This window comes from Amblyomma mixtum, chromosome 10 (assembly GCF_055824585.1).
Source record: "Amblyomma mixtum isolate Tamu chromosome 10, ASM5582458v1, whole genome shotgun sequence".
NCBI lineage: Eukaryota > Metazoa > Arthropoda > Arachnida > Ixodida > Ixodidae > Amblyomma > Amblyomma mixtum.
In genome coordinates, this window is record NC_143021.1 from 20683405 (window position 1) to 20755493 (window position 72089).

General features: G+C 48.8%; 1 protein-coding gene across 1 annotated transcript; it reads left to right on the plus strand.

Annotated features, from left to right (window-relative positions):
* Positions 1–11758: 11758 nt before the first annotated feature.
* Positions 11759–36577, plus strand: LOC149325311 (thiol S-methyltransferase TMT1B-like). Its single transcript, XM_089563702.1, has 3 exons — positions 11759–12668; positions 31371–31520; positions 34293–36577. The coding sequence occupies exons 1-3, from the start codon at positions 12288–12290 to the stop codon at positions 34524–34526; spliced, it is 765 nt and encodes a 254-aa protein (XP_089419828.1). The 5' UTR covers positions 11759–12287; the 3' UTR covers positions 34527–36577.
* The last annotated feature ends 35512 nt before the right edge of the window (positions 36578–72089 follow it).

A 72089-nucleotide genomic window follows, 5' to 3' on the forward strand; every position in this document is an offset into this window, starting at 1 on the left:
CTAGGTGAGTGAGTCCGCTAGGTGGCGCCGCCCTGGTTAGCTGGCTGCCTACCGCGCTCTGCTTTAACCTGCCCCTGGCCTGGTCCAGGGCCTCGCCCGCCCCTGGATTTACACTCCATCGCTTCAGGAAGGCTCCCGGAGCACGTGAAAACCATCGGCATCACGGCCCGCTGCCGAACTGGCCCTCCAAGCGTCTCCAAAACTGTGAAGCGGCGCGGCGCCTCGCTAAACCTAACGCGCCGCGCCTCCACCGCCGCAATGCAGCGTCTGACCAAGCCCCTGCAGCCCAGACCCACCGATGCCGCCACCGCGGGTCCTGTTCCAACCACGTCGACAGCCGTCTCTCAAACGGGTACGTTCAACGCCGCCCACGCAACCGATCACATTCCTGCCGCACTGCACGCCTTGAGCGACGCTGGGAGCACCGGATCGACGGCCGCGGCGCAGCCGGCAGCGTTCGTCGGCGGCGCAGCGTCCACACCTAGCCAACTCCACGCTACAAGGGACGCCAAGGGCTTCGGGGCCATAGACGCGTCGCAGCCGGCTGCGTTCGTCGCCGCCGCTGGAGCCGCTGCACCTACTCCAGCCAAAGGTCCCACTGACACCAAGACCTCAAGCCCGACACCCGCGTCGCACACTGAGACTCCGGCTGAGGACTCAGACATGGACCTTACGACGTCCCCGGCAGACGACACTCCTTCCCAGGAAATCGGCTGGACCACCATCGGTGCAAACCGTAAGCCTGCCACCGCAGCCCGACCCCGCGCCGAGCTCATCACAGTTGCCATCCAGCTTCCCCCTGGAACCCTCACCCCCAAGCTACCTCTCTACGACGTACTCGCCGCAGTCGCCTCCGCTGCTCAACTTTCCTCGAAGACCAGTGCCGACATCACCCTTCAGGCCAAGCCAGCCCAAAGCCTTGTGTTTCTAAAGACTCATTCTCCTCTCACCGCCCACCTCCTACTCTCTGTCACGCATCTTCAGATTCATGGTAAGCCTGTCACCATCAAAACTTACACCCCCCATCCTCCCATCTCATGCCTCGGCGTCATCCATAACGTCGGGGGCCACTTCACTCCTGATGACCTCATGCATGACCTGGAATCTTTCAAAACAGATATTCTCGCTGCTCGCATGATGGGATCCACTCAATCAGTGCTCATAACGTTCGCTGGCACCGTCATCCCCCACTTTGTTTATTTCAAACGCGTTGCCTTCCGGTGCCGTCCTCATAAACCTAAGCCTCCCACCTGCACCCGTTGTCTCACTCTAGGCCATCGCGCCCACCAGTGCCCCCAGCACAGCGTTCCGGCCAAGTGCCGTCGCTGTGCTGCTCCTCTACCCGCTGACCCTTCCGCTCATGTGTGTGCCCAGCCCTGGTGCGTTCATTGCCAGGTGAACACCCACCCCTCCCTCGACCCCACTTGCCCCTTCATCCTTGCTAAGCAACGCGAGTGTGCTAAAGCTGCATACCTCCGACGCCTAGCTTTGCGCCGGGCCACTCAACCCACCAACCCTCCCCCCTCCTCCTCCTCCTCCTCCTCCTCCTCTAATCATGAATCTCCATCATCTCCGATCACGTCACCACCAGGCTCCTATGCCGCCATAGTTAAAGGATCCTCGGTGCCAGCGTCCCTCTCTTCCACTACACCACCCTCTCCATCCTTGACTGACGAGAACCGCTCCTTCGACCTCCGGCTCGCAATGCTGGAACGCCAGCAGCGAGAGCAGCAGCGCATTTCCCACGATCTACAACAGCAGATACATGCCTTGACTCAAACCCTCCAGACAACCACCTCCTCTCTTACCTCCCAGCTTAGCAAGCTAAATGAGCACCTTGCCACGTTCACCACTCCTTCCTCCAGCGCCCAGGTCGCCCCTTTGGCTGACCTTGTAGAAACCACCACACAGGCACATCACACTCGCTTGGTTCAGCTGGAAACTTCGGTTCTCCAGATCCTTACCACCCTCCAAGCACAATCAAAGCAATTGGAATCCTTTGCATCTATGCTTCAATCCGTCCATGAGTCACTGCCCCCGGCAAAAAAGAAGGAACGCGTACCATCGCGTTCCTCTCCTCTATCATAATGGCGTTTGGCGAGGACCTCGAGATTGTGCAGTGGAACTGCCGAAATCTTTGTCACAATAAGACCCCCCTCCACCAGTATCTACTCACCCGCCCCTCCCTACCTCATTTTCTCCTTCTCCAGGAGACCCGGACGGCCCGCAATGTCCCAGGCTACCGCGCCTACCATGCCACTACGGCCACACCACTTGCGTCTATTTATGTACGCAGTGACGTGCTCGTAGAGCAAATTGACATCCCCTCCACCCTCCTTAAATATTTAGTTGGTGTGGTTTATTACCACCCTTCTTCCCGCATCTCACTCGTCCTTTTGTCTTTTTACAACCCCCCTGTCACTTCCTCTTTATTCTCTGCTCTGGGCAAATTCCTTCGCTCTCTTTCTTCTACCTCCCATCTCCTCTTCAGAAAAATATCCTCAGTATGTCCTCAGGATATTTCAGTGTTGTCTGGGTAGAGAGCCTTACCTGTAGTGTGCATCACAGACAGCAAGCAACGACTTGCTGAATGATCTTTTGTAATTTCTATTTGCAGTCCCAGAGTTGGCAGGGCATTCAACCAAAACATGCTTGCCGTCTATGGCCCCAACGCAGTGTGGCATCTGCCATTTTTCTCCAAAGTCAGCTGCAATCTACAGAATAAATTTTAACGGATATACTTCCATATATCAAAATGAATTGCGTTGGTCACTCATTCATTGTTCCTGTGAAGTATTCCGGAACACCATGTGCAGTAACAACCTTTACCTGCAGAGCACAGCAGCAATAACATAATTAATATAATGAAGCTTACTTTTAGCCACTCGTCTGCCACCTGTGGATGCCTTAGGTAGAGTGGCTTTAGCACATCCCACAGTGCCTGGCAGACTGTTGCCACGAGACAGCACGCGGTTGACCTTCCTACCAAGAAGTTATGTCAACTCTCTCAGGCTTTGACCCGTGGCCAGGAACCTGCCAAAGCAATGACATAGAAAGGTTGAACAGCATAGATACTCACTTCACTGGGAAATTGATTTACACGCCACAGATGAACTGTTTCTACTTGATTATTTATAATGAAAGCAGTGCTCACTACTATGCGACATGAACTCATGAAACAGATCAATTCAGCAAGCATTGTGTTATGACATGGTCGGAACTACCATTGTTATATGCTATACATGAGAATAAACTTTACCATTTTTCTAACAACGCGGGTTACCCAATTGTCATGGCCAAACGGTCAGCCGCTTAAATCGCACTCCTGAACCTGGTGTCCCGCACAGTTATAGAACTTCGCACCAGATCCAGGAGTGTGTCGAAAGTCCGAGGCGGCATCCAGAGAAAGCTGGAATGCGCAAAGGAGAAAAAAGGATTGAACAAGGAAGGTTGCAAAGTTGTGCTTTGCACCATAAAGGTAGAAATGAAAACTTACTCTCTGTAGTGTTCTTCATCGTGCTCCCGCATCTGCGGTAGCAGGCAGCTTGCATGTCCGGCCACTTCCCGCGATCGGAGGCATGGTCGAACCCACCAGCGACGCCGTCGCCGCTCTTTCTGTGCCTTACGCGCGCGCGCTGCAAGAGCTTGCGCGGCCGCAGAGCACATCAGAACAGCGACGACGTCTTCCTCCTCGCTGAGGTCGCCGTAAAGCATACTTGTGTTGAGCCGAGGAGCGATACAACAAAATGCCTCGGGACAAGCGCGAGCAAGTGACTGGCGCGAACCCGCACCAGACGGAAAAAGGGCGCGAACGACAACATTCCCGATGGTTCTCGTTTGGAACGAGAACAGAACGAGAAGGCGACTCGTGTAGTCGCCTTGCTAGTGTGAACATTGGTAGTGACGAGCTGCTCGCAGGTCGCATGTGACTGCTAGTCGCACGCCCTTTGCGACTCGCAGGTGTGAATGAGCCTTTAAGATTTGCCTTTAAGAGTAGAAGGCGTTACTTTTATTGGACCACCGCCGCTAATCAGTAGCCAGGGTGGGGGGGGGGGGGATGACTCCGCTTTCTCCGCAGACGAACGGGATCGCAGCGGCCCTCTCCACGGATGGAAACATTCCGCTAGAAAGACGGGACCTAATGCCAAAGTAGCATCGCATCGTGACGCGGCGGCAGACTCGGCGGCCCCGCGGCGGATTTACATTTCTCTTTTTCTTTCCCCGGTTAGTGATGCCCGTATCACACCCGAGTACCTTCTTCCGGAAGGTAGAGAACAGGAAGTGGAAGGGGAAGACCTCGATTGGCGAGAGTAAAACTCAAATAGGCTTCATACTATGCGCTCACCCTGGCATTGTGCAGAATGTGAAGGTCCTCGGAAAGGTGCCTTGTAGCGACCACAGAATGGTAAGGTCTCGAATTAGCTCAGACCTGAAGGAAGAACGGAAGAAACTAGTGAAACAGAGGCCCATCAACGAGTTAGCAGGGAGAGGGAAATTAGAGGAACTCACGATGTCGCTGCGGACCAGAATAAAAAATAAAGGTGGGCTAAAGTTAACTCTAGTAATATGTCGCAGTCTGTGGTGCAGAACAGCCGACCGACTTTATCTGAAGAAGACATCTTAGTGTTCAAAGAGTGAACGATTATCTCACAGTTATCATTACGGAGTGTGCAGTAGAAGTAGAAGGAAGGATGGTTAGACAGAATACAGGCAAGCTGTCTCGGGAGTCGGAATATCTAATGAAGAAACGCCAAAGCATGAAGGCGTATAACCCTACAGACAGAATAGAAATGGCAAAGCTGCCAGAGCTAATTAATAAGCGCAAGGCAACCGGCATAAAAAAGTTTAGTATGGAGAGTATCGAGCGTGCTCTGAAGAATAGAGGAAGCCTCAAAACGGTGAAGAGGAAAAAAGGCATAGGTAAAAAGTAGATGCATGCGTTAAGATACAAAGAGCGCAATGTTATTAGCAATATGGATAAGAAGGTTAAAGTAGCCGAAGAACGTTAACGAGAGAGGCAGTAGCGCAGAGCATTGGGACATTCCGCCAGTAACGCAAGAAGAAATAAAAGCCTTAGGAGCCATGCAAAGTGGTGAGGATCATGTAATGGCAGGTCTGTTTAAGGAAGGAGGAAAGTTGTGCTAGAAAAACTAGGCACCCTATGCACGCAATGTCTATGACCTTGAGCGTGCCAGAAGCTTGGAAGAACGCTAAAACTGCGTCAATTTATAAGAAAGGGAGCGTGAAGGACTTGAAAATACAGAGGCCGATCAGCTTACTGTCCATTGCCTGCAAGGTAGTCACTAAGGTAATCGCTGATAGAGTCAGGACAACCTTGGACTTCAATGAACCAAATCATCAGGTGAGATCCCCGAGGATTCGAAGACAGCTAAGATAATCCTGATGCCGAAACCAGGGAAGAAGCTGGGGCTGGAGAATCTCATGGCAATCTCGCTCACATCGTGCGTTTAGAAACTCGTGGAACATGTCCTGCAGACCCGCTTAAACAAATACCCAAGCAGCGCAGGCTGGTTTTCTCCCGCACCTGCTTGAGTGCGACATAATGCTGCAGCTAAAGCGCCAAGTTCCGGACAAATAGACGAAATATACCGGGGTGACAGTCGGACTCGACGTGGCGAAAGCTTTCGATAACGTCAGACATGCGGCCATCCTGAAAAATCTCCCAGAACTGAACGCGGGAAAAAGAATGTACAACTATATCCGTAACTTCCTCACTAGAAGAAAGGCATACATCACGCTGGAAGAAAGCGCCTTAAAGGATACTATGCTTGACAGCAAGGCACCCCGCAGGGGTCGGTGTTGCCTCCGATCCTTTTCAACATCCCCATGATAGGCCTCCAGAAGAGGCTCGAGAATACAGAAAACCTGGGCCACAGCCTGTACACAGACGACATCACGCTCTGGGTAGACAAGGGCAGCGACGAGCAAATTGAGAAAGCCTTGCAGCAAGCAGTGAACATGATAGAAGAGTACCTGGAAAACAAAGTTTCGGTGGAGAATTCAGAACTGCCAGTGCTAAGGCCATCCGGACAACTGCGGAGGGTGCCAGAACCCAACCTCGAAACATCGGTTGGGGGAGCCAGGATTCCCAGGTTGAAGTATATACGCATCATGGGACTCCGACTGCAGGAAAACGGAGGAAACACTGAGACTATTGCGAGGCTGGAGAGCAGCGCGCAGGAAACGTGCAGACTCATTCGATGCACAGCCAACAAGAACGCCGGCATGTAAGAGGCCAATCTCCTGACTGATACAAACACTTGTATTCAGTCGCATAGTATATACTGTGCCGTATCTGAAACTCAGCGAAGAAGAAAGCAGGAAGCTCGATGCACTCATCCCCAAGAGCATGAAGACAGCACTGGGACTGCGGATCTGCGCGTCCGCAGGAAAACTGATGAAGCTTGGAGTCTCAAACACAATCGACGAACTCATTCAGGCGGCCTCCACGGCGCTGCGTCAAAGACTTCTGACAACAAAAACGGGAAGGGGTATACTTGGCAAGGTAGGACTCACAAGCGAATGCGAACAGGGAAGGAGAGCGGATATTCCCAGTGATATAAGGGACAAGGTGAAGATTCCGCCACTTCCCAAGAACATGAACCCGGCATTCCTTGAAGGAAGAAGAAGGGATCGAGCGGAAACCCTGCAAAATAAGTACGGGGGACGGGCGGACGTGGTGTATACGGGCCCAGCCGAGTACCGGCATCGGAAGGCCATGACGGCGGTGGTGGCCGATGAAGACAAGAGCCCAAAAGTGTGCTCTACTGTCAGGGGCGGATCTATTGTCGCGGCAGGGGAGGTTGCGCTAGCTCGAAGAGCGCTGTACACAACTTCAGTAGAGGCAGAGTCTCTGCAGAAGCGGCCAGGATTATGGAGGCGGGAAAAATGGTAGATCAGCCTATTTTTTTGGTCTGGACACCCGCCCATCAAGCCCTGCGAGGGAATGAAGGAGCACACGAGCTTGCCCGAGGACCCACTTGCTTGGCGAGGTCAGACTGTCCTCCAAACGAACTGACATCCACAGAAAAGGACAGGATGCTCACCTATCGTGAAATAGCGCAGTACTACAGATTAACTAGAACGGAATATCCGCAAGAGGATAGCAAACTTAGTCAAAAGGAGGAGACAGCTTGGAGGAAACGCCAGGTCGGGGTATTTCCAAACACATGGATCTAGAGCAAAATATACCCAGGGCAATCCAATGCTAGATGTAAGCACTGTGACATCCGTCACAGTGCTTACATCTCACCAGGCTCATGGGAGGCTCTGGTGCACAACTCAGACCCAGAAGTGCAAAGCAACGCCATCAATCAAGCTTTGGCCGCCACCGAGTCCTAAGGGGCTACGGCTGACGCCTAGCGGGGGGAAAGAGGACAAAGTCTTGCGACCCTCCGATTGACTCTGTAATAAAGTATTTTCCATCCATCCATCCTTCTCTTTAATCCAGTGTAAGTCTCTACGACAAGAGATCAGTGCGACACAGGTTCATTTAATACGCGAACATAAACAATCACTGAAAAATAAAGATAGGAAAAAATTACGAGGAACTTTAGCGGCTAAAGTGCTGAAAGGCGAAAGCCTGAGTGCTGCATTCTGCTACACGATTGTTCACTTCACATTTTGTTGGTTCATTAATTAAGTGCCAATTAATGACGCTTAAGCTTCTCCTTTAGGAGTGGAACGCGACAGCGTGTTGTAGCGCTGCCACGGAGTCCATTGAACGCCACCACCCGTTCGGCGCGATGCCTTGCCCTTTGAACGCAACGCTTTTTAAGGAAAGTAAATGGCGCAGTAATTCTCTGTCGTCTCGGTGGACACCTGAGCCGCACCGTACAGGAAGGAAGGAAGTGTGAGTGAAAGAAGAAAGAGGGGCCGTAATGAAGAAAATGAAAATTGTATTTGAGGAAAGGAAATTACGCATTAACTGTCTCGCATATATCAGTAGCACTAGTCGAAAATAGTATTTGACGAAAGAAAGTTGCGCAGTAACTGTCTCACATATTTCGGTGGACACCCGTCAAAATTCGCGCGTGGTGACATCACGACAATTTGGGCCAATCTGAAACGCGGACAAATACGCCTTGCTCGTCAGTAAATTGTTTTTTGAGGAAAGGAAATGTATCTGTCTCGCATATCTCGGTGCACACCTGAACCTCGCCGTAACGGGAAGGGAGGAAGATGGGAGTGAACGAAGACACCGTATTCACTACACGCACCTTTGTTCATTCCAAACCATCGAGCTGGCATAGCGGAGTGTTTTTTTTTTTTAAAAAAGCTGGCATAGCGGAGTGGTAGTGTGCTCGACTCGCACTCCGGAGACCGGGGTTCGATTCCCAAGCTCGGCCAATTTCTTACTCGGTTTTATTTATTTATCTGGCCTGACTAGAAAGGTTAATTGGACTAATTGGTTAAGTAAGCAATTAACTAAACTCAAACTTACTTGGAGCATCACTATACGATCCCTTTAATTGATTGCATGGTTAGTAGCCAAAGTACAATTGGCCCCGTTTGAAATTCGCGCACTGTGACGTTACGACCGTTTCGACCAACTGAAAAGCGTGACGTTAGACAGTTTTAGTATAGCGTACGCAAAACCTTTGCGTGCGCAATAAAATAGCGCATGTAGAATGCGCATGCGCAGAACGCTAAAAGAAGCTTAGCGTTTAGCGTACGCACGCAATTTTCTGGAAATAGCGTAGCGTCTTTGCGGGGCTTGCGGAGACAACATGGCGGCGCCCTGTTTGCCCGCTTGGGTTCTAAAATACCTCGTCATTGAGTTATTCGGCGCTCAACTGGCAATAAATGGTGGTATTCGCTTCCGCTTTCTGTCGTTTCACTGGGACGCAATGCTATGTGCGATAACTTGCCGGTACTTTTGAGATAGCAGTCTGTTTTCAAGCCCGTAAGCCTAACGACAGGTTGTGTACACTGTCGTCATGGCAACGGCCATTTTTGGCACTTCTCAGAAGTTGGTTGGCTTAATTTGGATCAAAACGACCTCAATTTTTTTTTTCGACGTGAGGTGGCGTTAAGTACTTACCCAAACGGGGCTGAACCTGGATGTTGTATGTCTACTTAGCGCCTATTGCGGAACGGTCCGCAAACGCTCACCTAAAAGAGTTGTTCGCGCTTTGAATTTAGCGTACGCAAACATCTTGCGTGTTGCGTACGCAAAAAACGCAAACGCTATACTAAAACTGTCTATTTCTTGTCGACAGCTCCTGCTTACAACGATGAGGCATTAAAGGCTTCCGCCTTAAAAGAGAATGGAGAAACATCCCGATCTGCAGTGACTTGCGAGGAAACAAACGGCATAAGCGCGAAACGGCATAGCTGCACCTGACACCATGAAATAAGCACCTTCCGCAACCCTAAATATGAAGGCAGTTCTCGCGAACGTTGCAACACTCGTGTATCACTGTTTGTGCGTTAAGCGAACGTGTAAGTCGAATATAGAACGTACTAAAGCACTGCTTCACTTGTGATAAAATTGTACGCCTAAGACTCTCGTGGTTCTTTCATACCACGGATGTCCAAAAATTCTGCAACCAGGGCAAGCTTGGGTTCTGATGGAAACACACTTAACTTATCACTCTTATGCGCAGATAATGCAATCAAAAACTGTATCCAGTTTCACCAAAACAAATAGTTTTTTGAAAACCCTATTCCGGTTAATAAAAGGAAAGCACACGTAGTACATACCCGCCACCCAGAGAATAAAGCGTCGGATACGAAGATACAAGCAACGGACGTCTAATGAAACACGGATAGGAAGTGCAGAAATAAGTAGATAGAACTAAAAAAGATGCAGGTACAAATACAGAAATAAGCATAGATAGGAAAAAGGGGAGGGGAGTGGGACCCACACGAAAAAATGAAAAAAAAAAGGAGAGCGCACACGACATGTAAGGAGTAGGCAACATGTAGGCAATAAATTATATATTGCCGTGAATCTTTGTAGTGTTTGTTCATTCTTCAAAAAAGACGGCATGCTGCTTTGTCGCTTTGTTTCTGATTCAAGATGCGACCAAATTTATCTCGATATATCGCATCCAGGCGGAGCCAATTCTACGTTGTTCCAGGAAGTTGTAATGTTGCACGCTTTATTTCAAAAGTTCGCTATCAGCTTTGAATTGACCACGGCCGAGAGAGGCGAGCATCCTGTTCGACGACCGCCGAGCAGGCTCCGTTGTCAGTTGTCTGCCAGCGCTGTTCTCCTCGGAATGATTCTTAACCCAACTGAGCCAGCAACATACCTTGCTTGAGTAAGCCTGAATTAAAGAAAAAATAGCGCCCAACCATGCACACCACAAGAAAGGAACGAGGACGAGACAGAAGCGCTTGTGTCTTGTCCTCGTTCCCTTCTAGTGATGTGCATAATTTGCAGCTATTTTTTCTCTAATTCAAGCATGCACCAACTAGCCCAAAAAAAGGTGTTAATACAGTTGATTTGAGTAAGTCTTCCATCGAGAAGCAAACCATCCACCAGCTACCGCCCGCGCGCTTAACCACCGGGCATCGCCTCTATCGTCGCCTGATCCGGCTACTGATTTTAATCCGGCTATTACTTTTCGGGAGATCTCTCTCCTGTATCAAAACGCTCACGGCCGGTACCCACCCCCCTGTAAAGGCCTCAAGAAGGCAGAGGAGCGTTGGCTTCTTCGCCTCTACACCAATACTGTACTGTGCCCGGGCAGTGCTCAAACATTTCAATTCGGCCTTTTTGGGCGAGTGTCCACACTGTGGGGAAGTGTTTGCGGACACGTATCACATGATGTGGGCATGCCCTGCCAATCCTGCTTTCCCACCCCACCCCCACCCCACCCGAGAGGACTGGGAGGCTGCCCTGCTCGGCTGCTCAACTCTCCAGGACCAACGAGCCCTGGTGACAAGAGCCCGGGCCGCCGCGGAGGCCACAGGGGTCCCGGACTAGGGATCCCTCCTAGTGATTGTGAGAGGCGGGCCCTTCAGGGACGGTCCAAGCAATATCTCTCTTCTACATAGCATAAATTAATGTTTCACACCACCACCACCAGCGCATGCTGTAATATTAAATGTGTGTAAAGTCTCCGTACCATGTCTGTTTATGGTAGTGCATAAAGGCGCATAACGAGGCTCTATGCTTTCAAAATGGCACACGTAATCTGTTTTTAAGTGTCCCCTTGAATTTTCGCCATGGCTCAACTGAGCGCAGCAATCCAATACGAACATGGAAACCCAGTTTTAGAAGTGCGTTAAATTGCCTTTCCTTTCTTTTGGTACAATCATTTAATTCCGCTGCTTTACAAATCGCGATATTACTCCCGTCTACAAGCAGCACACGCGCCTTAATTAACAGCGCATGGACTGTTGGCGCTGACAAAATGTCCAAGATATACTGGAAGTGGCTCTTGACTGTACAGAAATACCACAATATATCACCAAAAAAAATATATTGATCGAAACAAACAAACAAAAAACTAAAGCTGCGTTCCGAAATTAAGCGGCGAATTTTCGCAAAATAAAAAACCGAGAAGTCCAAACCCTGGGTGTCAGCCGCAAATTGCTTCCTCGGTCCCTCTAGAGCGGTTTATGGTGCTGTTTGTTCATATGTTGTGAGCGGAGATAAAACCAAATTTGAATCTGGCGCTGCGCTGCAACAGGGGGCGCTGATATCTTTCGGAGGCTCTCCGCATCGCCGAAAGAGGCCGCCGCCGCGGAGCCGTCTGTAGAGGCCAGCTGTCTGTCGCGTCTTAATGTTGCGAGGCTACATTCAATCACGTTGACAGCACAGTTTTCATTGTGCGGCTCCACTCTTCAAAACATCATATTGCGGCCAGCCAGCAGCTGCACGAGAGCCAACATCGATCCCGCTGACAACGAGCTCTTCAAGGCCAACCAAACGTCAACTGCCCAGCAAGGAGGGCTGCAATTCCGCGTGAAGCCGGTGCCGTCCCTCAAAGCGATCGAGTAATACGACACGAGGTCGTTTCTCCAAGTGTCCCTGCTCCTTCGGCTCTTTCGAAAGCACGTCGTGCAGCATTGCGTTGCCGTCGAACGTAGCGGCCTCTCCAAACGGTGGCCGATCTCACTCGTTGCACCTGCGCTAGCGGCACCGCCCCTTTGAAATTGTGGGCGCGGCGGAGTAAATACGCCGCTCACGTGGTCTCCTTCGGCGTGCGCCCATCTGTCGTCGTTGTCGTAACAACGCTATCGTGTGCGTCCAAGAAGAAAGCTCGCGTGCGTTTGGGCGAGTGAACGTGCGCAGAACCGACTGGGCCGTGATGGAGACGAGAAGCTTGTTTCGCCGCCTCTTGGACGACGTCGTGGTGGCGTTTATCTGCGGCGTGGGTCTCCTGCTGCTGCCGATACTCATTGCGTGCTCCCGCGCGCGCCAGTGGCTCTTCGTGCGCGTGCTCGTGCTGGCGGGATGGCTGTGGCGCGACTGCTTCGAAGACGCTCGGCGAGACACGATGACCGCGCTGGACGACGTCGAGTCTCGCGACCCTGAACTGCGCGCCGATGGAGCGGTGCGACTGCTCGAGGTGGGCGCCGGTTACGGGGCTAACTTTACCATGATGCGCCGCAAGGTCAAATACTGGAACGTGGATCCCAATACGGAGTTCCAGAGTGCATTCCTGGACACCCTGAAGAAGTACCCGAAGGTGGGTGCACATATTTTTTCCTCTCTATTTCTGGGGATTGTCGATCGAAATGTAATTCATAAACGCCTTCCTGTCGCGCGTACCTTCCCCGTTACTCGTATCTTGGGTTCGAACTAGGGGCAACGCTTTAAAAGATAACCTGCGGTATAGCAACTAGCCCGCGATTATCGGCTCTATATCGCGGGTGATGCTGCAATCCGAGAACTCACTTGGGTATCGCTGCTTGTGTCGTTTCTTACTTTAGCCCATCGGATACGAAACACACTGCTAGGTATATATAGCCCCAAGCGCCTGCCTTGTAAGCTGCGATAAAAAGAGCAAGAATACCACGATTACTTGGTTCTTATTTTGTGATGCGCTTACTGCTGCAATTCAAAAGTCGGCACAGAAGCCTTTCATTTGAAGACCTACTGACCTACGTGCAACACATGCGCTGGTTTTAGAATCGAACCGAAATGTTCGTATTTTTTCTCCGGAATATTGAATCATTAAACAAGGCGTGCACTGTGCGTTGCGTGGTTACTGCGTCACCCCGTTGACCGACTGAAAACTATGAAGTGCTTGAATGTTAACTATGAGCGCTGGAATAAACTTGGGTGACTCAGTACGTTTCTTGCGCTGTATTTATTGGCATGTACGAAAGCTCTGAGCTCTCACATTGTCATTTCGGCATATCTGCCAGAGAAGTTTCACAGAGGTACGCATATATGATGCTATGTGCGTCATATCTAGCTGCTTAGTGATATAGTCTACCAATAACGTTTTTGTGTGATTTACAACTTATATATGTTAGCACAAACAAAACCCTTGTTGCAATCTTGAACTCTTCTCCTTTCGGAACCAAGACATTATACCGGGAGTTACCGGCAGTCTAGACAGCCAATTTCTGGTTGACCTTGTGGTTGGCAGCATAGCATTAGAAAAGCACCGGTAGGCCATTGTGTCATAAAAATAAGCATTCGAAGCAAACCCCTGCTGTTCTGGATACCGCCGTCTACCATGGTTCCTGCGGCCCTCTATCCGCGCTTGACCAGCCAAAATGGGGTTCACGAATGTTTTAGCCATCTTTAATGATTTCATCTTTGTAATCTATGCTTTCTGCGGTTCCGTAGCCCTTGCAGTGCTCTCTGTCACCTTTTGGCTTCCCTCCTTAGGCGGGACACACGTTTCGATGATGATGGTGATGATGTCCTCAGGCTTAATGGCGCATGCCCACGGCGGGGGATTGGCCAGGGTGCATAGCGGATACAAACGCACTCATGTACAAGGAATGGAGTTGATGCTGGGGAGACGAGCTTCGTGCAAAATATTCCGGCGTGTTGGAGAATAGGCTAAGCAATTATTCACCGATGATCGGAACAGTTTACCTTCCACTCTGGGGTTGCGCGGGAAATCCGCCCCCTCGAACCTCACTGCCTGCTCCCTCCGAGGAAGGATGGAACCAACTCCTCAGAAGGCCAGACAAGAGCATCCAACTGGCACTCGTTTCGTGGGCCCAGGAAGTCGCCCTCACCTGGGGGCCACACCAAGCACACTCGCCCTAAATCCCGACATACTATGGCAATAAAGTTGTTTCACTTTTTTTTTTCGCCGCTGCTGATGCCGTGACAGAGCAGATGTTGGAAAATTTCCAGCGCACACAGGACAGCGACAAAGAAATTTGTGCGCTGGAAATTTTCCAACATGCTGTACCAACTCGCTCGAATGTCAGTTTTACGACAGAGCAGATGTCGGCTGCGAGAATGAGCCCTTATTGTGTTGATCGGTTCGCAGCCACCCGCGGTGCTTATCTTATATTACTGAGGCACGCAAGTCAGTGCATGGCTGACAGCTGCAGAAATCATTCTAAGCATAGAACCGCTGTCGCCGCCGCCAAGTTTTTCTGTCGCATTTGTACGCAAAAGGGCACAGCGAGCAGCAAGGTTTTCAAAGTTATCCGCCTCTTTCTCTGTCGGTCGGTCGTCTGCGCCGCGTGAGAGTGCTTTTCAAAACAAAATCGCCCCCTGTTCCGAGCTTTGCGCTCCCACACCATCCCCGCCCTACCCGAGAGGACTTGAGAGGCTGCCCTGCTCGGTTGCTCCGACCTCCAGGCCCAACAAGCCCTGGTGGCTCGAGCCCGAGCCGCCACGGAAGTCACGGGGGTCCTGGACGAGGGACCGCCCCCCCCCCCCCCCCCCCCCGAATTTGTAAGGATCAGACACTTAAGGTCTGGGCCAATACCCTCTCTGTACAATAGTCTAATAAAAGTTCACCACCATCATCAGCGCGATCGACGTCAGGCTTGGTAGCATGAAAGCTACAAACGTGCTGCCAAAAGGAATTTCGATTGCATCTAATTATGCTTTCAACCACCCAAATTATTATTTACTATTAGTGTACTGTGCGATGTCAGTGCACGTTAAAGAACCCCAGGTGGTCGAAATTTCCGGAGCCCTCCACTACGGCGTCTCTCATAGCCTTAGTCGCTTTGGGACGTTAAACCCCATAAACTAAACTAGAAACTAAACTATTTACTATTAGCGTCTGGTGAGAATAGATTGGAAGCATGCCTTTTCATCTAACCATCTCCGGTTGCAAGTGGCGGAAAGCATAAACGGAGGATAATAGCAATAAGCATGGAGACTCGAAATGAGCACTAATTTTGCGCATCTTGTGCGGTATGTAGCGAGACATCGGGATTCGTCGAAAAAACCCATTTGCTTTGCACATGTAACGGCTCATAGATGCACAAATACACTGATAAGCACCATTTCCTTTTCCCGAAGTTTGGTGAAGGTAGCATGTAGTAAACCTCTTCATGTTTATGCAAAGCTTGCTGCTTCACGGAATGGAATGGTTTCGTTTTTTTTCTGTTTTGTACATCAATATTGACATCTGATAACTCGAGCGCTAGTGACAGCGGGCTTACCTTTCATTGAGTGAGAATCGGAAGAACTTGGCATAGCTTTTGGCGCCCGTGTTTTGGAACCATACTGCAGCTCAAGGCAAGGGACAGGGTCTGTGTGCCATTGTAGAGGTTCAGGCACGTTCGAAACTTGATGGCACTTCAAAAGTTCTTACATGGCGGAACTAGGATGCGCTCAAGAAACCCTGCCGCCAACGTGCTCGCATCTGTCACCAACGATAGTCCAAAATACAAAGAAAAAAATGTTTCGATGAAGGAGAAATGCCGAAGGGAAGATTGAAAGAGGAATATCTAGAGTGTCTTGAATTCAGTTCAGTTTATAAAATTACTGTGAGTGCTAAAAATGTAGCGCGAATGCAGCACGTGCAGCAATTATCCGTTTTAAAAATGGCTTTTCCTCCTCTCACCTGCTGTGGTGCAGTTGTTGAAACCGAAACTACAGTCGAAGTTTCTTACCACTGGTTAAAGCGTGAGAACATTCATTTCTTTCGAGTCCCAAACCGCAGTTACTGCAGCCAGATACGTCTGGTGCGAGCGGCTACCCCCCGTTCCCGTGTCAGCGCTAGGTTGGATAGTAGAAAGCCCATTGTTTTAATTTTTTAACCATTTTTAGCGTGATAGCGTTAGAGCGGACGTTCGGAGGAAAAGCTGAGCGAATTGTCACACTAATTGAAGATTGGTCGAGAAGGTTGTGACGTCACACGTTGAGGTGTGAAATGAAAACGACTAAAACTCAAGTTCAGTTGTGACTGTAAGGACGTAGCATGACTGAAATGTCGTTATGACGTATAAGGATGTGAATTAACTAATAAGGCTGTAAAGAAAATTGAGGTAATTAGTTGGGCGTCGAACCCATGACCCTTGGGTCTCGAGTCAGGCACGCTAACCGAAGGCCATTGAGGCATGCTCGCTCGTCTTGGTTAAAGGAGGACCTTGTGTGTCTGGACGTGTACCACGTGGTCTGGTGTCCCTACTGACGCGTGCTATTGAATGTGTGTAGTTAGAAAGAGGGACTAACTAAAGGAAGAAAGTAGCAAATAACCAGTAACGCTGTCTTGTCATTCACTTAAGGCACAGCTTGAGTGTCTTCCCAACCCCCCCCCCCCCCCCCCCCCCAATTTTTTATTCGCAGCAATTCCTTATCATTTATCCTTCCATTGGTCTAATCGTGCTTTACTTCGGGGTAAGGCCAGTGGCATTTTATTTTTCTTTCCTTTTCGTCTGCCCTAACACAGCTCCTGTTTGTTTTCTGCAACCGGCTGCTAGAGCTGCGCCCCGCGATCCGGCTAGCGCGTTAATTTTTATTGTCCTAGTGCTGACAGCGCTACGTATTATCTCACAGAAGAGCCCTCGAGGCCATCGTGTTGAACTCTTGATATCGCTTGCACGCAGGGCCGACCTGTCTTTTGTGCTTTGCTCTTGGTTTTTGTTCCCACACGTGCCGCGGCTGTTCAGTGATGTTCGGCTATTGAGGAAAAGTTTGGAACTTCCATTTGAAATTGCATGGTTTTAAGGACTGCACAGGAAGGAACGAATTTGACAGAACAGAGCGCTAGTCCTGTCCTGTCAACTTCGTTCCTTCATGTGCTGTCCGTCTGCGCTTGAAGCCAATTCCAGTAACGCACCAACTAGCCTGCAAAAACGAGATCGAACGCGCATGTCAGATCTACATTTTTAAGTTTCAATGAAAAAAAAAAAAATCCGTTTTCAAAAAAAAAAAAAAATCAGAGCCAATGTCGTGGAAGGGCCGGCTTTCCGCAATTCCGGAAACCTAAATTTTGGACCGCTGTGAAAGGAAGCAGTTGGCGCTCAGCTGGCCAGATAGTTTTCTGTCGACACTCGACGTACAGCGTAATGAAGCGATGGGTATAATTTTGGGTCCTAGGATGGGTGTCGGGTAAAAGAGGAAACCACGACACCTGTTGAAAAATGTTCGAAGTTCGTGTAATGACCCTAAAGCGTTTGCTTCTTCACGGGAAGTGGCGCTTGCAAGTTACGTAACTCTATCTCGCTTCAAGTTAACAAGGATTTGTGGCAATCGTGAAATAAGTGAGTCCGCGGTTATGATTTCGACATTCGGGGACAGTTTAAAACTGAAGTCTTGGCAGATAATGTCTAGTGATTGAAAGTTATGCCACGGAAACAGTCTTGAACGGATTGACGCTGTAGGCTCTTTGTTGGATCATGAGAGCTGTCTAATTGGGCACTTAGTATTTTTGGTGTGAAGCAGAATGAAAGAAACAAAAAACCAGTGACGAACCAGTGTTGTGTGCTGTTGTCTCTTTTCGTAATCCTGGAAAGCTAAAACATAGGAGCGCAGAGGACGGGGCGCGTGACAGAAGCTGACCAGCTGTCTTTTTCGTTACGCACTGCGCTGTTTGTTCGACAGCGACGCAGTAAAAGGGATTTTTTGTTCATGATTATGATGGCGATTTTTAATGGAGCAAGGATAGCTTTAGCCAAAGAGCGCCTAGGCACGAGGTGGTTTCTTTTCGCAAGGTGGGGTCAAAGGATCATTTTCTAAGCATTTAACCCGCGGGAGGCTGAGCACCAGGCCACACTCTAAACAGGAATACACCTGTATGGGAATAAAAAGGGAGTAAAGCTGTCCTCTAGCGCACTACCTTTATAAAAGGGGGTGTGCTAGAGGACACCTTAGTCCGTTTTCACTTCTCTCTGTTTAGAGCACAGGGGAAAGAGTGTACCGATTTTATCACAATTCTTTCTTTGTTCATTGTTTAGTGGCTGCTGCTTTTTTTCGGCGGCTTATGCGCTTCGGCTACAGCTCGCTATTTACGAGGGCCATAAACAACCACGGGCAGAGCACCACACGGCAGCACCCGCGAAAAGTTATTTTTGCGCTGCAGCTGGGTACCGAGAGCTCAAACCGTACCAGCACACCCTCGCAAGCCGGAACCGCGGTCTTCTCGCTGAACAGAGGAAGCCTCGAGTGAAACGTGCGGAGGTCTCGGGCCCTTAGCTGTAGAGCGGACTCCCCACGTGATCGGCGGTAGCGTAGAGAGCTTGGGGACCCTGGCGGAGAGGAGGAGGAGAGCGAGCGAGCGAAGCAGGCGGACGGGGCGGATAAAAAAAAAAACACTGTTCTCATACGACTGCCTTCTTGTTCGTTATCTCGAAATGGCACTTTTGAGCCTAATCAGGCTGAGAGTAATGTTTTTCGACATCGTCGGCGTGTTTCCGCTAAGAGAACGGCAACGGCCAGCCGAGCTTTTACGCAACAGCGTAAGGAGCTCGTTCTGCTGAAAACCCTGCGGCCACTGTCGTTCTGTGTCAGTCGGAAAAATCCCAGAGAATCAGAACAAAATAAAATAGCCGGCATTGCTGTTCGAATCCACACCCTCTGCATGGGAGGCGGGCACGCAGCGCGTATGTCACGAAGGAAGTTTCTTTTTTCTTTATTGTCATTGGTTTAATCATGTTAGAGGGGCACCTAGTGAACGCGTTGTGGTGTGCGTCTTAGCAACGTGTGTTTATGTGTACTGATGGTATAGTGATTAAAAATAAAATCAAATATTAATACGCTAACAGGCGTCAGAAATGGCGGTGGATAAAAAGGCGGTGTTACGGTGCTTCATTGTACTGAAACCAGAGGTGTCTATGAGTATGTAGTGGCGTAGTATGTCTTGCATAGTAACCTATAGGTAACGATTTGTAATTGGTGATAGGCAGTGTGATCGGTAACTGTGATTGTAATCGATGACCGTGATCAGCAATTGACTGCGGATTGGTAATCGTGAGATATGAGAAATGAAATGAATAAATGAGAAAAAGGAGAAGGGGCTATCGCGTCTACTTTTAAGGCGAAGCTTAAGCGTCCGCCTAATTTTTATGAGAAGAGACACTGCGGACTGCTTGCAGAGAGGCACGTAACCGGCCATGCCGTCCTCACCGTATACCCTCCCGAGCGCAACAATCTAAATTGTGACGCTCGCAACACCCGCATCTCCTCGCTCTTGTACTATAACTAAGTGGAGGATGGGATAAGAAACATACGCTGCTTTTCCAACGTGAAAAGCCGCGGCCGGCTGTTTCCCTCGGTTCATTGTTCCCGCAGATCATATCTCGGCTTCTGCTTAATCCAGCTGCACCTGGCACTCTTTTTTTCTTCTTGGCAATAGGCTATTCATTTCAATCTTTCCACGTATATATAATGGCGAGCTGTCGCAACCTCGCATTTCAGCGCCGCCTAGTTCGCTCCGCTGTAATATTGGGGTTAGCGCTGTAGTTGGAAATGCGTTCCTACACGCGCTTCAAGCGTGGTGCAAACCGGACCTCTTAGTTTGTGCCGCATGCATCGCGCCAAAACTAACTCCCTTATTGTTATCTTTTGCCCTTTTCTGGGTACCTGGACGCGATATCCTGCTGCCTGCCCATGGTTCGTCAGTAGACTGACGTGTGCTGAGTACCTAGCCGCGGTTTAGACGCGAGTGGAATCGGGGGTGGCGTTGGCCTTTCGGCCAACACCAACGCACAGCGTCGGATTATTCTGTTTTATATTCCTGATCCGAATTTTTTCTTCTGAACAGAAACGCATTATCGCGCCAGTAAGACTGGCCTCCATACGCCTTACCACGTGCGCTATCAAACAAGTGCATCACCAGAGCCGACAGTGCATGCTGCTGTCTCTTGTTTTACGCGGCTCTAGTTTCTTGCATTAAAGATCACAAAGAGCTAATGCGGCCTCCGTGGGAAACGCGTAAATAGGTGTTTCGGTAAAAATGGAGGTGCAGAAATACGGACCCCTTTCATTCCTTTTCTATATTTAGGGGGGTTTCATCTCCGCGGCCTTGTGACCTCGAGAGTACCAGAAGCTTGGAAGAACGCTAACATTATCTTAATTCATAAGAAAGGAGACGTCAAGGACTTGAAGAATTACAGACCGATCAGCTTATTGTCCGTTGCCTACAAGGCATTTACTAAGGTAATCGCTAATAGAATCAGGACAACCTTGGACTTTAGTCAACCAAATGATCAGGCAGGCTTTCGTAAAGGATACTCGACAATAGACCACATTCACACTATCAAGAAATGCGCAGAATATAACCAACCCCTATATATAGCCTTCATTGATTACGAGAAAGCATTCGACTCAGTGGAAACCTCAGCTGCCATGCAGGCATTGCGGAACCAGGGTGTGGAAGAGTGCTATGTGAAAATATTGGAAGATATTTATAACGATTGCACAGCTACTATAGTTCTCCATAAAGTCAGCAATAAAATTCCAATACGGAAAGGTGTCAGGCAGGGAGACACGATCTCGCCAATGCTCTTCACGGCCTGCTTACAGGAGGTATTCCGGGGACTGGAATGGGAAGAGTTGGGGATAAGAGTTAATGGAGAATACCTGAGTAATTTGCGATTCGCTGATGACATTGCCTTGCTAAGCCACTCAGGACAAGAACTGCAAAGCATGAGCAATCAGCTAGACAGGCAGAGTTGAACGGTGGGGCTAAGAATTAACATGCAGAAAACCAAAGTAATGTTCAATAGCCTTGCAAGGGAGCAGCAGTTCGCAATTGGTAGCGAGGTGCTAGAAGTAGTAAGAGAATATGTCTACTTAGGGCAGGTAGTGACCGCAGATCCGGATCATGAGAGGGAAATAACTAGAAGAATAAGAATGGGGTGGAGCGCGTATGGCAGGTTCTCTCAGGTCATGAATGGTAGCTTACCAATATCAATGAAGAGAAAAGTATATAACAGCTGTATCCTACCGGTACTCACCTATGGGGCAGAAACGTGGAGGCTAACAAAGAGGGTTCAGCTTAAGTTAAGAATAACGCAGCGAGCTATGGAAAGGAAAATGATAGGTGTAACGTTAAGAGATCGGAAGAGGGCGGAGTGGGTGAGGGAACAAACGCGGGTTAATGACATCCTAGTTGAAATGAAGAGGAAGAAGTGGGCTTGGGCAGGGCATGTAATGCGAAGGCAAGATAACCGCTGGTCCTTAAGGGTAACGGAGTGGATTCCAAGAGAAAGCAAACGTAGCAGGGGACGGCAGAAAGTTAGGTGGGCGGATGAGATTAAGAAGTTTGCGGGTATACAGTGGCGGCAACTAGCAAAGGACAGGGTTAATGGAGAGACATGGGAGAGGCCTTTGCCCTGCAGTGGGTGTAGTCAGGCTGATGATGATGATGATCTCCGCGGCTACTTCAGTGGGGTATCTCTGCGGCTTCAAGAAAACCGCATTATCTTACCATACCCGGGCTCTCGGCTGCTATGCCAGTGGACACGGGTTCGATCCCGGCCGTTGCCGCTGCGTTTCGATGGAGGCGAAACGCATAAGCTCTCACATGCTGTGCGATAGCAGCGCAAGTTAGAGAACCCTAGGCGGTCTAAATGAATTCGGGGCCCTCTACTGCAGCGGCCCTCATAGCCCATATGTTGCTTCGGGACGTTAAAACCCATAGTTTGCAACTTCAAATATTACACGTACGATACCATACCATACGGCACCGTACCGTAACGTACCGTACCGTACCGTACCGTACCGTAACGTAACGTAACGTAACGTAGCCACGCCCCCGCTAGATACAAAGCGCAAAGCGAGGTGCGGTCCGCCAAGTCGCACAGAAACGGCGTCTTGGGCCTAGTTCTCCGTGCGCCCGCCGCGGCGCCACTGCTCGGGGACAACTGGTCGCAGGGAAACGCCGCTATAGTGCCTAGAATATACTGGCTAGTGTGCCGAGGGCGCGCGCTCGCGTGGCCGCCGCGGTGATGCCTTCCCGAAGCCACCGCAGGGTGGCGCTGCCAGTCGCTAAGGTGCCACCGCGCAGCGTTCGCGGCCTTGGCCCGGCGATGGAAACTAACCATGCGCTGCGCTTTTCGCTACGCAGCCCAGCTTTCTCCGTGCTTTGAGAGCACTTTTGTTCAAAACCTTTCTCGACGGAAGATGAACTCAACGGCCTAACACTGTCCGTAGAAAATCATCAACCGAGATAGCGCCGCGAGACCGACGATGCGTTGCACAAGTACTATGGTTGTACCGATTTACTACCTGATCCAATCCGTAAAATTTTTATTCTTTCCACCGTACACTGAACACGCTGTACACTGTACAGCGTCACTGCACACAACCCCTGAAGTGAAAAAGAAAGGTAAATTAAATGCCGAATATCCAGCGAGAGGCCCAGCTTATCAACTTGAAACAAACACCGAAGGCTGACAGCTGTGGCCACAGTATCCCCGAAAACTTTCCGATCCGGATTCGTTGCTGATACATGGGAACTTTCGATCACGATTTTACTCGATCTGAATTCAGTTGACTGCGATCCGCGCATCTCAACCGCGACCGTAGGCTGTTGCGCGCACTGTCATGCTGTCATGCTCAACCAGCAGTATCCAGGTGGCTGGACATCGCAGCGGCGACCATTCTTAAATCGCGATAAAAAAATTTTCACCCCAAACGGATCGATAGCGATCGGAAGCGCCCGTGTGACACTGGTATTAGGAAATAGCATCCATAGCTTTTGCAAAGGTTATGACACAAGGGATTTCAGTCATACAGTCCAGTGCTACACTTCTGGACATGCTATGCCGATGTTTTTTGCAGTTCAACCGCGCGTACTGCAATTTTGATATATCAGTCAGACAATATTTAATAGCGTCGTGTATGTGCAAAAAAATCACAGGGGCTCTTTCCCAACATAGCATCTGTTTGCGATGATCGTATATGTAATGAACACATGCAGCCTGAAGAGGACTCGTTGCATTTCATTTGGAAGTTAGAACTCGCTTTATACAGAAGTAGTTTTTATGCAGGTGTCTGCGAATTTTCGTTCCATTTTTTTAAGGGAAGAAAAGGCAAGAACGAAAACAAAAAGTGATCCTATCAGTGATTCTCTTCTACAAACTGTAAAGCTGCAGCCATAATAAACAGGTAAAAATAACTGGTTACTGCTAAAAGTTTGTACAAAGTAAGCAAGGCACTGAATTATTTGTTAACTGAACAAAATATCTGAAGTTGGTCGCTCGAGAGACCGTTCATCAACAGTTATAAAGAGAAGCGCCTAGAAACAGTACACAGCCATACCATTTAAGCAAGGCAATTTACATATACAGAAAGGAAAACACTGTATTGATATTAGCAAACTAGTTGCAGTGTCTGAACTTCAACAATTTTTTTCGTTGCCTTTGTGCCTCTCTGTCTTTGTTTAGCCCTTTAACATAAAACGCAATTCTTAGCAAAACATAAAACAACAATCCACAGCCTGGTTGCTGCCTCGTGTTCGGGGCAACCAAGTTTTTGCAAGGCCACTGAACTGAAGCAACTCAAGCACGATTAGTCGCTGCAACTTTCAGTTCATTTGCTCAAATCACAGCGCAAACAAAACCAAAGAAACGCGCAGACGGAAGCTAAACACAGTGCACAACACAAGGCTTGGCTGGGCAACTGCAGCAATCCAACACCTTTACGACAGGAAGCGCCCTCTGGCGGCGAAAATTGGAAGGCAGCGCTGGCGCTGCCACCTCCTCCCATGCGGAGACCCCTCCGCTCGAGACACTAGCCAGTATTCTAGGCACTATAACGCCGCGATAGCTGCGTCGGTACGCCCGTTGCTCACTGTTTGAGGGCGTAAACAGTGCGCTTCCTAGTGCCTCATTAAAGACTGAATTTTTCAGTCGTCATTGAAAGCGCCGATTATGCCACAAATCACCGCAGCAGGTGGGAATCCCCCTTCTAGTGTACGCCTGAACGCTGTCGATAACGGCCGCCTATACTATGCACGACCGGGCCAGCGGCTCTACCTGAGGATGTAGCGTTAATGCGCCTGATGCTTTCATTATATTTTTAAGGTGAAAGCCTTTTATGGCTCATGACTCGCCAGCGTGTCCGTCCGTCCATGCGTACGCGGCAGCTGTCAATATTGGTTACTTGAAAAGTCAATAATGATAGTTAATGATGTAGTAGTAGATGTATGAACAGTAATGATGATTAGTTAATGATATCCACTAAACGCGCACACTGCGCATGCGCAGTGCCCCGTGCGCAATCCTCAGGTGGTTTAACAACGGCGCATGTGCACTGACGTCAAAAGTTTGCACAATCAATTGTCGTATCACCCAGAGCTCTCTCAGGTGCTCTCTGAACGTTGATCGAGGAAGGAAGCAGCCCGCGCGCGCTCCAATGTCGCCCGCTACGAAACGCGCTCGCGATGCCGTACGGAAGCGTTCAAGAGTAGCCAAACGATCTCCAACAGTCGCCAAGCAGAGAGCAGCGACAGAGGCGGTTAAAGGCTTTCGCCTCTTCGCACTTTAGATCGTCAAAGTGCTCCCTGATTTTTATTCACTTCTTGCTACCCCATGTAGACGGTGAATGAGACGGACACGCACAGCTGGTCACACGCAGTAAATTTCCGCTTCGTGTCACGTCGAACATTGGCTCTTATATACACAAGTTATTGCAATTTATAAAAAAGACAAAAAAAAACGATCATTATAGCTGAAGTTGTCGAACTTCATAAGCCCACCTGCAGCCGAGAAAACCATAACGTACTTGACACTTTTATTGCATGGTCATACAAGAAAGGAAGGAACCATTCACAGACGAAGAACCTTCCTTAACCCTACTTTTTGTAGTCATTCTCTGTAAAATGCAAGGAGCATATACCAGAGACCTGTCGCTTGGCACCCACTTGCTTCCTTTCCATGACAGTCCTTGGCGAGCGGTATCTTCAGCCTCGCTTCTCGACGCTGTAGTTCGGAGGTAAACACGTGATATCTCACAGTTGGGGGCTTTCTGGAGTTTGTGACGGGCAGTGGCACACAGCAGATGCGCGGCATCGTGCCCCATACACGTCACTGACCTCCACACACGCATGCACGAAAAGCCCAAAGCGTGCACGGCAGACACGAGGCAAACATTCATTCACGCGCACACGAAAAGTCCAAATCCAGCACCGCAGACGCGAGGCAAACGTGCTCACTCACGAGCACAGCAGAAAATCCAAAGAAAGCACTGCAGACATGAGTAACGTGAGTAGTAGTAGTTGTGGTTTTTATTTTGCATTGAATATGGAAGGCAAACGCGGTTTTACACGAGGCAGACGTGCTCGAACACGACGAAGCAAGGAGCGCTTCGGGAGTCCACTCCCTGGACCTGTCCCCGAACAGTGGCGCCCCCACCGAAAACAGCGGCCGCGACTGTAAACTCCGCCAGGACATGCTCACCCATTGTCGGCGGCGCGACGTGGCTGGCCGCACCTCGCTTTGCGCTTTGCATCAAGCGGCCGTGGCATAACGTAACATAACATAACATAAAAAACATAACAGAACATAACAGAACATAACATATAACATTAACATTAACATAACATAACATAACATACGACGCTTTTTTGTGCCCGCGTCAGGCGGCAGGAGGGAGCCCAGGGTCTCTGCCTTGACTGAGACGAGCGCGCACGCTTGCTGGTCTTCTGCTCCAGCTCTCTTAAGATCTGTTCCCACGAATGGTCACTCCAGCGCGCCTACAATATGAGCGGTGTTTCGTCCCTTTGGATCAAGAGTTCAGAAGTGTGGATAGCTGGAAAATTGCTTATTCATTTTGTAGAAAAAAAGAGTGAAAACCGAGACACAGGAGCAGAAGAAGGCGCATACGCACTGTCGGGGTCTTACAAGTGAGTTACAACTCAGTTACAACTCTGGACTTATAACCCTGGCTTGTGCCGACTAGTAAACACCGAATATTGCAAGCAGGCTAATTGCACCACGCAGCACCAAAGCGTTTCATCGCTTGTGATCAGGCTTTTGTTTATTCCATTCGGCTGTCCTGCGGTGGACAATATGTAGGCCAGTCTGGACGGTGTCTGAATGAAGGATTAAGAGAACAGCGTTACAAAGTTTCACAAGCTAAATCTGGTCACCTCGGTACTCACTGCCGAGATTGTAGAGAAGCAAAAAAAGAAAACAAGCAAAATAATGCTTACCACGGTGCAGGGATACCCCAGTGGTTGGAAGAAATCGTGACAAAAACATGCGATAAATAATCGAGGCTCAGAAGACTCCTAGGCTGGGAAATTCGTGTGTTTGCATCCCTTCAATTACACTTCCGGACAAGGAACTGTCAGTAGTGGGCAAAGCATATTCATGGTATATTGCTTTTGTCTTGTGCATTTGGTTCTGTTGTTGTTTATGTTATGGCGTGGACGCTCTGAATAATTTTCGCATCGTCTGTGTAGTTATGTCCGCGGTTGCCCCGAAGATACAAGGCGTTTGCGAACACAAGAACTATTTATTAGCACTCGACTCAAGCGGTGCGCGCTGGCGGCCGCTCATCGGCGCGATCCGAAGTCATCTCCCCTGTGTCCAGACACGGCTGGCTGGTGCAGACAGGAGAGGGCTCGGGGGAAAGGAGGAAGGGAACGTGGAGAGGTTCGTCGGCGCTTCGTTCACACGCGCAACCCGAACACAACACCACGGCGGGAATCGCGCACTGGCCGAGCGGTTCGTGTGTCCCCCGTCTACGCGCAAGACACAACAGTAGTGTCGATGCCGCGGAAAGGAATCCTTCAGTTGATAAGTAGGGCTTTGTTCTTCCTCATTCTGCGTCTCACTGTGTTCGTGCCTCACACTGCGCTGTTCACTTCATGGTGCATGTATGCGCATTTTTTTTTTCTGATGACTTTTACCTTTTCCAACGCTTTATCAACAGGCTGTCTAAAGCACGAGAGCGCAACTTCATGTTTAGGTATCGTTTAGTAGCTCGAGTCGTACGCTTGACGCGTCAGATTTCAGTGTACTTGACGTTGATTAAACAAGCAAATGCACCACCGTCTCAATGAAAATAAGTTCACCAAAATTTACCCGGACAGATGTGTTAGAGAAGGAAAGTCAAAGCGAAAAATTAAAGGCAGGTGTCCTGGCCAATTTACTTTTTAGGTTTTGAAGATTCTTCTTACATGATACAGAAAAAAAACTAGGTCATTATATGCATGTGGTTCTGCCGTACGTACTCTCCAAGCAACGCTGCACAGTACTGCGCTGCGCTGCTTTGTCGTCTTACTATTTTTGCCCTGTGCTCTTCTGTCGTTGGGTTCTTTCTTCGGTGTGCTGCTTTATCGCTGTGCTGTTTTCTTGTGGCGTCCTGTCTTGACGCGTGCTGCTTTTTCTCTGTGCTGTCTGTCGGCGCCACCAGCACTCCTGTTTACAACCGGCGCTAAATTTTGCCCTCTAGACGGCAGAACACGATTCGTAGTTACTTTGTCGCCTTTTACAGTAATTGCGGTACGAGGGACTGCACCGGAATTGAACGTCGTTCGTGCGGCAGTGCTGTCGTGTCTAATTACTTCCCTAGCAAAGCGTAGCTCGAGGACGGAGATTGGGACTGGTTGGAGCTTAAACTTTTTGGAAACTTCGTTTCCTTAGCTGTGAGGAAATAGCTGCTGCCATGGCTTAACAATGGCTTGTTTCTGAGATTGCATCGCGTTTGGAAGAATGAAGCGACAGTACAGATCGGTTATTTCTGATGAGATTTCGTCATGTGCACTGAACTGGACTTCCGGTTGTGTACGAACACACAAGGATACCGTTGGGTTTTGTATACGCGTGCAGATTTCGAACAGGATAATCCTGCGCTTGGGGACTGCAAGGAAATAGCTTGTCCCTCCACTGCAGCCGCGCGCACCGATTAGGTTTAGATTAAGGGTATTCTCCATACTTCCGTTCGTGGGTCGCGTGCCATTATGGATCAAGTGAGAGGTGGAAAACAAGTATAAATGAACACACAAAAATTTCGTGCTATATGCATGGTTACTTTCCTGCAGCACATAAGGTGGGAGTAATAAACCCCCTCAAAAAATGCAGCAACCGAGCAATGACGTCAACTATTGAGAGACCTCTACTACGGCACCTCTTCCTTCCTACCTTCTTCCACTCCCCCCTTCCTCCCTTCCCTTACGGCGCAGTTCAGGTGTCCACCGAGATACGTCAGACAGTTATTGCTCCATTTCCTTTCCTCAAAACCCAAATGTTCACTTTCAACTGCTTTTGAATTGTTTCCGATGGGCAGCGACATTTAGGGTGAACAGCGAGGTGCCTTATGCGGAGTTTTGAAAGTTAATTTGGTTTATAATTTTGTTCTCGTCTGCATAAATAGAAAGCCAGCAAAAAGGCAAGGCTCAGAAATGGCAGCGTATTGGCTGAAAATCAGCCCTTCGCAAGCCCTTTTTTTTTGTGTGTCAGAAACATTACCCTCTTTGAACTTCCCACGCTTTCTGATGTCTTACTTCTATCTCGACCAAACGATGCCTCATCCCTTAGGCTAGCAGTCTTCATATGCAGTAACCGTCTTGAAATCGGCCATGTTTTTTCGCCTGAATCCTGTGATGCCGATATCTGCAGACAAAGGCACACTCCTGTGCGCATTCCATTTGCAGGAATGTGAGAAACAGTGAAGCGGCAAAGACGGACTAGTGGTGAAGCAAGCGGTCCGCTTCGACGTACGCCGCCATGTTTCCCCATGCGCGTCGTCAGGACACGCTATTTCCGTAACGCATGTAACTCGTGTAACATGTAACTCCAGAATGTGTGAAAAATTTTTGTTGTGGTGCGAAACCAAATGAGACGCACCTTCCTTTCTACCGCTCGTCGCTGTTGCACTGTTGTCGTCACTGTTGTTGGTATACTAAGGCAAATTTTTGTGGAAGAAAAAAAAAAATCCTCGGGAACTAATTTATCCTCAGCAGAAATTTCAATAGCTCTGTTGATCTCTTGTACCTTTTAAAAACCGATAGGATGATTTCAGAAAACGATGGTACACGGGAAAGGTTCTTCTGCTGTGGAACCTCTTTCTACATAAATTTAACATGAGCGGTACAGGAATCACTTGGAAAGTTTGGGCGCGCGCTGGAAAATTGCGAAATTAAAAATAGTTCTAGGGGATTTTGTCATCATGCCGAAACAATTGTTTCGTCTTGCTTGAAACAGCATAATTATGTCATTGCTGGATCGCTACAACTTCTTTCAAATATATGTCACCATTCTTGCCTTAAGTGAAAATACCTTAAGTGGTCAAATGGTTTAAGGAAGTTTTTTGCAGCTGGCGTCAAATGGTTTCTACTGAAACCAACTGTTCGACCACTTGAGATCTCTTCACCTGAGCCCGATATTAATTATTACTCCCGTCATTCGCTACTTTCGTCCTTACGTACACCAGCTGCCGATTGCTTTCACTACCGTTTTCGATCTGCAGAAACGCCCCAAGCTCGTGTTCGGCGTGACAGAAACTTCGTCTTGAGCGCTCAGCGCGACAGCTGCGCTTTGCTCGAATTTTTTTTTATGCGAAGCATACTAGCCGCACAACCGAGCTCTTCCTTGCTGCGCCGCGCGCGGCCGCGTAGCTACCACTTGACCTACATCGGCGCACCACGTGATATGACGTCACAACAGCTGTGGAAGCTGGGACCACGGTGTTTGCTGGGACTCAACTCATGCGCTCGCTTGCGGACGCGCAGCCTCCACCGGCGGCCGAACTCCCGCTCCTTCCGCTAGGGACGCTGACGTCACAACAGCTGTGAAAGCTGGGGCTCAACTCGTGCGCTCGCTTGCGGACGCGCAGCCTGCGCCGGCGGTATGCTTCGCATCCTAGGCTTAACCATAAGTTAAGCCAGGCCATTTTTTTGCTTCCCGCACTGAAGTCGCTCGACAAAGGGAGTATTTTGGTGTAGGCAGCAGGTAATTTTAGCGTTCCAGCTCTCCCATACGGCAAATACGCTAACTACGGTGAGACCGCGAGGCAAACGCGAGCAAGCACGGCGCAAATGTAGCAGCGGCCATGCGTAACCGTATTGGCCGGTCGCGCGGCTGTGCTAAAACGGTATAAAGTAGAGAAATCTGTTGGCCCGCAAAATATTAGCGTTTATTAGGGGGGAGTACAGAGGCGCATTTATCGTTGGTGGAGTGCATCTGACTGTGATCTTAGAAGCAGTTGGCAACACTAGCTCCTTCACGTAATGTAGGAGTTCTTGTTCAAGAAAGCACCGGCTCATTTTGAATTACTTATACCAAGAAAAACTCTGAAATCAGCCCTCTAGGCCACGCAGGGCTGTAGAAACAATTGTCCTAACGCTTTCTCTTGCGATGCCTTCGGTTTCGCTCTATGCTACTCGGTCTGCTAAGCCGGCTAACGCCGGTCGCGCCGGAGCGATCCTGCAGTACTCTTGCGGCCGCTTGCTTGCCGGCGTTGGCTGCTATGCGATCGAGGCGGCTCCTAGCGCATGCCCGCTGCCTATAAATGAGCGCATGTGGCGGAAAGAATTGAAGACGGACGACACTACCGCTTGTGTCGTCTGTCTTCAATTCGTTCCGCCACATGCGCTCATTTGTAGTCACGCAGTACCAAGTAGCCCAGCTTTATGAGGATAAAGGTGGGCGTAGGCCAGTTTGTGAGACACAGCGACTAAAAGCCGCAGCAGACTCGGGACCGCCCTGTGTTCTTGCCTGCCTCCGTCCCGTGTCTGTTGCGGTAGCATTGCAAAAGCCACACTGCATGGTAACGTAACGTTGAGCATAACAACTAAAAACCGCAACAGACACGGGACGGAGGCAGGTGACAAAACAGGGCGGTCCCGTGTTTCTTGCGGTTTTTAGTTGTTATGCTCAGCGTTACGTTCCCACGCCATGTGGCTTTTGATGATGATGAATAGCGTCCACTGCATGTTCCTAGAATTCGTGTAAAGAGTCGTTTCCAAACAGCCGATTCCCTCTTAACTGTGGCCAGTGCTCTTGTGGTGGACGCTATTGAGGTATCTTTCATTCACCGGTCACGTGTCGCAACGCCGCAGGTGGAGATGGAGCGCTGGGTGCCCGGCTACGGCGAAGACATGCACCAGGTTCCCGACGACCACTTCGACGTGGTCCTCATTACGCACCTGCTCTGCTCCGTCAACTGCCCCGAGAAGGTGCTGCAGGAGTGTCGGCGAGTGCTCGTCAAGGTACGAAGTGTCCTTATAGCCTTATCTATAGCACTGAACAACACTACAATTCGAATTTTCTGACTTCGGATGCCGCTTTGACAAAGTGCGAGCGCCGAAATTTCTGACTAGTTCTGCGACGATAGCCCTTTGGGGTAATTCACAGTGAATACGCTGCGATGTCGATCAAAACCTGATGAAACGTCGTTCTTTTTTTGCCTAATGTTTTTGGATGAGTGACTGTTTCAGGGTTAATTATGCGCAGTTATTTCGCGACAGAAATTGTTCGGCGTTTCTTTAAACAGCGATACGTTTGTCAGTATGCATCAAACGTGCAAGGAGAGCGTACAACGACGCTCAGTTTGACTTTAAGCAAGCGGACCGTGGGTGTAGCGCTTTCTGGAGGCATGGAAGTTTCGACAAGTGTCACGCCATGCGGCACGCTCGAAAAGGAGAGGGAAATGATTCTACCATTACAGCAGTTAACACCATTCCCCACGTCGCCTGCCCTTGGCACCACCAAAGCTTTGCTGTTTTGCCGGCCTCGGCACGGACTTGTGCTGTATCATGCTTTGTGTACGACCTTAATGAGACTTTTGTAACGATGACGGAGCATGGCAGAGTGTTCAGCTGGTAAAGATGCACATTGAAAAGAAACAGCGTTAAAAAACAGAAGAACAAGAAGAAAGCTGGATACAGGACGAGCTCTGATTCCCAACTAATACTTTATTCGCAAATGTTGTCTTTTATAAAAGAAACAATCAAAGACGTGCAGGTGATCCTACAGATAAAAAAAAAAATATGAAAACCACACACAGATGCACGCGACGCTCAAGGTTATTAATAAACGCGATCCCTTTATCAGACATGCAGATTGGTGGGTTACACTTATGCAGATTTGTTCTTCCGTCGCGATGTGAAAAGCTTCAAACAGTTTCCCTGTGGACTAGTGCTTGTGGGCGTACTGTATCTGTTTGTGAGGAAACGAAGCAGTGCCCCTTTTATTTATCTTGTCGTTTACTTCGCATCCTTGACAATTAGTCACCATATTAGACAAGCCATTGCCTTTCGATAAATTATTTCTATGCTTTTGCAGTCACTTTTCAGGCATCGCCAAATCTGGCCGATGTACCGCGTTTTGCACTTTGTCCTTGGTTTTGAACATCATAAATTAAGGCCGAACGTCTAGACATGGATTTGCGAGGGCTCTCCACCGCATTCACAAGCGGTTTTACTGGCCGCAGATGCGCGTGAAAACTTAAAAGTACGTAGCCTACTGTGCCAAGTGTCAAGTGGCAAATGTCCGACTGGTGCTGCTCCTGGTATGCTTCACCCTGAGGTGCTTCCAAAAGCTCCTTTCGAGAAAGTCGGAATTTACGTGTTGGGCCCTTTCCTCCAAGTAGCACAATGACAAGCGCTGGATCCTTGTCTGCGTGGGTTATGTCAATCGTTATGCGAGACACCGCTGTTCCCGCGACTGCGGAGAACCAGGTGTCCCTTTTCAAAGCTTAATTCTGTCATCGCGCGACATGGGCCCCCGCTAGTTGTGATAAGTGACAGAAGCCACCAGTTCATCGCCGACCTCATCAAAGAACTCCTCCATTTGTCAGCATCTCATTTTAGACATTCGACCCCTTATTATCCTCAGACAAATGGTTTAACTAAGAGCACCAGCATGCTTTTCATGTGCATCGCCTCGAATCCATGTCACCACCTGTACGCACATTCGGGGAGACATTTGCGGGTAAGAAATGCATGGTTGTGTGCAGACAGACGTGCAGGTGTCCGCAAGGACAACCATGAAAGAATGACACTAAAGTCGATCACCAACACCTATTGCATTGTCTATACATAATGTAAATGCGTATCTCTTGCATTGCCAACACATAATGCATTTAGGTCTCCCTGCTGATTTTAGTGCGACAGCATTTCTTGTCGCATGAGTGGCGTTACAGGAACTGTCGGCAGAGCGTGTCCTCACGTAAATTACTCTTAGAAAAAAGAAATTTGCTGGGATTGCGGTTCCCAGCACCAGGCGGAACCCAGGCCCTCTGTGTGGCAGGTGGGCACGCAACGCATAAGCCACAAAGGGTTGTTGTTTCAAGCGTTTCAATGGTCCACTCGTCTATTTTTTGTCATGTCTACGTGGCCAATAATCTGCTAAAACCCACTGTGTGTTTCTATTGGAGTGCGCCATTGGAAAGCAGGCGTAAATCTGGCCAACCGCAAACTTGCCTCGAACGCCCCTTGGCAAGGCATGCGAAGCTTCCAATGCTGCTTTTTAATTTGTTCATGGGGTGCACTCTGAAACGTCAGGAATTGTGGCAGTCAACTTCACCGCTGGGCCTGTTGCGTGTTATGTACACTGAAATTCATTTAGCTTTGCTAGAAACACACGGTTGCTTCAGCTTCGTTATAACTAAGGTCAATTGCCCCATAACACGGGAAAATCTACGAGAGGATGAATCGGGTCGGCTTGCTAGGAATGTCGTGCAGGTTTTCATAACGAGAAGTCTTCTTATAAACACCCTCATTATAGCTTGAACAAGGGAGGGGAAAACCTCAGGTTGCTTGAGCCAACGTTTCGACAAGGGGATTTGTCTTCGTCTTCGTCTGTCGAAACGTTGGCTCAAGCAACCTGAGGTTTTCCCCTGCCTTGTTCATTTTGTGATCGCCAAGGACCATCTACCGCATCCTTTCTCTACCATGGACTCATTATAGCTTGTTTTCCATACATACAGACGGGAAAATAATATTTAGAGAAAGCACTCTCCATTCCTTTCTTCCCCTCAGGGCGGCCGCCTGCTATTCATGGAACACGTGGCGCAGCCCAAGGGAAGCCTGGGCCGGCTCCTGCAGAGCCTACTCACTCCCGTGTGGCGGATCGTCTGCTGCGGCTGTTGCCTGAACCGAGACTCGGGCGACATCATCAGGAGCGCAGGCTTCTCCGAGGTGCACATGAAGGAGACACGAGTGGAAATGCCCATCATTCTCACCCGCCATGTGTACGGCTACGCCGTTGCGTAGGCGCGCATGGCAGTGCGCCTTCGACGGAAGCCCAAGACCACGTGCCTGCCCTGGAACGGGACGCAGCCGCTTTTTTCTTAGCCGTTGCGTGCAGGGTGTAGCGAAGTTGTGCACGTGGACTATTTTGGAATTTTCTCAGGATTTACAGGTCGCAACGAAATCTAGCTCAGCGTTTTATGATTCGGTCCTGTACCGATACACTCCACATGGCCTTCCGTAGAGCAGATAATCTGAAACATCTTTCATCTCTTACAAGCCGATTTGCACAGTGTAGATGGTTTAACCAAGAAGAACTTTATGAAAAGGTGATAGTAGAGGAAAATAGGTGCCTTCCCTTCAGAATTTCTTCTCTTTCGGTCTTCTGTGCCCATTTTCAGCCTGCAACTGTTTTTGTATTTGGGTACAACTCTCGTAAAGGCGCGAACTAGTGTTAAATTTAATCCTTTGGGCGTAACATGTCGCATCTACACACAGGCAACAAGCAGGAATATACACTAGCAACATCAAAGCAGAAACTCGGCTAGCTGGTGGTTCCTTTAATAAGAAACAGTGCTGCACACGTGGATAGAGGATGAGAAACGGACAGGACGTACGTTAAATTGACAGGACGTACGTTAAATTTTAAGTGAGGTTTCTCTTCTAGAAATGGTACATACATAGCCGGGTGGCGTGTGCACTACGGCATTTTTTCAGGAAGACAAACTATCTTCCTTGTCCATGTGGCAAGCTGCTGCTAAAAAAGTTAAATTCCTTTTTTGATAAGGTAATCTAAACAGTGCTCTCGCAATTTTCAACTACCCTGCTGATTTGGAGAGCCTCACGATATATTCGCGCCCTTCCCGTGCCAAATACGCGCGTATAATCAAATGCTGCCACGAACCCGCAATACGTACAATGTATCGTGAGGAATCAACTCCTCGCAAGCGAATCAACCGCCCTGCTGTACTCTCCGAAACGGTCCTTAACGCAGCATCATGACTCCCCACATAATACTTCCCGCAGGAGAGTAGGAAACGGAACGTAATGCCCGTTTTACGAGGTGGGAATTCTAATTCGAGATCTTTGAAGCAGGCTCGCGTCTTGTTCTTATTTGACTGCGGCACACACTCGCACCAGCTTCTCAGGAGCAGTGAACGCGACATCCACGCCTCAGCTGGTGCACGTGATCTGTGGCTGCTAGCCTCGTCTTTTTCACGGGTTTTTCCAGCTCCCATAGCAGAGGTACCGCCGGCCGTGATCGTTTTTATCAGGCTTTTCATCACTGTCCAGACAACTGTTTCTGGAAGGCCTCCTTAGTTAACTGCGTCATCTGCCCCTGCAAGTTCTGCACGATTATCGGCAGGCTTGTTTGTAGAAGTAAAAACTGAAATCTGTTTAGCGTGCGTCCTATCTTTTCACTTTCTTTTTGTCCGTGTTAAGTGTTTGTTTTTTCTTAAAATGAGCTGTAAATGTTAAAAAAAATTGTGTTGCTCTCTGTTGTACAAAAAAGCTGATTTGTCATTTTGCCGACGTGTCTTCAGACCGGACAGAAACAACTATGGACTGTGCCAAAATAGACGTACGCCGGTGCACACAGTGCGAGATATGCGAGAGCGCTTATCGCCGGAAAACTCTTCTCTTATCAACTCCGACCATTCATCGCGACGGTGTAGACCTTAGTGGTATGGCAGAGTCGGCACTTTCGTTGTATTATCGTCCTTCCTCAGTCCGATGCGCCCTACTACTCTGCCCACAAATCCCTGTTTTTTATTGTGCGCATAGGGCTAATCTTCATAGTATGGCCTAAAAACGGCTCACCCTGGGCATTACAGCGCCTTCTTGTTTGCTTGCTCTCATTCTTGCAGCGACCTGAACGCCCGAAGGAATGTGCTGCAGTGGCGTTTGAAGGTTGTGTACGGCCTGAACTTTTTTACGCATTTCTTATTGTTCACAACCCTATTTTGATATATTTCTGTCTCTCCTTTTTCACTTGTTGATTTTCTGAGTTATTGTCTTTATTGCGCGGAAACTTTTTCTGTCGCGTGACTGAATAAACTTCTCCCGAAAGACTCGCTGATGCGACCAGTCAGAGTAGTTAGTGTGTTTCCGGAGAGAAATAGCTAGAGTCATAGAATATGTTGCAATAGTACCTAGACATTGTGTTCATGAAAGAAACATCTTAAAGTAGAACACGCTTAATGACTAACGTAAATATATTCCTGTAAGTTTCTACCTTATATTGAAATATCAGTGTGAGACACAATCTGACGCACGAACTTAAGAAGATACAGGCAAAAGAAACCAAGAACCACTGTGTGCGGTAAGTCTTGTCTAATTGCGTCTCAGCTGCAATGCTTCAATTTTTTGACGCATAATTGGCGATTCACCTCAATGCTGCCCTTTCGTGAGTTTTGCTCTCCGGGTAACCACTCTGCTGAAGATGCTACATTAACCACAAAAAACTGAACATTTCGCCTCGTGTTCTGGCATCTTACTCTGAAGGCTTTCTGAGTGTTGTGTATGCGAGGTAGAATTCGTGTTTTGAGTCGAAAATAGGGACCAAATGACGAGTATAGCTCGGCCCTTGCATGAGTGCGCCTTTGTTGCTGCTTCAAAGCGCAGGACTCGTTAGAACACCCTCAGCGCTCAATTATGAAGGTAGCCAATCATTTTTATGCGTTAGTTCGTTCGCATATATGCGATGTTCTTCACCCGGTATTTCAACGTTAGTCATGACTAGACAGCTAAGCCTGGAGTCAGCCTGAAACGTCTAACTATTTCTAATGAAAAATCCCTCGACGTGTTTTATTCTGGAATTTTGCGGGGGGCCAGATTCTCTGCCAATCGTTGGCCTCGGCTTGCGCGATTGGCTGGCGCACGGGCTGTCATGACGACGGCCAATAACGCGAGCCGAAGCCAACCACGCGAAATCAGGCCCCTGGTCTGCAGTGGCTAGGGTGTTTAAGGAGCTTTGTGACAAGTTCTGTATAGTTTAATTTATTGGCTTGTTGGGGTTTAACGTCCCAAAGCGACTCAGGCTATGAGAGACGCCGTAGTGAAGGGCTCCGGAAATTTCGACCACCTGGGGTTTTTTAATGTGCACTGGCATCGCGCAGTACACGGGCCTCTAGAATTCGTTAATCCAGGTTTATTTTATACTTTTGTTCCGCAGTCGCCTAGAATTCCTTGAAGCTAAGTTGATCATTGTGCTGAGGGAAATGCTCTCGTTGCAACATGATGTCTTTGAAAGAAAGGAAGCTTGAACATTTCTTAGCGCTTAAAAAAGTTTGCTTACATTTTTAAAGTATTAGACGGTGTGCTGCCGTTCACAGTGAGCACGTATTTTTTGCGTACCGTTGGCGGTCGTCTTAAGTTGTACCTTATTACAGGAATGAAAAAAATATTTGAAAATCATGAAAAACAGGGCTGCGTTAACGGAAATATTTCGTGCGCGTGACTGCCGAACACCCTGAGCAGGTGTTGATCAGAACAATCCACGAGCGTCTTTTTCTTTTGTTGATGTACGATATTATCAGGAACAAACAGACGGGACTCTGTTCATAAACAGCGTTGTAGCTCCAAGAGCGTGTGAGTTTTCATCTTCCTAAAGTCGCTGGAAGGAAAATTTAATGCGAAGCATGTTACTAGAGCTACACTACAGCCCGTCGAGCGCGGCGGTGGAGCTACCATTGACCACGTGACACCACGTGACAACATGACGTCACAGCAGAGGAGAGATGGGCTGCCGGCTCGCGCGGTCGGCCGCGGCGGTGGAGGCTCCACATCAGAGGCGCGGCGGCTGACCACGTGACATGACGTCACAGCAGAGGAGAGATGGGCTGCCGGCTCGCGCGGTCGGCCACGGCGGTGGAGGCTCCACATCAGAGGCGCTGCAGCTGACCACGTGACGCTACAGCAGCGGTATAAAGCTGAGCTTGCCTCGCTCTCCGGGCACTTACGAGGCGGCCAGGTGTTGGGATGCCGCCTAGAAGCAGGGCTGATTTGAACGAGAAGCGAAAGCTTCAGCGTGCCACAGAGACCGATGAAGAGCGGGATGAACGTCTGGCTAAGCGGCGTGCTCAACATTCGGCTCTGCGACAACGTTCTACAACAACTGAAGAACAAAGCGAGGAACTTTACCAAGCCTAGCCATCAATATGCTTCGCATCTGACTAGGCTTAACCTTAGCTAAGCCTCAGCCATTTTTTCTTATCACTCTACAACTTTCTTGTCTTCATACAGAGTAAGTGTACCATTTCATGCTACGGTCGACCGTGTGTACTACGCACAGCACCGTCTGGAAGGACTGTAGTAGAGCGGACGTTTGGGGAGGTTGGTGTAGGTTCATGACGAAAAAAGCAGCGCACACTTTGACTGAACACAAAGAACAAGCAGGGAGATACCACCAGCGCTGAGAACAAAAGGAGAGCCCACTGTACAAGAAATGAACTCTAGTAGAGCAGATGCTGCTGCTGATGTCTCACTTCTTGTTCTCTGTGTACTGTAAAAGTGTGCGCTTCTTTTGCCGTCATGAATTATCACCGACCTGCCCAAGCGCCTTGTCTGCTACAGTTGATTTCTTGTTCAGTGGGCTCTTCTTTTCGCTGTAACTTCAAAGTACAAAAAAAAAACAACCGCGGTGGTGTCTCCTTTCTTGTTCTTTGTGTTCTGTCAAAGTGCGCTCCTTTAATTGGCGTCATGACAAAGCCCTCAGGAGTCACATCCTAGGTGAGCACACTTCCTATCTTCAAAGTAGCGGCTTAAACGTTTCTCCGACAAACCTGGGCGATTGACAAGGGTCCCCACTGACACTCGCGCGTCCGGCTGGTACTCGATGCTTCGTTGTCGTTTGCCGTGGCGTGCATCTCTACCCTGCTGGCGCCTGATGTGCATACGGGCTAGTTGGCGGGCTTCCCCGATGTGCGGCACGAGCGCCTGGCCTTTAGTTAGGCACGAAAACATGACATGCAACAGTGCTTGCACTTAATGCCCAAAGACTAGGGGAAACGGTGGAATGCGAGCCGTTTCCTGCAGGGCCGTGTTATTTGCGAGTGACATGTATGGGAGTATTGTGACACAAGTGTTACTCAGTACTGTCAGTTTGACATGTATTGTCAGGTAAGGCTGACATTTCATCGTGGCCGGCAAGACCGCCAGGCACTCTTCCCGAGGTACAGTATCTGGTTTCGGCCTAAGCGAAAACTGCGACTCGCACATGCGGTCACTTGTTCCACGCCTTGTGTCGAATGAGGACGCCGGTGCCAGCATCCTTGTATAATATGGAGCAAGAATAGGAGTTGGGTGCAGCCGATGGCCCAGCTCTGTGAAAGCCTCCTGCTGTCCGATAGTCTGGACGAGCGGTGGATATCCATGCAATAAAGGGGTCAGAGGTTTTACAGTCTTGGGTAAGTCGGCAATTGAGAGGCGGTAGTCGGCGCGCAGACAAAGGGAATGTTTCAGTGCAGCAGGAACGGGAAATTCGCTTACCACAGCAGTTTTACCCGCATCTCGTCGGACACCGTCGGCGCTCACAACATGGACGATAAACTTGAGCTCTTCGTCGCGAAAGTGGCATCTTTTGGGCTTGCGTGTTATTTGACCTACTGGAGAGAATTAAATACTGGCCGCATGCGTCGAAGATGTTGGTGACAAGTTTTAAAAAATCCAACCACGAGATGCATTCAAACTAAAAAGGTTTACCATTTGAGTCCAACGAGGACAGTATCCATCATCGACTGGAACGTCGCCGGCGCGGAACAGAGGCTGAAAGGCGACACTTTCAATTCATATAGGCCTGATTCGTACTGCAACGGCACAAGTCCAGAGGAAGAGAAGGGACGAGACACAGCGCTGACTAACAACCATCGTCCCTTGTCGTTCATTCCTCTTCCTGTGACTTTGTGCCGTAGCGCTGTTGCAGTACGAATCGCATAGACCAACGTGCCTCCCAGTCACGGTGTAAGAATGTTGTTCATATAGGCCGTCGAATGCGACGAAGGCAGGTTGTTCACGGCACCGTTCATTAAACAGAATCTGGCAATACCTGCTCTTTTAGTAGTCGAGAGTTCGACGGAAATCTTTCTGGTCGGGCATCGTGATCCGATGAAATGAAGGAGTCACTGGCCGTAGTCGAAAAAAAAAGGACTCTTCGAAACCAGTACGGGTTTCTTGTTCCCAACGGCTAGGACAGGAGCGGTGGTGAATTTATATGCGAAGACTATATATCCCAGTCAACCACTTTACGTCCAGCGGACGTACGATGTACGTCCCTTAACGGATGTACGGATATCCGTTAGAGATCTGCCGACCTCCGACGGATCTCCGTGGGACGTCCGACGAAGGTACATTTGTAACTGGAAAGATCTCCCACGGAAATCCGATACGGATATCCGCCGCGGATCTAAAGAGGACATTGGCATGTTGCAGGCCTTGGTGACTGAAGCCACTAATATAACTCATATACTAAATGAGTTTATATACAAGCCCACAAAGTGTTCTATATCAGGCACAGGCCTCATCGTACGTCAAATGCATATGCCTATAGGAAGCAACCAAAACACAAAGCAAGTTGTCTTAAAATCAAACAGTTTTATTAAAGGCATTAATGCATGCTTTCAACCTTCAAGAGGCATTCTTCACGCTTGACGCTGGAAGAGGTCCCATGCAATAGTACGGGTTACTGTATGCAGGTTGTATTCTCATGTTGAATCTGTTGTAAAAAAGTTTTTTCCAAGAAAACAAACAAAAATGCAAAAATACTATCACTGAAAGGGTACATGATTTTTGCAATTCAAGATACTGTCACTGATGATCATAATAAAAATACTATAGCTATAACATACCTGCTGACTATGTCACACATTCGAAACAATCAATTGCACGAACCGTCCACACACATGCTGCAAAGGAAAAGATGAAGAGTGCATGAGGGGAGCTGATAATTTCAACACACTTCGATCTTACATATAGACCAATGCTCTGTAGCGCAAGCTACAACACGGTTGCTCTGAATGGGCTGGTGATGTCCGTGCAGTAACCCTGAGGGAACAAGTGGACAGGTTGTGAGTGGGCAACATGCACTTACACTGCAACTAATACATACCTGTTGAGACTACGATGTGGCACATTTGCAACAATCAATTGCACGAGCTGTCCACATACACGCTGCAAAGAAAAAGATGAAAAATTAATTTCAACTTACTTAGAACTTACATGTAGGCTGCTGCTTTGTAGTGCAAACTATTACATGGTTGCTCTGAATGGGCTGGTCACGTCCGTGCAGCAATCCTGAGGGAACAAGTGGACAGGTTGTGAGAGTGAGCAACATGCACTTACACTGCAACTAATACATACCTCTTGACACTACGAGGTGGCACATTTGCAACAAACAATTGCACGAGCCATGCACAGGCACACTGCAAAGGAAAAAGTGAAAAATGCATTTGGGGAGTTGGAAATTTTAACTTTACGAACTTACATGTAGACTGCTGCTCCGTATTGCAACCTGCTATACTAGAACAGTAGCACAACAGGCTATTCACGTCATACCGGCAGAAGTTTCATGCAATACGAAAGGTTACTGCGTGAAGGCAGTACTCTCATGGTTGAACTTGGTATTCCAAAAAGGGATGCTCTGAAAAACAAACCAAAACACACATAGAATACCTTTACTGAAAGGTTAAGCAAATATTTCAGTGCGAGATACTGTAAGTAAAAACATTAATGAAAGACAATAACAAGAGAATTACGTAATTTTGGCCCATAGTTTCTCCAGCCTTGCGGCCGCATACCAATGCAACTTTATGATGAGATAAGACGTGCGCAAGAGTTTACAATGCATATAGCACAAAAAACAAAATCAAGCTAATAATCTACAATGTCACCGTGCCAACCACGGCTTGCAGAGGTATTTATTTATTTATTTATTTATTTATTAGAGATACTATCAGTCCGGTCAGGACCAAGATAGGAGTGATACAAGGTACAGATTACAAAGGCGGAACACGACAAACAAAACACCAGCACCATCCAGTCGGTGCCAAGTTTTAACACAACACAAGTGTTACCACAAGTTAACACAAGTGTTACCTTCGAGTTGCAAAGGTCGAAAAAAAAGACACAAAAATACGAGAGCAGGCAATTTTTTTCCCATTGGTTGCATGAGAAAAGATAACACCACATTTATGTTTCTCTGCATATTACTGAAATAGTAATAATGAAGATAAATTTTCAAACAGGCTACGAAGTTAAAAAAAAGACTTGTAAAGGCGCGAAGAAAATCGGCATAGGACAATTTGCAGTCAGGAGTGTTAGGGCTGGAAGAATTTCAAAATAGGCAGTTTAACAGCTTTGCACGGATTAAGCAAGAACATTTCATTAGGAAGCTTGTGAAGAAGTAGTGGAACATAACAGAGGCTGGTATGTTCCCTTCATCTAATATGAACTTTTGGCACTATAGCAGGATGCAATTCAAAAATGCAGCAGCGAATGCCCCTCAACAAAAGCCCTCTAGCCAATGCCGTCGACTGGTTTTCATGATGTGGCGGTTAATCACGTTTCACGTAGGTACATGCCAGCCATCTGGGATTTCACGTTAAGGAAATAACTACGACGTCTGAGAACTGGTCAATGCCACTGGATGGAAGGCATTCGCCACTGCATTCTTGAGTTCTGTCAAATTATAAAAGCCGTTCATGTATTCAGAGGTGATGGGCAGGTGTGTAAGGAGTGCAATGTTCCTCAGACTGCACATATATTTCATTACGACTGTTTCTGCAACAAATAGTTCACGGTTAGGCGTCTGTAGCTACGAGAACAAGTTTAAATCTTGCACAACTCTTTTGTAGTAACCAACGGAGGTGAAAATATTTCTTTAAATGCAATATATTTTGCTTAAAAACACTGCAAACATAAAAGAAGAGATACACCCCACTGCAAACAGCTTTGTGCCAGTGCATGAACAATGTGTTTGCTGTGCAAGGCACTACAGCTACTCCCACAGGCAATCACATCCATAGTGAATGTCTAAAAAATTCAAGAAACTTGGTGCAAAACATGGTTAATGTCCTTGAATGTGAAAAAAACTTCGTTAATTTCTTTTCATCGGCGACGCACTTACCCAACTCCTTGCTACGTACTTTGCGGTTCCGTTATTTCTCCGACATCAACATGTAAGTACCTGGGAATTAACATATCGCATGATCTTTCTTGGTCCACCCATATCACTGCCATTACTAATGAAGCTAATCGTGTCCTGTCTTACGACGTAATTTGTCAGTAGCTTCTTAGTCTATTAAAACTCTCGCCTACATAACGTTGGTTCGTCCCAAGCTGGAATATGCATGCGCAGTTTGGGACCCTCACATTTCTTATCTAACTAAAGCACTTGAATCAGTGCAAAACCGTGCTGCTAGATTCATCCATTCAGACTACTCTTATCATTCTAGTGTGACTGCCATGAAATCAAGAGCTAACCTGCCTGACCTCGAGCTGCGACGCAAAATCTGCCGACTAATCCTTTTCCACAAGTTTTATCACTCATCCCTTGCAGATCTAAAACCAGCTCATCACGTGTCTCCTCGCGCCAGTCACAGCAAAGCCGTTTATCCCCCCCCCCCCGCGCACGCACCACTGCGCACCTTCATTCCTTCTTTTCCCAGACTGCAGTAGACTGGAATGGCCTGCCTGCCGATGCCGCACTCCACACCAGCCCCGTCCATTTTAAACAAGCCATTGAAAATGTTCTGTTTTAAACCCCATGTCATTTATTTCAGATTCATTTTTTTTGTACTGTTTCCCCTCATGTAATACCCCTATTCAGGGGCATTTGAGGTGTACAATAAATAAATAAATAAATAAATAGGAATCCTTAACACACACCTGCAAGCTACCTGATGACTTAGTGGTTAACACAAGGCTCAGTAGAGAAAAGTTTGTGGGATGTGGATTTCCAGAAAAATATTTATTTTTACACTGCCTCACTAGGCAGTCAGCTGAAACTCGTTGAATAAGTTCGAACATCTATCTCCCCGCATTAAACTGCTCTGGCTAACAGCACAGTACAGAAAATTTTCCCAAGAACTCGCATCTCGAAAACTTTTATCCACTACTGTACAAGTACACTGCACTATAGCCAGATGCCCTCCTCTGCACAGAGCAAAGAAAAAGAAAGCATCAATCATATGAGAGGAAGAAATTTGCACCGTAGTTCAAACTTACCTGTAAGCTGCTGCTGTACTGTCAGGTAATATAGGTCATAGGTCAGTCACATCCATACTGCATGGCTAAGAAAACAAAATATGAGAGTGCAACCTGTACTGCACTTTGTCAACATAACGTAGACGTCATGATGCAGCAAAACATGGCCTTTGTTGAAACAAGCCCGCTCACAAGGTTCGCTGATGAAGCAGCCAGCCGGCACTAACAACAAATCTGACGATCCACAGCTCCACAGGAGTAAGGAAGAGAAGTCTGCTCACAATAATCCAGGGATATGTATCTCTAGGTGTGCCATATATGGACCTGCTACCTTGCTCAGCACTGAGCCCTATGAGCATGAACATGTTTGACAAAGCTACACGAATGCACTGCATGGCCTCATTGCAGGTAGTACGCAGCGATAATAGGTGAATAACGTGTGACTGAAGTTCGGAAATTTAACAGAACACTTCAGTTTTCTAAACAATGGTACTGCACAGCGCAAATTACTGTGCTGTAGGTGGCTGGAAACATCCATTTGACAAGCCTTATGTTGAAACAAGTCGATAAGCTGTGAAGGTAGACGAATTTTACATTATTTTCAACCTACCTGCACTTTCCATGGCATGGCATATTTTAGGCACCAATACACTCCGCAGGCGGGCCACACACACACCGCAAAGACAGTAAGAAAATAAGAAATCAGTCGCGAATCACTGAAAAACACACACAGCCCCGACATTATCCTTTTCGTGCGTTCTGTTTTATCGCTATTAAGAACTTACGTACAACTGCCTTAAAATTCACACCATGCATGTGTACATCTCGTCTCAATTTTTTTCGTAGTGTAGAACGAGAGAGGCGCGATGCACTGGCTTACGGAGCTTGGCGACAGGCTCGCGGGCAAACACATTCGCGGCAGCTGTCGCATCGTACTTGTAACTTCCACAGCACTTTGCTCATCCCACGGCAACATCACCAAAGTAATCTTCAAGCACAGTTACTTACTTGCAAGCTATAACACGCCACTTCTTTCATCCGAGGCAACAAAGAGTAAGGTGCAGTATGACGTCGGGGCTATTTCACGACAGCTTCGGGTGCAGAAGAAGGTCTTGTCGAGCGCATAGGTGATTGATCACATTTATAGCACAGCCAAGCAACCGCAGAACAAACAAACCGCATACTACATGTAGCAAAAATAAAGGTGGAAAGAAGCAGGATGCCACGAAAAACTACGCAATGATCGCGCTTTTGGGCACCGCGCCGCCCGCAACGGAACTGGTGCGGACGGATTGGATTGGATCGACTTTAAGGCCTGTCGTTCTGCCGCGGCTCCTGGTAGGAGTTTAGTTTTCATGGAAGGCAGCATGCCTCGGTTACCTCGGCTGAATGCTGGAAGAGAAAAGGGCATTGATCGCAGAAAGTCACGCAATTAGTTTAATTCACGTTCTTTCATATCAGCACCATGTTCGAGTGATGTTAATTGATTAATAGGAATATGCAACTAATTGCTGGTATAAAAATTTGATCGGCTGAATTTGTCGTTTGCAAAATTGAATTTCTTTTGATTTTTTTTATGTGAGGAAAATAAAATATGTATGTGATCCCTACAGGCATATTCACGGATACCCGTCGGACATCCGTCCACGGATATCCGCCAGCCATCCGATAACGAACGTCCTTCGGACATACTCCGAATCTCCGATGCGTATGCCCTGATATGGACGTCCGTAGGCATGCCCTACGGACATCCACACTTGGCACTGGAGATTCGAATCTTAATCGTACGTACTACAGATATCCGTGGTTGACTGATATGACCCATCAATCAGGCCTATATGCTTGACATGGGGCGTTGATATTTATTTAAAGTCTCATGTGTCGTCTAGACAATTCGGCAGTTCAGCAAAAGGCGCCTCTTCAGGTTCCTTTCTTTTATTAAGAAAGAGGCACTGTTACCGCCAATCTGTTGGTCAGTGTCGAGTGTTGGCCGCGAGCGTATTACAGGCACGCTTGTTTTTCACATTCCATGATATTCTTTTATGCATCTGGAGAACTTTTCTGTCTCACCGATATATGCATGACTGCAGTTCTGGCAAAGTGTCTTGAATGTAACTGTTGGAAAGAGTTCATCCGATAATTGTTCTTTGGCGTACAGTAGCCGATTCCGCAGGACGCTTGACGGCGCGTGGGTCACACACAATTCGCATCCTGACAAGACGCGAGAAAATGGTTCGCTGATGGTACGCGCGTATGGGAGGCCTGTTCGCGCGCGAAAAGTCCTACAATCGGTGGTCGCCGAAAGCGAGACTTCCTACTGTGTCTTTGTTACGAACTGGCTAGGATATCTGTAGGCTGAAAGTTCCGGCCTCATTCTTTAACTAATTTTGCAGACCTTCATGACCGCTGGAGACGCATGTCGCACGTTTAGTCAGTGGGTCGACGACTGATGCTTTTCGCGGAACCGGTTGGTTTGAATTAAAATCCAAGTACCGGGCGGTGTAGGCAGGTTTTTTATATAGCAAGAAGTAAACGCAGCTGCCTTTTCGCCGAATTTGGCCGGAACCTTCAAGCTTGCGTGAACACTTTTTATTATATGCAGGAGCCGTGATGCGTCTTCTTTCTGTGAAATGCAAGATTCTATCCTCGACATATCGGTTGAAGACCGGTTGCGGCGTGTAGGTTTGCAATGCTTTTTTCTCCAGTGCTTCCAAGACGAGGCTTGTGGGGGTGAGCCATATGGATGCGCCCATCGATGTGCCTTGCATCTGTTTATAGAATTTCAAACCGTACGAAAAGTACATCTCTGTAAGATAAAACCGTAGTAATGTGCTCAGCTCTGGAACGCAAATGGGAGGTTGACCTTCGAGCTGTTATTCAGCGCCTCCTCGCATGTGGTGACTTCTAGATCAGCCGGCATAGGTGAACAGCGCCGTGACATCGAAGCATACCACTGTGTCCTCTGCGTCTTACTCCCGGTCGCGCATTTTTCGAACAAAGGTTGAAGAGTTGTCAACGTACGTCCCGGTATTTCCGACTAGAGGGCTGATCATGTCGTGGAGGTACCCCAAACGTCGATTCAGGGGCGAGCTTGCGGCGCCGTAGGAAGGCACCAGGCGTGTGGATCTTGTGAAGACCGTGTATAGCAGGAGCCGAACCGTCTGTACATCGGAGGCGCAAGTAAACATGATTTGAAACAGGCCCGCCAGCAGTTGTTTGCTGCTTTGTTTGCAACGTCGCGCGACAAAGGAACCCTGATGTCGTCGTTTTACTATGTGACGATTTGGTCATTGTACCCATTACGGTTGAGTAGGACGGTAGTATTCCCTTTGTGGGCCGGTAAGATGACGATCTCCGGGTTTCTGTTACGTCTCAAATCGCTTGGTTTGTTCTACTCAGATGCTCGTAGGTAGCACGCTTGCCGCACGCTCTACAGCACAGATGACCATCTTCTTGTCATGTGAGCGATTTGTGTAGAAGTTCAAGCCGCGGCAGAGCACAGATGTTTCGGCTGCGCTTGACTTATAGGAGACGCATAAAGGATCATCAACGTGATGTAAAAAAACGACAAGCATACCGTGAATGCGCTCGAGCTCCACGCACTCGTCAGTGGCCACCGAACTAAATGGGGCAACGCTTGTATCTTATCCAAAGAAAGGATGCTGACGACGTGCCTTCTGCTGAAGCCCCTAATCATCCACACCAGAAAAAAATATTTAAACAAGAACGAAGGCCCCATGCCCTCCACGCTGCATCGTTACGTCATATTTTTTTGCACAGAAATTCGTGAGCGCTAATGTCCTGCTCATTGTGAACAAAAATCACGTACGGGTTTCGAGGCGTCTTTTCTTTTTCGGTTGTGGTCAGTGACACTTCTTTTCACCATACCTGCTCTAAATCAATTAAGAAAACGTACTTAGGGCGGCGGAGAAAACATACTTGAGGTGAGTTGTTCATGCGAGGCAGTGGGTATCGTTCTTTTATTGATAGTGTTCAAGTTGCTGTAAGTTTACCCGAAAGCATAGTGTCCCATCTTTTTCTTAACGAGAACTACAAGCAACGACGACGTGCTTCTAGATGCTGAATAATGCCGCGAGTAAGCATCTATTTCACTTGTATTTGTATTACCTCACGTTCTCTAGGCGGGATACGGTACTGCCGTTGTCCTATGGGCCGGGCATCGTCGGAGGCGATGATTCAGTGCTTAATGATAGGCGTTTGTCGCACTTGCCACTGTCGTGACCGTACTTCTGGCCACGTGGGCCCGATCAAGCAGCTACCGAGAACAGTCGACAAGGCCGACGACCTGACGACGGCGGCGGTGCAGTGGGGTGCTTGAAATGCCCGCCTCCGAGCCTAAGTGGATTAGTGCAGCGGAGTGCAGGTGACCGTGGCAGCAGCTACGAAGGCAGGAGATGCGCAGGAGGTATTGTCAGCGCAACCACAGCGGAAGCGGAGGCGACGTGGCGGCGCCATTCACGCTGGCTGTTAATTGAAGACTTCTGTGTCCCCGACTCGTGTTCTGGACACCCGGCGGGGAAGCAAGTTCATTCGCCCGCTGGAAGACTGCGGGAGATTCCTTTGCAGCCGGGCTGGATTAGTCAGCATCTCCCCCTTCCCATCGACCCAGCTGCGAGAGACTGGAACAGCCCTGCCGTGGGTGGTAACACCAGCGTGTACTTCGGTCCATCCGATTGTACAGTGCTCTTAGAACTTTATTCCCCAGCCAGGGATCTGGGGAATCCGAACACTATTTAACTCGGCTGTGAGTGTGGCCGAGAGAAGCCTGCTAGCTCCAGTCGACCACGGTTGACGAAGATGTTCCCTTCCTCTGAGATTCATTCTCAGTCGCTCTATGTAAATAATGTAAATAAGTGTTTAAAGTTTTTCGTTACCTTCCTCTGAACCCAGTCTCCCATCCTCCTCGTCCCATCACCGGTCTCCGGCCATGCTAGCCGGGTCGCAACACCACGAAGTTCGGAAGTAGGCTGTGTATTCGAGCAGTGAGGCACGTATACGTCGTGATGTGGAGGCCCTGACCGCCCTGAGCTGTTATCATTCCATTGTAGAGACAAGTCAGGATTTGCAGCGGCTTCGTACGCAAAACGTTCACTAATATCTGCTAATAGGTGGGCGAAAGCAAAAACCGGGTGGCTCTCTGCAACTGAAACTGCTAGTACTGGCCTATCGTACACAGTGCAGTGCTGCTGGATGACCAGCTCTAACTGGCCCCCGATAAAAACTCGGCAGAAATAACGGAAAGGAAGAGAGGCGCACGAGGCTAGCGAGAAAGTGCCCTTTAAAGGCTCGCATTAAGGGGCTCAACTGTTTGGCTTCCTACATGGGCGGATCTGCTCTACGGAAGAGCTGCGTCAACATGTCTGCTCTGATTCTCTGCGTCTGCAAATCCTATCGTGCAAGGAGCCTGTAAAAGTTGTTTGAATTGTTTGTGGAGAGCATAGGCGTGGCAAGGCACTCGGCGAAGTCGACTCTCGAAACAATCAGTGATAGGGGTCAAGGCAAACCATGCACTGTGGAAACTGTGCACTAGAGTACTGTGTTTCTCTTCCATAGTTCGTCTACTACCCGCGCAGCTTCAATTCACCTGCCCCTGCAAGTTCTGCACAATTTTCGGGAGGCTTGTTTGTAGAAGTAGAAACTGAAATCTGTTTAGCGTGCTTCCTATCTTTTCACTTTCTTTTCGTCCGTGTTAATTGTTTTTTTATGCGAAGCATATTGCTAGAGCTACCACTCACGCCGTCGCCGTGGGACCCCCACGTGACACCGTGACGTCACACCACGTGACACCGTGACGTCACACCACGTGACATCGGATGAGAGAGCCGGCCTCCACCTCGCGCCGTCGCCGTGGGGCCCCTAGCCGTCACACCCGCGCATTCCCGCGCATTTCGAACGCGCGTTCACACTCGGTGTAGGTGAAACGCTCGCTCCACCGGGCAGGCAGACGCGGCTTCCGTGGCAATCCAGGCGCTCACCCAACGCGCGTCTCAGGGTTAGTCGGCGTTCCGCTGTAGCCATGCCGTTGTCTTCCCCCACGACGAAGGCTTCTAGTGGTTGTATTAAAATGACCAAGTATTCAACCAAGGAAAGCCATGTATTACCAAGCCTAGCCACTAATATGCTTCGCATTCCCCAGGCTTAGCCAAGCTGAGCCTCAGCAATTTTTTTCTTCAAATCAGCTGTAAATGTTAGAGAAAATTGTGTTGCTCTCTGTGTTACAAAAAAGCTGTTTTGTCATTTTGCCGACGTGTCTTCAGACCGGACAGAAACAACTATGGACTGCGCCAAAATAGACGTACGCTGGTGCACACGGTGCGAGATATGAGAGAGCGCTTATGGCCGGAAAACTCGGCTTTTATCATCTCCGACCATTCATCTTGAGGGTGTAGACGTTAGTATCATGGCAGAGAATGCACTTTCGTTGTGATACGGCCCTTCCTCAGTCCGATGCGCTCTACTAGTCTCTCCTCTGACCGCTCTTTTTATTGTTTGTATAGGGCTAATCTTCATAGTATGGCCTAAAAACGGCTCACCCTGGGCATTACAGCGCCTTCTTGTTTGCTTGCTCTCATTCTTGCAGCGACCTGAACGCCCGAAGGAATGTGCTGCAGTGGCGTTTGAAGGTTGTGTACAGCCTTAACTTTTTTACGCATTTCTTATTGTTTACAACCATATTTTGATATATTTCTGTCTCTCCTTTTTCACTTGTTGATTTAATGAATTATTGTCTTTATTGCGCGGAAACTTTTTCTGTCGCGTGACTGAATAAACTTCTTCCGAAAGACTCGCTGATGCGACCAGTCAGAGTAGTTAGTGTGTTTCCGGCGAGAAAGGGCTAGAGTCATAGAATATGTTGCAATAGTACCTAGACATTGTGTTCAGGAAAGAAACATCCTAAAGAAGTATATTAAAATATCAGTGTGAGACACAATCTGACGTACGAACTTAAGAAGATACAGCCAAAAGAAACCAAGAACCACATCGTGCGGTAAGTTTTATCTAATTGCGTCTCTTCTGTAATGCTTCAATTTTTTGACGCATAATTGCCGATTCAACTCAATGCTGCCCTTCCGTGAGTTTTTCTCTCCAGGTAACCGTGCACTCTGTTGAAGATGCCACATTAACCAGTCAGTCTGGTGGGGAGCTATTCGGTGATCATGGTTCCTACTGGAGAGTGGTTAGGCAGTGAAACAATAATCTACCGCCTGACACAGTAGGCAATGTAGTCATTTGTTCCAGGCCCATTAAGTGCAGGTAGCAATGGTTTCAGCACTCAGTGCCTGCCTTCGCGCCAGTAGAGGCTAAAATTAGCCTGTAGCAAATGCAGTACGTTCATGTCTCGTCGTTCACCGAGGTCTAAACTAAAGTAGTCGTGAAGCTGCGAGGAGATAAAGTAGACGTCGAAAAAGCACGAGAAATGGAACATTTCGCCTCGTGTTCTGGAATCTTACTCTGAAGGTTTTCTCCGTGTTGTGTATGCGAGGTAGAATTCGTGTTTTGAGTCGAAAGCAGGGACCTAATGAGGAGTATAGCTTGGGCCTTGGGTGAATGCGCCTGTGTTGCTGCTTCAAACCGCGAGACTCGTTAGGACACCCTCACCGTTTAATTATGAAGGTATCCGATCGTTTTTTATGCGTTACTTCGTTCGCATATGCGATCTTTTTTACCCGGTATTTCAACGTTAATCCTGACTAGAAAGCTATGCCAGCATACAGCCTGAAACGTCCACGTATTTGTAATGAAAAATTTCTCCACGTGTTTTATTCGGGAATTTGGCGTGGGGCCGAATTCTTTCGTGGTTGGCTTTTCCCAACCAGTTGGCCTCGGTTCGCGCGGTTGGCTGGCGCGAACCGAGGAACTGTATTCATTTGTTCCGGAGTCGCCTAGTATTCCTTGAAGCTAAGTTGGTCCTTTTGCTGAGGGAAATGTTCTCGTTGCCACATGATTTCAGTGCAAAAAGGAAGCTTGAAGCAGTTCTTAGCGCATAAAAGAGTTTGCTTACAGTTTTTGATGGTTAGATGATGTTGTGTCGTTCACAGTGAGCACGCAATGTTTGCGTAACGTTGGCGGTCGTCTCAAGTTGTACCTTCTAACAGGGACGAAAAATAATTCAAAATCATGAAAAACGGGGCTGCCCTAACGGAAATATTTCGTGTGCGTGACTGCCAAACACCCTGAGCAGGTGTTGATCGGAACAATCCACGAGTGTCTTTTTGTTTGTTGCTCTAGCTTATTATTAGGAACAAACGGACGGGACTCTGTTCACAAGCAGTGCTCTAGCTCCAACAGCGTGTGAGTTTCCATCTTCCTAAAGTCGCTTGAAGGAAAATTTTTCTAGTCACTCTACAGCTTTCCTGTCTTTATCGAGAGTAAGTGCACTACTTCATGCTATGGGCGAAGGTGTCGGGAAGGACTTAGTAGTAGAGCGGATGTTTGGGGAGGTTGGTGTAGGTTCATGACGACAAAAACAGCGCACACTGTGACAGAACACAAAGAACAAGCATGGAGACACCACCAGCGATAACAGGAGAGCCTACTGTACAAGAAATGAACTGTGGTAGAGCAGACGCTAGTGGTGTCTCCCTTCTTGTACTCTGTATTCTGTCAAAGTGTGCGCTTCTTTTGTCGTCATGAATATATACCAACCTGCTCAAACGTCTACAGTTCATTTCTTGTACATTGCGCACTTTTTTTTGCTCTAACTTCAACAAAAAAAAGCAACCCGCTGGTGGTGTCTCCTTCCTTGTTCTTTGTGTTCTGTCAGAGTGTGCGGTGCATTAATTGTCAAGGCATTAATTATCATGGCAACGACTTCACGACTCGCATCCATGATGTGGCCCAACACTTTGTATGGCCAGAGTAGTGGCTTAGAAGTTTCTCCGACAAACCTGGGCGATGTACAAGGGTTCGCACTCACACTTGGCTGTCGCGCTGGTACTCCACGCATCGGTGTCGTTGTCTGCCGCGGCGTGCATCCATACCCAGTTGGCGCCTGATGTACAGTCCCCGTCAAAAGTATGCAGCCCAAGGAGTTTGCTTCTACACTGTTTAGCGAGGCTTCCTAGCACCTCTAGCAGTCCAAAGGTTTTCAGGATTGAGAACTCGAAGCCATTTATGGTTCGAGATATTACGGTCGCTTAGGATGCGTAAGTGGGCACGATGCAGGTCCCGTAAGCAAACCCCTTGGGCTGTATACTTTTGACGGGGGCTGTGCATACGAGCAAGTTGGCGGGCTTCCTCGGTGTGCGGTATGAGCGCCTGGTCGTAGGTTTGACACAAAAACATGACATCCAACACCGTTTGCACTTAACTGCCACAGACTAGAGGAAGTGGTGTAAAGCGTGTCGTTTATTGTAATGGCCGTGCTATTTGCGAGTGGCACGCATGGAAGGATGCAGCACTGTCATGGTGAAATTTACTTTCAGGTAAGGCTGCCATTTCATCGTGGCCGGCAAGACCGCTAGGCACTCTTTCCGAGGTACAGTGCCTTGTTCCGGCGCGAGAAAGTGCGACTGGCACACTTGGTCACTCGTCCCACGCCTTGTGTTGGACGAGGACGCCGGTGTTGCTGGCGTCGGTGTGTATCTCGATGCCGGCGTCCTCATTGTATTTAGCATGAATAGGGGCTGTTTGCAGCCAACGGCACAACTGTGTGAAAGCCTCGTGTTGTCCGATAGTCCGGACGAACTGTGGATCTTCATGCAGTAAGGGGGTCAGAGGTTTGACAGTCTTTGATAAGTAGGCGGTACTCGGCGGTACTCGGCGCACAGACAAAGTGAATGTTTCAGTGCAGCAGGAACGGGAAATTCACTTACCGCAGCAGTTATGCGCGCATCAGGTCGGACACCATCGGCGCTCACAATATGGACGATAAACTTAAGCGGTTCGTCGCCAAAGTGGCATCTTTTGGGCTAGCATGTTATATTGGCCAACTTCAGGGAAATAAATACTGGCTGCAGGCGTACAAGATGTTGGTTAAAGGTTTAAAAAAATTCAACCATGAAATACATTCGGACTAAAAAGGTTTGCCATGTGAGTCCAACGAGGACAGTATCCATCATCGGCTGGAACGTCGCCCGCGCTCAACAAAGGCTGAAAGGCAACACTTTCAATTCATATAGGCCTAACTCGTACTGCAACAGCGCAACGGCACAAGGCCACAGGAAGAGAAGGGACGACACACAGCGCTGACTACAACCGTCGTCCCTTCTCGTCCCTTCCTCTTCCGGTGATCTTGTACCGTTGCACTGTTGCAGTACAAATCATGTCTGACCAACGTGGCTCTCAGTTCATGTTCATATAGGCCGTCGGGTGCGATGAAGGCAGGTTGTTCACGGCACCATTCATTAAACAGAATCTGCCATTATCCCCTCTTTAAGCAGTCGAGAGTTGGACGGAAATCTTTCTGGTGAGGCATCGTGATCCAATAAAATGAAGCAATCACTGACTGTAGTCGAAAAAAAGGGTCTTGGAAACACGTACGGGTTTCTCGCTCAACAATGACCAGAACAGGAGCGGCGGTGAATTTATATGCGAATAATATGACGTAATTGAGGCCTATATGCTTGGCATGGGGCGTTCGTTTTTATTTAAACTCTCATGTGTGTTCTCGATAATTAGGGCTCTTTATCACAGTTAAGTATGCACCAGGTGGAAACATCGAGCCGTTTCTGAAATCCATTCGGTTTCAGTTCCTGGTGAAGACAGACATGATAGGGGTAGTAGCTGTGTATTGATAGGGACCTCCAAACTTATACAGGGCTGGTTCCGTACGCGTTGGCGATTTCTCTGATACCTACTTCTGGCCTGACAGAACCGAACGCGAGGACGTCAACGTCAAAATCATCGTTTGCGCTCCCTGGTCTCTTTCTTTTCTGAACATGAACTCATATTAAATCGGTTAAATATCGATACGAACGTGGGGTGAGTCGGCACATGACGACCAGGATGTCAGGCAGCATAGTCTGGATGCCAGCTCGGCATCCATTTGCAAGCTCACATAAGCGATCACAATGTCCACTTTCTCTGCAGTGGAGTACTGGCGTTGCGCTAGCGCAGCCATTCCCGCAATTCACACAATGCGGCGTGTCGATCGTTTTAATACTAGGCGGCACTTCGACTTATTCAAGTGATTTGAAACACTGGCACTGCTATGGCCGTGTCACACGCGCACCTCCAAGACAAGCACCTCAAATGCAAACGACTGCGCTCTATTGGGAAACTAAAGCTAACACACGCTACCACAACCGCAAGAACAAGTGCCCGATAGCACACAGCCACTGCCGCGCAAGCTCTCCTTGCCATGCTGACAAAGCTTTTCTTTTTCGGACGTGGTTCCTGATGCGCAGCGTTTATAAGAAAACAGGTGATCAACCTGGTGAGTAAATGAATTCGAATTCATGATGACGCCCAAACACGAGCCCGTCGGTCAGCCATACCAGAAGTGGCGCGCGCGCGTGTGCGCACGCACGCACGCACGCACGCACGCACGCACGCACGCACGCACGCACGCACGCACGCACGCACGCACGCACGCACGCACGCACGCAAACGCACAAACGCCTGCAGATGCGCCGATCAGGGCTCTCAAAATCGACGTTCCCGTAACCGACGATAACTATAAATTCCCTTAGTCTGAGTGATGAAGCAGCCGATAACGCCGGCCGCGGTCTAAGCTGAGCGCCGAGGTTCTCTAGCGAGGGTGGGGGTGGTGGTTACAACTTTACTGCCACAAAATGGAAGGGATTAGTTGGGGCTGGGGCGAGTACAGGGTGGCCTGCTGTCGGCGGCGCGTGATGGGGGCCTGCTGCGTTTTTTCTTGAACTGGCCAGGAGCCTGTCTCATTCCTCCGCTGAGGTAGCTGGCGAGAGTACCGTCGGAGGGGGTTTGCTAGCGCATTTCCATAAAATATGGGTTTGGGTGGCGCGCGTGCCGTCGCCGCAGTGCGGGAATGCAGGATCATATTCACCGTTTGTGATTAGATATAATCAAGAGGGGCTAAGAATTGCCTTTGTCTGTAGGCGTATGAGCGTCGTGGCTTGCGCCCTGTCCAGGTCGGGGTGAGGGGCGGGATACGTGCATCTTTGCTCGCGATAAAAGTTTGTAATCTCCGCGTACGAGCGAGGTGCCTTGGCGGGGGCGTCCGTTTCGGAGAAGTCTCCCGTCTCGCGACTCCCGGTTGGTTAAACTTCGGGCTAGACGGTCGACCCCCTCGTTCCTGGAGTTACCCGCGTGAGCCGGAACCCATACGAGATTAATGCTGTGGTCAAGAGTTCGGCTGCGCAGAATTCGCATTGCGAGCGCGCTTACCGAGTTTTTGGTGAAATTTTGAATGACTCTCTTAGAGTCGCTTAGAATAATTTTAGTGCGGGGATCCGCAATAGCGAGTGCGAAAGCTAATTCATCTGCCTCGCGTATAGAGCTAGCATGAAAGGTTGTGGCGTTAATGAGGGCTGACTTTGGAGTGGCCATACATGCCATGTATGTTCCGCCTTTGGTGTGTTGATCTGCGTCCACGTACAGGCGCGGACAAAAGTAAACGGAGCACGCAACTCTCTTCGAATATTTTTCACGCGTCGCCTAATTGAAACTTCCAGCCGTGGTACGCGCATGCTGGTAGAGGAGGTCGGTGGGCTTTCTTGTAGACAATCAACGCTTCTTCATTACCAATGGAGAAAGCGTGATTGCACAGTGAACGCAATAGCGTACTCCGTTTACTTATGGCCGCGCCTGTGCCCTGCTGGTGGTTCGTACTCGTACTGTTTCTCAAGTGCTTGCGTCTTTGCTTTCCTGCGGGCGTCGTGTCTGCCTGGCGGCATGTTCTTTGCTACAGGTTTAACAACTAGTCTACTAAAAATGTTTACTGATAAATGTGATGTTGCACATATCTCTTTAGCGGGGTGGACGTGGAGTTTGTCGAGAATCACGCGTTCCACAGCAGTGTGCGACAAGCGGGTCACTTGTGCCGTCTGATGGGCTTCGATTCGCTCAGCGAGCGTGTTCAAAAATTCAGGGGGCACTTTGACTGTCTAAAGTGCGTAGAGGCGAAAGCGTTTTCCGCACCACTTTCAGTGCTTCTGTGGCACTGGTGGCGTCACATGTAATTGAGTACTAATTACTAAGTGATGACAAATCACTAATTAATGGTTAATTACTGATTAATGCCTGAATACTAATTAACTGCTAATTAAGCTTAAGCTTCGCCTTTAGGAGTGGAACGCGACAGCGTGTTGTAGCGCTGCCAGGGAGTCCACGGAACGCCACCACCCGTTCGGCGCGATGCCTTGCCGTTTCAACGCAACGGTTTTTGAGGAAAAGAAATGGCGCAGTAAATCTCTGTCATCTCGGTGGACACCTGAACCGCACCGTAGAGGAACGGAGGAAGTGGGAGTGAAAGAAGAAAGACTAAGATGGCCCGTAATGAAGAAAATAAAAATTGTATTTGAGGAAAGAAAATTACGCAGTAACTGTCTCACATATCTCGGTGGACACCCGTCAAAATTCAGGGGGGGGGGGGGGGTGCACTTTTTTGACCTAAAGTGTGGTCACTGATGTGTGGTTAAGATGTTAAGCTTCGCCTCTAAGAGTGGAACGCGAGAGCGTCTTGCAACGCTGCCAGGGAGTCCATAGAACGCCATCGCCCATTCGGTTCTACGCCTCGCTCGTCGGTAAATTGGTTTTTGAGGAAAGGAAATGTATTTCTCTCTCATATCTCGGTGGACACCTAAACCTCGCCGGAAGGGAAGGGAGGAGGATGGCAGTGAGCGAAGACACCGTATTCACTAGACGTGCCTTTGTTTATTCCAAACCATCGAATAATTAGCGTGAAATAAATAGCGTGAGCACGGACACATGCCCGGACCTCACCTTCGTAAGGAAGAGCAGGGAGTCACAGTGGGAAAACCTGATGGAAAATCTAGGCAGCGATCACTTTATCCTCCGGACACGAATAGCATCCGACACCATAAGACGCCAGATTGGACAGGCGAAAATCACTGACTGGAACGCGTTTCGCGGGGCTTGCAACAAATCTGAAGGCGGTATCCAATCACTGGAGGAATGGAGCGGCATGCTGAGAGAAACGCGACAACGATGCACAAAAAGTCTAAGGAGAACGACAGCAACGCCTGAAGTAGACGCCCACCTCCTCAGACTATGGGAAGCGAGACGCAGTCTCACCAAAAGATGGCGGAAGCAAAAACACAACAGGAAACTAAAACTAAAGATAGCAGAAATTACGGCAAAGGCGGAAGAATATGCGATGCAACTCGCGAAACAAAATTGGGAACAACTCAGCGACTCGCTTAGGGGAACTCTAGGCACGGCCAGAACCTGGAATCTCTTAAGAGCACTAATCGATCCGACCAAAATAAAATCAGAAAACAATAAAGCCATCCACAGGTTCATCCACTCCTTCGAGGGATCAGACATCACCCTACTGGAGAAGGCACGAGAAAAATGTTTCGGCGATCACAACCCCCCGCGATACCAAGGAACGTATCGAGGAGCCGAAAACGAGAAACTCGACCGCCCCATAACTGTGGAAGAGGTTTACGCGGCCATAAGAAACACCACCAGAAACACGGCAGCCGGAGCGGACAGAATCGACAACGCCCTAATCCGCAACCTGAGCGACGACCTCATACAAGAGCTCGTCAGCTTTCTTAACAAACATTGGGAGGCGGAGACGGTTCCCGAAGATTGGAAACACGCCGAAGTAATAATGATACCTAAACCTGGTAAAAAGCTACAAATTGAAAACCTCAGGCCCATATCACTCACGTCGTGCCTTGGCAAACTTTACGAACGGGTGGTAACTTTAAGACTGCAAAATTACATGGAAGACAACGACTGTGTACCACATACCATGTTCGGCTTCAGAGCGAAGCTCTCGACGCAGGACGTTCTCCTCCAAATACAAGAAGATGTCCTGCGAAACGTACCTCGGACGGGAGAAAATGTCATAATGGCCCTGGACATCAAAGGGGCATTCGATAACGTCAGCCACGAAGCGATCCTTACAGGCCTAGACAAGCTGGATTGCGGGCGCAGAATCCACGGCTTCGTCAAAGCCTTCCTGTCCGACAGAACTGCCACCATCGGCATAGGAGACCTTCGATCGGACAAAATTCGCACTCCAAATAAGGGAACACCCCAAGGGTCAGTTATCTCCCCCTTACTTTTCAACATAGCTATGATAGGCCTAGCTCGAAAACTAGAGAACATCGAAGGCATCAGGCATGCAATGTATGCTGACGATATAACAGTCTGGACAAACACGGGTTGTCTCGGAGAGAAGGAAGAAAGGCTACAGCAAGCGGCCTCTTGTGTAGAGCAATACCTCGCAGAAAGAGGACTCGCATGCTCGACCGAGAAATCGGAACTGCTGAGAGTCTGGAGAGGCAAGCAAAACCGGACCGTCCCAACCAACGAGGACCTAAAACTCAACGTCTACCTTGACGGGACACCCATACCCGAAAAGACAACAATAAGAATTTTAGGCATGTGGGTTCAATCCAACCAGCGCAGTACTCACACTTTTACCCTGCTCAAAGCAACAACACTACAAGTCTCACGCATGATCACCCGCATCACCAACAGGCGACATGGCATGCGTGAAGAGGACACACTCAAACTAGTCAGAAGCCTTGTAGTTAGTAGAATCACGTACAGCCTACCCTACCAGTGCCTCAACAAAAACGAAATACAACAAGCGGATGCCCTGCTACGCAAAGCGTATAAGACAGCGCTCCGACTTCCGCGCAACACGTCAACCGAAAAACTCATGGCCCTGGGATTACATAACACCTTTGAGGAGCTACGAGAGGCGCAGCTTGAGTCGCAAAAACTCAGGCTGTTGCAGACAACGACTGGAAGAGCGCTCCTGCAGAGGCTCGGATACCGCGAGCAGATGCGAGAAATGACGAGGACGGCAACGATCCCCGACGAGCTTCGCAAGACCCTCAAGGTAGCGCCAATACCAAAAAACATGGATCCCAACCTCCATCGAGGCAGAAGAGAAGCGAGGGCCGACTTCATCGAAAGAACATACGCTCCTCAAGCTACGACCGTGTATGCAGACGCGTCTTGGAGAGGAGGAGACACCAAAATCGCTGTGGCGGCGGTGGTCGATTCGTCTTTACGCGAAATGACCAGCGCGTCTCTCCGAGGCTGCACAGCTGCAGAGTCCGAGGAAGTAGCCGTTGCTCTAGCGGTGGCGGAGGGCTATAGAACCGGGCGGTCGCTAACAATACTCACCGACTCTCAAACAGCCTGCCGAAATTACATGAATGGCAGGATAGGTCGTCACGCGCTCCGTATACTCCTCGCAGCGAGCGACAGAATTAAAAACCAGGAAGAACAAAGCGACAAGATCCCACACAAAATTGTGTGGGTACCGGGGCACACGGGGGTGGCAGGGAACCAAGAGGCCGACAGGATAGCTCGAGGATACATTACTTTCCGAGCATCCGATGAGCCCGCGGAACTCGCGCCAGCACCCAGGGATTACTCGGCCATACTACAAAACTACAGAGGCAGAAGATTGCGGTATCCCCCACCGCACAAATCTCTCAGCAGAGAGGAAGCTGTCACTTGGAGACAATTACAAACAGGCTCTTTCCCAAACCTACATATACTAAACAAAATGCACCCTACCATATACGCGGACAAATGTCCCTGGTGCGACGGAAAACCTACTCTCTATCACATCACATGGGCCTGCCAAAAGATAGACGTGGTCCCCAAAATACAAAACCCGAGTGCGGAGCAGTGGGAGACTCTGCTGTCCAGCGACCGCTGTGAAGACCAAGAAGGTCTGGTACAGCGAGCTCAACGGGCGGCAGTGGCCAGCGGAGCCCTGGACTGAGGGCAACCGCCCACTGATTAGAGGCGGACGACTTCGACAGAGAAGACTCCTGGGGGTAAAATCAAGGAGAAAACGTCTCTGAAGATGCTCCCAAACCGCAGGAAAAAGGACTAGAGTAAAATAAAGTTTTTCCTTCCTTCCTTCCTTCCAAACCATCGAGCTGGCATGGCGGATTTCCACCGATTATTTGTGGAAAAGTAAAAGGAAAAAGTTGTACAATGATCTTTGTGATATTGTTTTCCCAGAGCCCATGTACAGGGCCTTGTACAGTGGAGGCCCGGGAGGGGATGTTTTAAAAAGGGTGAAGGAAATGGAGGTGCCACCAGAAGTAAAGACTTTCTTTTTTAAGTTACACACCGGGACGTTACCAGTTAAAAAGTTTCTAGAGGGAAAGGATTTCTTTTTACCGTGGGGATCGAACTGCTTAATTTGTAAACAGCCTGAAACAATAGACCATGTTTTTTTGCATTGCTGGGAAGGGGTTTATTTTTGGGACGTGTTACAAAGGACCATAAAGAAAGAGCTACCACTTGACGCGCACGGAATTCGCTAGTTAAGCACTGATAATGAGGATGGGGCACCTTTTGATCTCATAATGCTCTTGGGCCTCCACTGTATATGGCGCTCCAGAATGGCAGGCTGCCATTGTGACAAAGGCGCACGACCGGCCCGAATTTATTTTCGGGAAAGCATGGACTGGTTTCTTGCAATCCAAAAAGCAGCTGCGGAGCCTCCCGAGTGGCTCTCAAGACTAGAGCCGTTGTGTATGTTGCGGGAATTTTAAGCTAACGAAGCCATTCTCGTGCTGGCTGACCACGACAGTGTCGTATGTATATAACGTTATGTATATTTTTGTTATGCAATGTCATGAGCCAAAGGCAGGCAATAAAGAAAAAAAAAAGCTGGCATGGCGGAGTGGATAGCATGCTCGTCTCGCACTCCGAAGACCGGGGTTCGATTCCCGAGCTCGACCAATTTCTTACTAGGTTTTATTTATTTATATGGCCTGACTAGAGAAGTTAATTAGGCTAATTGAGTAATTAAGCAATTAACTAAGCTCATTCCCACTTACTTGGAGCATCACTATATGGTCCCTTCAATTGGTTGCATGGTTTCTAGCCAAAGTACAATTGGCCCCGTTTGAAATTGGCGCACTGTGACGTCACGACCGTTTCGACCAACTGAAAAGCGTGACATTCTCTGTCGACAACTGCTGCTTACAACGATGAGACATTAAAGGCTTTCGCCTTAAAATTCCCTACTGCAGCAGTCAATCTTAGTTGGCGTATGCCCGCAGGCCAAGGGCCGCCTTGTATGCTGTTCTTACGATGCTATTAAGTGCGTCTTCGTCCCTGCGACGCATATGACGGTACGGGCAGGCGCACGTGATTCCACTTATCATCAATTGATTGAATAATCCTGCATAGGCCGGCTTCTGTCATGCCCCTGAGGCGGGTAGCAATGCGCCTCATCAACCCGCCCATCTGGTGCTCCGTGACGCGTAGACGGCGAATCGCTATTCCGCGTTGTGAGTACCATTCTGAATGAAAATGCCAAGAACCCTGATCTTGGCTACCGGGGTACTGGACGATTGTCAATGTGCAACTCGATGTCTTCCCGAGGGTCGGGTGCTGCCTGTGAGGCTTGTTTGTTCCTGATCACTAAGAGTTGCGATTTAGCCGGTGAACACGCAAGGCCGTTCCCCTGCACGAAAGAGTTTACCGTGTCGATAGCTCGCTGTAATTACTCTGCAATCTCTCCATCGGTTCCGGAGTTGGTCCATATGGTGATGTCGTCGGCGTATATAGAATGATGTATATGTGGAATAGCATCTAACAGACGCGGGATGGCAATCACAGTAAGGAAGAAGGGAAAAGGTCAAATTACAGCGCCTTGAGGGGTTTCTCTGTTGTCGAGTGTAACTTCTTTCGGTACTTTTGTCCCCGAAATGCAGCGTAGCCGCGCGGTGGTTCAGAAAAGTGGCGATGTAGCCGAATGTCCGTTTGCCTACGTTAATCAGTGACAGGTGATAGAGGATGGAAGAGTGTGACACAGTGCCGAAGGCCTTACTCACATCGAGTCCCAGGATGGTACGCGTGGCTCTTATGCGATTTGGATCTAGAATTTCTTCTTGTATCTGCCACATTTTGTCCTGAGTCGAGAGATTTGCTCAAAGCACAATAATGGATGGGGGAAACGTCTTTTCCGCGTCGGCGTGCATTTGGAGCCTATTTAAGACAACGTGCTTCATTACCTTTCCTAGACATGACGTTAGCGAAATTGGGCGGAGGTTACCCATCTCGAGTCCTTTTCCCAGTTTAGGAATGAAAATGATTTTAGCGTGCTTCCATTCGTCGTGGATGCTGCCTTCTGTCCAGTATCTGTTGAAGAGGTCCGTTAGGGCCTTTACTGATTTGTCCTCTAAGTTGCGCAACATCTTATTGGTGATGCGAGCGCGATCGTCCCCGGCTGCCGAGGTGGTGTTAATCTGATTAAGAGCAGCTCTGACCTCCGCTACGGTAAAGACCCTATCCATGTGAGCATTATCCCACTCTGAATACCCATCTGGCGTGAGTATATCCTGGGAGGTGTTTACGTACTGAATTTTCAATGTGATCATGAGCTCTTCGTCGCTGCCCTGGAAAGCTTGCGCGATCCTCTGTAGGGTCTTGTGAGATTCGGTCTTAGTTTTCGTAAGATCGAGTAAATGCTTGTGTAGAAACCTGTGGGGTTTTAATTGGGGAGATAAATACGTTCTCCCCGTTTAACCGCGGCTGACCCAGTTCAAAACCGCACGGACCCCACCCCGTTGTCGCGTACGCTACCGGGCGCAAGCCGACCACGGCGGGCCTGGCTCTGCGGGAACAAAAGAACGACACACTGGCTGAACGCCCGGTGCCGAGCTGCAATACCAGCGAGCTCGTAGGGGCACCCGTAGCCTCAGGCCACCCGGCTCCCGGAGCCGCGACACCCAGAGTCGCAGAAGAGACAGCGAGAAAATATATACAGAAAAATCCGACCACCCACGCGGCTTCCGTACTCACTCGCTTTGGGCTCGGCAACTCCACGGGCGCTAGGCCTCGCGCTCCCTCGATGCGGACCAAGTGGTTCTCTGACGAAAAAGCATGCTGAGCATGTTGAAACGTACAAACATGCTGCAGCGCAATACACCTCGCACTCAAGAAAGCATGCCGCAGGTCCTTGCGATCAAAATTCACACTAGGCCTAGCACTTGTCAAATACGGACAAAGAGCGTTCCTCGAGCCGGACAGACAGTCGTCCAATGTTCCAAGAGCAGGCCCCACGTTGGGCGTCAGATGTGGGGTTTTCTTGGGGGAGATAAATATACGTTCTCCCCGCTTAACCGCGGCTGACACAGTTCAAAACCGCCTGGACCCCACCCCGTGATCGCGTACTCTACCGATCGCTCGCCGACCACGGCGGGCCTTGCTCTACGGGAACTAAGGAACGACACACTGGCTGACACAAACAAGGCATTTATTGCTATAACAACAATAACGCCAGCTAGCAACAAAATACACTGAGGAATCGAGGATGTCCGACTCACCAGCATGGTTACGAGCGAACGTTCGCCCACGCTAGAACAGAGGGAAGAGCTCCGAGGCCGGACGGGACGGGGTGGCGGGAGCCTGTTCCGACCCCGAGGCGCCCGCGGCGCAGAGCGGAGCGGTGCGCGAAACGTCCGCGTGCTTCCCCGATGCCGAACAGAAGAGGACCGTGTCACCCCAGCGCGCGCGCAGCAAAACGCCATCCGTGGCGCTGGTGTCGCTGCGACGCGAGCACCCCCCCCCCCCTCCCCTGTTAGTTAAAGTAACACTACGAAGGAGAGTGCGTTGCGGGGGAGCTAGCCAGAGTTGGGGGTGCACTGCGTTAAAACGAACCACAGGGGGCGAGTGCGTCCCCACAAACCATGTGTTCTTATTGCCGAGTTGCCCATTAAGGCGCACTCGCAAGTGTGATGCCACCGCTCTCGGCTAAGCTCCCACGTGTATTTCTCGATATCCTTTTCAAGTAGGGTTAGTCTAATTTTTAAGCGGCGGTTATGCTTATTTTTACGCCATCGGGCGTGTATACTTCGCTGTGCTTCCATCATGTGTACTAGCTTAGCGTCCGGACTGGGACCGCTTTCCTCCTGCGTCACTGTTGTCTAGGTTTTGGCGCCGTCTTGAAGCAAACGCTCCGTCCACTGTCGTAAATGTAGTATGCCCGCCGTCGGTCTTTGCGAGCGGACATAACTGATGGCGTCCCAATTCTTGTGCTTCACTTCCCGGTGAAGCAGTCTGCAATGCGTCGCTCGGAAAGTAGTGCGCAACACATAGTGATCGCTTCCTATGTTGATGTTGAGTTTCTCTCATGTCACATCGGGATATTTCTTTCAAAGGCAAGGTCGAGGCACGTGTCCCCTGGTTACACTGTTACCAATCCGCGTATGTTTGTCAGGGTCGATAAGTGGGGTGTGCGCTTGCGCCTGAGCAGTCTCCCAGAGTTATGTTCACTTTCTACTGTTAGTTGAGCAGCCCCATTCTGCATGGGGCGCGTTAAAGTCTCCGACTGTCAGCAACATTCCATATCGCGCTGCTGCATGCGCCTAGCGAGCCAACGTCCCTTTAGATCACGGGTGAGAAGTCGACCGAATCGGGAACCGAGGGAAGACTCGTTTCCGCCTCTAAGTGGACGCAGTGGGAGCGCAGGTAGGAGCACATCATCATCTCGGAGAAGATGCTATAGGACCAACTCGGCAACACTAAATGCAGGCTCTTTTCCTAGCACCTACACTGTACCCTCCCGCCCACCCGACGGCGCGTCGGCGCGTGCGTCCACCAGCAGTATTCTAAAACCTAACGTAGTGCCACCCGCACGAGCGGAACCCTACGGGAAACGCGATGGCTAGTGCCCTTGTTATAGTATGGCAGTGAAACTGCAGGGGATTCAGAGTCAAACGTAAGGCCCTGGAATATGCAGTTTTTGGCCCAAACAAACAGACCGTTAATCATAGCCCTTCAAAAGAACGCAGAAGTACAGCTCACTGGATACGCAGCTTACAATGAGAAAGTGACGGCTGAGCTTCGCCCGATCACAGCTACACTAGTACACCGCAATTTCACAGCAAATCAAATAGGTCTGGAAATCTCGGCGGTCTCTCATACCTTTCTAAAAATCTTACCGAACACGCGCGCACACTCTCCCGTCTACATTCTTAAAGTATACAGTCCACATAAAAACAACAGCACGAAAATAGCTACACTCTCTAGCGAGGGAAGTTAGCACACGCGTTTCGAATTCGGCGCTGCATTCATTACGACACGTCACCAGCGGACGCTTCGATTACGCCATACTTCCGGCGCTCCTCGTGCTCTCAGTTTCGGTTGTGTGCGGGAAATAGCTTCAGACTTCTTCGTGCTGCAGTTCTCTAGAAATATAATTTTCCTTTCTTTCAAAAAGTGATATGACATCGTCTTGTCCATAGCATCAAACTTCTAATTGGGACTAACCACCCAATAACCACCACAACTATAAACTTAATTACCCGGTTTTTGTTTATAATCTGGATAATTAGAGAGGTTTTACAGCATATTATGTCCGTCGGGAGAGAGACTGTGACGCTACACCAATTTTTAGCTATATTGAACCGAATGTTTTCAGAAATTTCTGAAAGTGTTCGCTGAAACACCCGGTATATTATTCTTCATCAAAACGAGTATCTATTTTTCATTTGTTCGAGCTTCAACACTAACAAACAGAACAGTAAACAATCCGCCTACTCCCACCTCCATCTCGGGTAGGCAGAGTAAACCTACTGAGTTCGACCACGTCAAGAATCGTGGACAACTTTAGCTGTTCCAAAGAAGGCAAATACTGACTGAAAGTGGTTTTAAGAAGACTAAAAGGCAACTCCCGCAATTCTTTTTCTGTACAAAAAAAACGATTTTCTGGCTCTTAATGCGTTTGTTTACGTTTGTCCGGCAGAAAACGGCGTATTTATCGGTGCCAGAATTAAATCTAGAATCTATGTATAGCGTGCCGTGCGCAGCGCACATAAAAGGAAGATCAAGAAAACTGAGGAGGAAAACTATTCAGAAACAAGGGTATAGTTCCTCTAGACTGCTGACGGAACGGTGCGGTGACCTCTGGAAGCATAGAAAGCTCTCCTGTAGCGTTATGTTGTAGATCATGGTTGTTCCTCAAGAGAGGGCACTTAACGCAAGGAAATCACATCAGTGTGTCGCCATTTTCTTTCCGTGCTCTGATCCTGATTCGCCATCAGCAGAGGTCCCCAGTAACTACTTCGTTCGGGCTGTTTATGAGACGGCACGTTAGATTCTGGCCGTATTTCTTGGGCATTAGATGAAGTGTAAATAAGTTGAAGATTGAAGTGCTGGTGCTAGTAAAATATAACCTTCGCTTCCTCAAGTGGCCGAAACAAATGTTCAACCTTCCTATGCCTCGCGCCTCACTACCGGCCTTAGGGCGTAAAAATAGCCGAGCACTGACAGAAGCAAAGGCAACCAGAGAGCTTTCACTTTTGACTGGGGACAGTTGTTACATTGTCTTTAAAGATATATTTTTTATTTTCACTTGGGCCACCTTTTAACGCCTACGGCGTGTGCCATACAGAGAATAGGAAATGAACTATGAGAGTGAGTAAAGCAAAAATGTGGTGTGACTTTTTAAATCGACCCTTAAAGCGGAAAGTGCGTCCTTAATATATACGCATGACGGACCTCTTGCAGTAGAAGAGCGAACATATATGTTAGACTAAGCATTTGTTTCTCTGGAGAGAACCGGCTGAACCCAGCTTCGTCGCCTGGATGTCAGCACATTGTTTTCTAGGAAAAAGGAGCGCATGATGCAGAGAGTGGCAGATTCTGAAGCGATGCACTGCGAGCTTTCGGTCAATGCTTAAACCGGATCTCACTCGGTGCTGGGGGTGCAGTTTCTTTTTTGTTGACGTGGTCAGAGGTCTATGGATGCTTGAAATCGGTAGCGCAGAGGGCGAGGCTGGATAAAAGAAGGGAGACGACGTGCGTTGGCGCAGAGAACAGCCATTCGCAAGAAGCAGCGTCGAAAACTGCGACAGTAAAGATGGCTAGGAGAAGAAACTTTGAAAACCGAATCGTAACCCGAATGACATATGAACTCAACAGCGCGAGGGAATATTTCTGCGTGAAGCCCCTCACAATCGCAATCACAATTAAGATTTTGGCCTATGCAATGACGCCGCCTTGCCTTGTTTTGACAAAAAGGGAATGGTAAAAAAAAAACCTGGCTTAGATCGGTTGGGAGGACTTCGTATCTGTACGGGCGCGAATTTCCAACATATTCGTTCCGACACTATTGCGAGTGGTGCGTTCTGCAAGGAAAACGCTACTACATGCGCTGCATAGAAATTTTGTGACCTTTCTGGGGGGCTCTCATAGTAATACTATGCGTCGACAGAATTTTTTGCTCCCTTGATAGAGCCTGGTGACAGTTCCGAGCACTTTCTGTGCACCAACTTGTTTGAGGGCTTTTATTTCTATAACTACAAACTACCTCTTCCTGGCAGCTGTGCTTAATAGAGGGACATATTCATGATAGTGGTTTGGGCTGATACTTTAGGTTTTCTCACTCTTGCCTTTTCCTTACAATACTTGTACGGCCTCTTCGGAACAAAGGTTCCGATCGGTGGTTACTTCCTTAACACAAATACCTATAGCGTTACCTAACCTTTCTTGCCGCCAGTGTATATATCGAGTTCAGGGGATGTCAATTCATTCGGCCGCAGAAACCTGTTTTTGATACACACGTAGATCTTACGTTATTAAGACGTGCCTTCGCGCCGATGGGACGCTTATACCGTGGTCAGTCTATTCCTACTGGTGCGAGCAACGAGAAAAAAATTGAACAATGCTTCGTTTTGTTATGCGATGCAGGGATCTTTTGGTGCATGCTTTAGCAGATTTTTAAAAAGACATCGAGGTCACGCCGTACACTTTACGGTTTCTGCCAGTAATGGAAGACTCCGGGAGTACATGTGACCTTTGGGTTTCATACGGTTGCTTAGCATGTAGAAAAGCCGCATGATGGATAAGCACGCTGCGGTACTTTTATTACCTGACTGGTTTTGCTTTCTTGTCGTGTGCACCTCGCGGAATTCTGATATGCGTACAGAATAATGGAGCGATGGTGGTCTGAGGCTACATGCCGAGATCGCTGAATTCGACCCGGCCAAGTTAGGCACAAGGGAGGTCAGGGTGGCTGCTGGCATTCCATGCAAGAACGATAGAATTAAGGTAAAAATGAACAAAAAAGATGGCCGAGTAGTCTAAGGCATCACCAAACGAAGTTTGTCTATTTGCCACGCTATTGATTCGAACGCCACTCGGGGTTAGAGTGGGCTGGCGGTGTATTTTTACTGCGTTTGCTGCATGGCCTCTTTTCCCCAAATAATTCGCAGCGTGTGTGTGTGCGCGCGCGTCTCTGTGTGTGTGCTTGCATGTGTGTATGTGTGTGTCTGTGAAGCCTCCACTCTTGAGGGAGTTCAGTCCAGCTCACTTTATTTTCTTTCGACACAGAGTGGAAGACGAGGCAAAAGGCCTGAAACCTGACAAGGCCTCGTATCCGGGGAGCAGTAAGCACAGTCCCGTGAGCGCACATCCGAGCACTCACTGACATACATGCATACTCCAACTACGAGCCTTCAACCACCCTCCACCTACGTTCACCCCCCCCCCCCTCAAACCTCTAGAAGCTCAGCGACCACTAACCTTAACCCTTACCACCTCCAGCTTCAAAACGCCTCAAGCCAATAACCACCCTCCGTCACCCTCCAGTCTTTGGAAGCAGCCTTCGATTGGTCCCTTTCTGGGCCCCCAGTGTTCGTGATGCATCTCCCAATTACGACCTTTCACCCAGAGCCTCCTGGAGATAATACCTCTAAAAACCACCCTTCCATAGACCTTCTGCCCCCAAAAGGCGTAGAACCACTACACACACAATCCTCCCAAACACCCCCGATAGAATGCGTTGTTGGGCAAGTTGGTTCATATTGCTTTAGAAAGATGGGATGCGTACATGAGACAATCACAAGAAAGATACACATCCGCGAACCCGCCAGTAAAAAAATTAGCGGTGGTTTGACTACCGTTGAACCTGGCTAGAGAGAAAAAACTGTGTTGTATAGGGCAGCTAGACGCGGCTGGGCGTTTGAGTGCGTTCCGGACAACTTCGCTACTGGTTTAATTGGAACAGTTGTCATTTACACGCTCAGAATTAAATTATTCATGAATGCCTCAGTACATAACCACTCAGTACCCCTGCCACACGAGCGTGTTTAGTGTCACTTTCAACGAGTGACATTCACGCAGTGTCACACGATGAGCTTTAGTGCACACTGCAGAACGCACTTTCCCCGTAGCCAGTTTGGTGAACTCACTCTCCCCGTAGTCAGTTTGGTGAAGTCACTCCACTCAGTCCGGCAAGGCGAGTGTGTTTCCTTAACAGCAGAGCTCCGGCGTCAAAAAGTTTGTTTTGAGAATAAAAGGTCTTAAAATCTTCATATTGTTTTGTTTATTGTTTATTGTGCTTTCAAATGAGAACTTGTTTAGATAATCCGCAACTAAAAAGAATGCACGTACTTGAACAGCTACTCTCGCTCTGGAAGTGGCGAAGACACCTTCCGCGATAGACCTAATGAGTACGCAGGGTCCGTGAGTGCAACTTCGGCGATTGTGGAGGGTGGATTTGCAGGTTTTGCTGAACGCAAAGAGACAACGAATGTAGTTCTGACAAAAGGGACCTGAATTCGACTGGGCGAGGTTACTTTCAACCTCAATCTACTTTCTGCTGCTTACACTACTGAACGCGCATGCACTTAACGGGAAGCGCCGGTGGGACCCAGACTACCACACAATGCTTCACAGGCAACAAGGAGCAGTCGTCGCCGTCGCTTGCGGGAACCAAATAAAGCCGTTTCATGAATGCAAACCGCCACCGAACATGCTTTTGGATAAACATGACATGACGTCCGGTTGGAACGCATTAGAAACGCCTACGTAGGAGGGGTGTTACACGTCTTGGATCGTGGTGGTTTTTGGAGTTAACATTTATTCAGATGTTGAAATTATATTAGCGAACGATTAGTAATTAATTTCCGATAAAATTGTATTTTCTTAGTATTTACGCGAAAACGAATTAATTCCTCAAAAGTGCTGGAACATCCATCGCCACTACCGTCATTTCAAAATGACACATCTTTTTCCCGTGTGACAGCGCGCGCCGAAAATGTCATTCGTTCAAGAGAAGTGCACTGCGTGAAAGTTTCACCTAACTTGCCCGTGTGTCAAGAGTATTAGAAATTGCGCATTCACTAGACGAGCACAATTTGCTGGACCACCGCCGTATATTGTGTTTGGGGATTAAAGGGGTGCTGCATGATTGCGCTACGACTGCACACCATGTACGAAGGAAATTCACAGGAATCGTCTGCGCTACTCGCT

Coding starts and splice junctions, on each gene's coding strand:
- LOC149325311 (XM_089563702.1), top strand. CDS start 12,288: ATGGAGACGAGAAGCTTGTTTCGCCGCCTCTTGGACGACGTCGTGGTG. Junction 12,669..31,370: donor CCCTGAAGAAGTACCCGAAG/GTGGGTGCACAT, acceptor GCAACGCCGCAG/GTGGAGATGGAGCGCTGGGT. Junction 31,521..34,292: donor GTCGGCGAGTGCTCGTCAAG/GTACGAAGTGTC, acceptor TCTTCCCCTCAG/GGCGGCCGCCTGCTATTCAT.